The 56382-nt window shown below is 40.2% G+C and overlaps 3 protein-coding genes across 5 annotated transcripts; 2 read left to right on the top strand and 1 right to left on the bottom strand.

Moving 5' to 3' along the window:
- Positions 1 to 2627: 2627 nt before the first annotated feature.
- LOC125372195 (zinc finger protein 501-like) lies at positions 2628 to 6124 on the bottom strand. Of its 2 annotated transcripts, none has more exons than XM_048381387.1 (2): positions 5857 to 6124; positions 2628 to 4366 (listed from the first exon to the last, which is right to left on the bottom strand). In XM_048381387.1, the coding sequence occupies exon 2, from the start codon at positions 4267 to 4269 to the stop codon at positions 3037 to 3039; it is 1233 nt and encodes a 410-aa protein (XP_048237344.1). In that variant the 5' UTR covers positions 4270 to 4366; positions 5857 to 6124; the 3' UTR covers positions 2628 to 3036. The 2 variants fall into 2 exon arrangements, with proteins under 2 accessions (XP_048237344.1, XP_048237345.1); XM_048381388.1 differs by having other exon boundaries at positions 5948 to 6124.
- Positions 6125 to 20674: 14550 nt separating this feature from the next.
- On the top strand, positions 20675 to 29665 carry LOC125372177. The gene is made up of 12 exons (XM_048381345.1): positions 20675 to 20738; positions 21056 to 21305; positions 21344 to 21521; positions 22955 to 23193; positions 23644 to 23698; positions 23886 to 24158; positions 24271 to 24607; positions 25003 to 25962; positions 27878 to 28334; positions 28679 to 28845; positions 29239 to 29312; positions 29601 to 29665. Exons 1-8 carry the CDS (start codon positions 20675 to 20677, stop codon positions 25227 to 25229), a joined length of 1623 nt encoding a protein of 540 aa, XP_048237302.1. The 3' UTR covers positions 25230 to 25962; positions 27878 to 28334; positions 28679 to 28845; positions 29239 to 29312; positions 29601 to 29665.
- Positions 29666 to 29667: 2 nt separating this feature from the next.
- Positions 29668 to 31716, top strand: LOC124144126 (protein TonB-like). Of its 2 annotated transcripts, XM_048381395.1 has the most exons (5): positions 29668 to 29876; positions 30039 to 30210; positions 30431 to 30493; positions 30701 to 30779; positions 30899 to 31716. In XM_048381395.1, the coding sequence occupies exons 1-5, from the start codon at positions 29679 to 29681 to the stop codon at positions 30903 to 30905; spliced, it is 519 nt and encodes a 172-aa protein (XP_048237352.1). In that variant the 5' UTR covers positions 29668 to 29678; the 3' UTR covers positions 30906 to 31716. The 2 variants fall into 2 exon arrangements, with proteins under 2 accessions (XP_048237352.1, XP_048237351.1); XM_048381394.1 differs by lacking the exon at positions 29668 to 29876 and having other exon boundaries at positions 29894 to 30210.
- Positions 31717 to 56382: the final 24666 nt, after the last annotated feature.

Here is a 56382-nt window from a genome sequence, read left to right as displayed (position 1 = left end):
TAATCAATCTGGAAAGATTTTTTAGTCAAAATGACTAAAATATTTTCACATTTTAAAAATTGCCTGAGAGAATCACATTTTACAAATTGACGGTAATATATACACGCTTACAAAGGAAAAGACCTGTGAAAACAACGTCTATCGCGCATTGAAGAATTTCCCAACCAAGACGTAGAGAAACAAGAACGAATCGGTTCAAATGAAGGAAAACAAAATGCAAATATCATAATTACAACCTACCAAATTTATGTGTATAAATTTTAGGCAGCTTCCTTGTTCGAGGAATGTATCCGTGAATATCCACACAAAGGAACAATATCCCACTCGTCTGCAGATGTACAAAGAAACTTATTCGATGTCACGTGTCTCAGTAACAATCAAATATTTTAAAAGATATATATCGTTTCGGTATATTATAACCCGTGTTCGTTTCTCAACTGATCACTTGGATTGTTTCAGGTGTTTTACATAGGTGTCAAGTCTTAATGGTCGGCTGAGAAAGCCCACGTGACAACTATTTTCAAAACGTTCACGGTTCCTTAAAAAACCATTGAGTGATGGATAACAATGATCAATCAATCAACGTATTATAAGTTAACCCTTTGAACAAAGTATGATGTTTTTACATCGGCACTTCACGCCATGGCATGAGTGTATTCCCTTTGTTTTAGTAAACCTAGACATGTAAACACTCACTCTTGACATATCCACTGTGAAAGATAACAGTGATTATACAATCAACGTATTTTCTGTTAATCCTTTGATGACTAGGAATGTTCCGTTGATTTACAAAAAAATAAATCAACTGATCATTCATCTCTTGCTGGGCTGCCACGTGCATATTACATAACACACATTTCACCTCACTTCAAACCTGGATTTAGATTGAATAATTACCCCAGACACAATAAATGCCAAATGGGAACCTTTGTCAGGTAATCTAAGTGGTGCTACCACTAATTGTACCTGTAATAAATTCATTAACTGAGCATCAAGTGAATGACGACAAATACACAAGTGAAGGGTTATACGAGAAAACGTGGATGTCAACAAGGGAGTAGTAATCGTATTATCGACGCAAGCCGAAATCCGAAAATGCTTTCACTGCATGGATACTTTTTTTAGTATAAAACTGTAACCATCTGGGGTATTTCCAAATGACGACATCCGATGAGCTCCGCTGTTCTTTTTGTCTGCTTGTTTAGGCTGAAGAAATTAATTAACATGCGCTCTTTGTCGAAATCTGTATAGATCACAGTTAACCAATCCGTGTTTATGCAAAAATGCGTAAAACAAATATTACCTCCAGCCTCCAAGTTTATTTAGCTGTCCTTGCAGACGGTAGCCCAGTCTCTGGTCACGCTCAGTTGCGTTGCGTATCATCCGGGTACTCACGGGGAAAAAAACAATAACAAAGGCAACAACCAGTCCGGGGAATTGCGTTAGATCAGTGCCCCTTTAAACATCAAAATGTTTGGAATTCGTTATCATAATAATACAGATGGAAATGGTTTTCAGTCACTTTGTAAAATAACTGAATATGTAGACGTTTAATAAATTTGTTACACATTTGACAGTAAAAAAAAATACACACTATAAAAAAAGCAATGCTCAGGTGAAATATGTACTTTGTGTTGCAAGTCAAAATAGTGTAAACGAAAATCGCAAAATTACCAAGCAAGTGACTTATCAAAACTTTGTCACCATTACCGATGCTACCCACAAAGATACCTACATTTCCTTATTATCTCGAAAACTGTATTTCATTTTGTTGATCAATGTGACCATACGCCCTTATTACTACCCATAATGCGTTTACGAATGGCGCAGCAGAGGTCGCGAACTAGTCTAGATTTCTGCTATACATCCGGGTACTCACTGGGAAAAAACAATAACAAAGGCAACAACCAGTCCCGGGGAATTGCGTTAGATCAGTGCCCCTTTAAGGTTATCAGTTTGTTTCCAAAATATGACCAGATACGTTTGAAAGTAACTTCAATCAATCAGCAAAGTGAAAATTTTACATGGCTGATATCTCAAAATGATGTGATTGTAGTTTGGTTTTTAATGTTTTATCGCAATATGGCTGCAATATTGCCAATGGGATGTAAAATTTTAACTCACTCACTTAAATGTTTTAATGGTATCCACTTATTACCCACATTCAGCACAGGAACTTGTTATTGGTCGGTTTGTGTAACATACGACCCTGTGACAGTGTGAAATGAGTCTCTTATACTGTACCCGACCGTATATTACTGTAACTGACTAATAACGAGTTCCTGTGCACTGGCCACATGCTACCTTCTTGTGCTTTCATGGGTGTAGGTGAAAAGATGACGTACATGATAAATGGGAAAATCTGCATCCCTCATCCCGGCACCCTTCTGGAAAAGCTGGATCAGACAAACCTGTGTGAATGTTTGCGCAACAATCCATACCAGCAGCAACATGTCAGCCAAGTCAATAGGACAACCTGATCCACCACAAGGTAACTCCAATGACACCAATAGGTCACTACTGCTGTCATATAGTAGGTGAATGGGGACAATATCCACTCAGGAATCCCAACAAGGAGTATAGAACGCAAACACAATGATAGAAAACAAAAACACATTTGACATGCTTGAGAAAGGATTTATTTATGTGCATGAACAACAGAACCATCACCAGAAATGACTGTCACTGATTTCCTAAACTCGTTTCTGTGTGAACCCTTTCACCCAAGAGTTCCTTAACAAGTTAATTTGTGATTATACCTGTGTGTCCTTATGCTATTTCCAAAACAAATGTCATGCCAATGGATGCAATGTACAGAAATGAACACTGATGTATGTTCTTGTGAATTACCAATGAACTTTCAAGGTATTTTAATTGCTGAGAAGCACAGGCTGTCTGCATCCTTTTTGGTCACATCCTAAGCTTCTTACTAGAACCAGAGACCATAAAATAACATCTTATGGTCTCTGCTAGAACATGACTTTGTCAGTAATTAAGTTCTTCAGTTGCATCACCAAATACATACAGAAAACAATGCTAAACAGGCTTGACACCACGGTGACATTTCATATGTGTCTGAAGATGACCCTTCTGTGAAAAGGCTCTCTCACACTCACTGCACTGATAAGGCCTTGCCCCACTGTGACAGGTCATGTGCCTCTTCAGGTGACCTGATGTTATAAATGACTTCTCACACTTGGTACATGAATAAGGCCTCACTCCACTGTGACCTCTCATGTGTGTCCGCAGTTGACTGGACGTTGCAAACGCCTTCCCACACTCTAAACACTGATGAGGCCGCGCTCCAGTGTGACACATCATGTGTGCATTCATGTTACTTGATGTTGAAAATGCCTTCCCACACTCACTGCATTGGTAAGGCTTGGCTCCACTGTGAGACCTCAGGTGTGCCTGAAGGTGATTTGACTGTGTGAATGTTTTTCCACATTCAGTGCACTGATAGGGCTTGATTCCGGTGTGGCTCCTCATGTGTGTCTGCAGGTCACTTGAACGTTTAAATGCTTTCTCACACACGGAACACTGGTGCGGCTTGAGTATCTTGTGAGAACATCTCATGTGAGTCATTAGGTAACTGGACGTGGTAAATGTACTCATGCACTCACTGCACTGATAAGGCTGGTCCCCCGTGTGACATTTCATATGGGTCTGCAGGTGACTTGACGTTGTAAAAGCTTTGTCACACTCGCCACATGGGTAGGGCTTCTCACCATTGTGATATCTCATGTGGGTCTGCAGATAGTTTGATGTAGTGTATGCCTTCCCACACTCACTGCACTTAAAAGGTTTAATTCCACTGTGAGCCATCATGTGTCTCTTCAGGTCACTTGAATTTGTGAACGATTTTCCACACTCGCCACAATTAAAAGGCCTGTTTCCACTATGAAGCCTTATATGCCTCTGCAAGCTGTTAGATGTTGCATATGTTTTCCCACACTCACCACACGTAAATGGCTTTCCACCACTGTGAAGTTCCATGTGTGTCTGCAGGTCACCAGATTCAGTAAATGCTTTCCCACACTCGCCACACTGATAGGGCTTGGCACCACTCTGACGCCTCATGTGTGCCTGCAGGTCGGCAAGGTCTGTAAATGTTATCCCACATTCGATACATGGAAACAGTTTGACTACACTGTAACACACATTGCTATCACTGGTACTTGCTGCTATCTCACCTCGAGCATCTCCAGTGTTCAGATCTTCTTTAATATGGTCATGGTTATTCTCATGCATTTCGTTCTGTACTTCCATACTTGGATACTTGATTCAATAACCAACCATAAAGATTAAATATCTGTCATCTCTTCATGTTTCCATCAGAAAAACACAGATCAAGGCCAAGGAAGCACTGCAATCAAAATACAAATGAAATTTGAAAAAGTTAAGTTGTTTTACACCAGCATTCTGCCACTTTATCCACTAGACCAAAGCCAGAGTGGGTGAGTGAGTGAGTTGGATTTAAAGCCACTTTTAACAGTATTCCAGTTATATCATGTCATGTCAGCTTAATGTGGGAGGAAACCCTGAAGTGATGCAGGTCTCAGATGTTTACCACTTTGGTGAAGCTGAATGGCAAAATGTTGTGTGAGTGAGTGAGTGAGTGAGTGAGTGCTTTATGTCACATCGGCAAGATTTCAGCCATAGATTTGAAATCTGACTCTTTGCTCAAAAGATGTTTGATAAGGGTTACAACATTCACAATCTCATTGAAATCAGATCTTAGATCTCGCTACCGCTAAACATTATGGTCTGACGTGACTTGTAATGGGATGTCCTCAGATCTTTGTTTACCGTCAATGAGAACTAAGATCTGATTTGAATGAGATTGCAACATTCAGGTCCTTAGTAAAGCTTTTCAAAAGGTTTATGGTAGACAGGATGAGGACATTTCAAAATTAAACACATCTGTGACAAAACCAATGTCTGATGCATTTCCTTTTTTGACTTGTACCATATGTTCCCATGTTTTTTTCAGGTGAACAATTGACTGGTCTTTGCATGTGTTTGTAACACCTGTGTCACCACTATGTGACAGTGATTTATAAATACATGCTTATAATATGCCGATTGATCCAACCCTGATCTTACAGTACTGGTACAAAAACTAGTTTGCATGATCAATGATAAGGCATGTTACATTTTACATTACAACATTCTAGCCATTTTGAGGTGATGAAATAGTGACAAGACCAAGTGTAAACAGGTTTTATTATCACTGACAGTGATACTGTATGAACATCATGTTAATTAGAAGGCTGTGTGCATATTGTTGTTGTGGTAGATTTGAGTTTTTTAACTTAACAAGTGCCCAGTAAAGCTGATAAAATTAAGTACAGGTACATGATTGGAGGTATCAAAATGTCAGGACAATAAATATTCAAAAGTGTTTTTCTTTTCTTTTTCACAAACACGTTAGAAAAAAAGAAATACATCTACGCTGGTTGTGAGAGTGACATACTCGAATGACACATTACTTCTTCAAATGCTGACTATATCATGTTGATGTAGATTATATTATGCAGTAGTTGCACAAACAGGCCGTTTCCGCGATCCACATATGGGGCAGTTTTGATGCGGTGCCGTTTTAATTACTTGTTCACCGAAATCTAACTTCAGAATGCAGAGGAACAAACGTTCACCACAAAAATTTGAGATCGGGCCCACAAACACCAGTAAAGCTTCACAAGATTTTAGATCTAGATCTAGTCGACAATGAAAATGTTGATATTCCGAGAATATCGTAAACGGACATAAAACATCACAGCGATCGGACAAAACCCAGGAATTTCCGAACTACCCACAAATCCATTACAAACGTTACAATTACATCACTCTTACCCCGTGTGTGTTACCACATGGTGTTGTGAACAGAAATTCTTCGCCGTTTATATTGATAACTAAGCCTAGTTCAGACATTGTGAAAACTAACCAAAAATAATAATCCGACCTTCCTCAACCGGAAGCAATACTAATCGATAAAAGGAAAAAAAGCTGAGAAGTCTCGGGGAGCGCGATGAAATTTGACCATAAGGTTTAAACACTCACTGTATTTAGCACTTTTGAATATGCTTATGTCAACTACACGTGTCGTACCCTCCAAATACTCAGATATATAAACACATTATTGTTATCCTATACGGTTGTAGGCTGAAACGGCACCTCTGTAAAACGGGACCGTTTCCCATCTGGTGAAAACGGCAACATATATTTATGAAAACAAAAGAACGATTTATATAGTATTGTATACTTTGGCAAGAATGAAGTATACACTTTATTCAGACATATTCGCTGTTAACAAATAATACATGTAGCACTTCTTTATTGTATCATTCTCTCATTTTCACGGCATACCGTATTCGACGTAATAAGCGCCCCGCTCTAATAACCCCCACGGCGATATTTGCTAAAATATTGGCTTGTGAACAATCCCAATTAGCATCCCTTCCGATTGATCAATGTACACAAATCTTATTTATTCGCGTATAATACGCACTCGTGTGTTATATGCAACCTTAATTATGGGCAATTAAATTCTGAAAAAATATATCTGTCGTACATGAACATTTCAGGCTGTCAGCATAAACCACGAAACTTATCTTTCAACTCTGTTTTTTTTCACCAACATAATATTCTAATAAGAGCCCCCTATATTTAATTTTGAGAGCGACCTGGGCGCTTATTACGTCGAATACGGTAATTGCCACAGCACAGCAGTCCACTTAATTACAAAACACTGGACCCGTGAAGATCCGGGGTAGAATAGGTCTTCAGCAACCAATGGTTGCCGTAAAAGGTGTCTATGCTTGTCGTAAGAGGTGACTAACGGGATCGGGTGGTCAGGCTCGCTGACTTGGTTGATGCATGTGATCATATCCCAAATGCGTTGATCGATGCTCATGGTATCAATCACTGGTTTGTCTGGTCCAGGCTCGATTATTTAAACAAACAGCCAATCAAATTGCTATTCACTTGTGCCAGGCCACTGGAGTTCTAGTTTCTGACGAGACAATCAGAAATTGTCTATATGCCCGGGGACCTAATGCTGTATTACTGTGAACAAACTGACACATTCTGGCCAGACGCCAATGATGTGGGCATGTCCAATTATTGATCAAATTATTTCAAACATTCATTATTTTACCACACATCGCGTCATCATTCTTGGTTGTTTTTATGACAATACTTGTCGTAAGAGGCGACTAACGGGATCGGGTGGTCAGGCTCGCTGTCTTGGTTGATACATGTCATCGAGCCCAATTGCGTGGATCGATGCTCATATTTACAGACCGCCGTCATATACAATGCGGTCTGCAATCTTCTGTTGTTTCTCCGAATACCGAAATCTTATTTTATTTTATTGTCGATTCAATGGCTTCAGACTTCACATTTGCCAGCCTTTTGTACTAAGTGTCTATAAGCATGGGTAAAATCCCAACTGCGTGGATCGATGGTCATGATATCAATCACTGGATTGTCTGGTCCAGACTCGATTATTTACAGACCGCCGTCATATAGATGGAATATTGCGGAGTGCGGCGTTAAACAACCAACCAACCAACCAATCATAGGCTAAAATCTCATCCATATCTTTGCTGTCTATGTGAGTGACATTACTTCCACTGCATTGCTTTGTGGAACAAGTGACTTTTGGTTATAATATCCCTGCAGCTGGGGTTTAAGAAAGGGTGGAAATGTGTCAGAAGGATGCAAACCCCAAAGCCTTCTTTAGTTTACCTTCCAGTATCAATGAAGCCCGATACTCATGCCTGATCTTCACTGTGTCTAGAACAGAGCCTTCTAGCACAGCGATGAGAAGAAAATATTATTTTGAGTGTCATTTAGAAGCATTAGTATCAGTGAAGAGAAGTGTCGACATTGATTTCAACTTTTTTTATTCTTTCCGTGCAACATTTCTGGTTTGGTACAGATACAGAAATAATGTGAAAATTCATGGTATTGTTTGTTTGTTTAACGCCGCACTCAGCAATATTCCATCTATGTGACGGCGGTCTGTAAATAATCGAGTATGGACCAGACAATCCAGTGATTTCCATCATGCGTATCGATTCATGCAACAGGGATCGATGACATGAATCAACCAAGTCAGCGAGCCTGAACACCCAATCCTGTTGGTGGCCTCTTACGACAAGCATAGTCACCTTTTATGGCAAGGATGGGTTGCTGAAGACCTCTTCTACCCCGGATCTTCACGGGTCTTATGTTATTGAAGGTGACAGAGAAAAAGCTGGAAGGATACAGAAACGGTTGTGCGGGATTTCCTATGGAAAACTTTGGTCTGTCCAAACTTGCAGGCGCCCATCGCCTAAAATCGACTCATCCTTTCTACAAGGACAAAGTTACTGTGTTCGAAGCTGCGTGAGTGAGTGAGTGAGTGAGTGAGTGAGTTGGGTTTAACGCCGTTTTTAACAGTATTCCAGTTATATCACGGCGTGTCAGCTTAATGTGGGAGGAAAGCCCGAAGTGATGCAGGTCTCAAACGTTTACCACTTCGGTGAAACCCACGATCACGGGTATGGTGCTGACAAACCTAGAAACATAATCGGGGCGAACCGGGATTCAAACCCACAATCAAAGGTTTCTCGCGAGCCCAAGGGACGCAACTCTGCACAGCGAATCGTGGCGCCTTAGACGACTGGGCCACCCGTGCCCCCCTCGAAGCTGCGAAAGAGAAACTGAACAACAGAGAAAGGCCACGTGTTGCGGGAAGGCGACAAACTCCGTGCCTACCGCCTTGTTCGAAACACTTTACCATGTAATGTAAGTAACATTGGACGCCGTGATTGGAGCATTAATATATGTAGTTGGAATATGCAAGGAATCCATTCTGTCATGAATGAGCATTCGTTGATTTTATATCTTCTCAATGTGATAGGATTGTATGAAACCATGCATAGCGATAATGCACTGATCTACAGCCTGATACCAGACTTGACGTGTTTTGCTTCTTTGGCAAGACAGCTACAGACAAGGGGGCGTTATTCCGGGGGAATTGCCGTATTCATTCTTCTCAAACTGGTTTAAGAGAAAACATGAGGATTGGTCTAATTGTATGTTGTTTCAAGTCTCGACGTTAGCTTGCAACACGACTCCGTTCATCGTGGGTTTTGTTGACGTTCCACCCGAGAAATCCCCTCTGTACGGCTTTCATGATAACAACGGTATACATGAACTTGCCTTGCAGTTATTATTTCTGAATATGTGTCTGAAATAGAACTTATATTATTTGGTGACTTCAACGCACGGAGTAGGTGTAATGAAGACTTTATTGTCGATCAGGAGTCTGGGAGTGACCAATTTCAGACTCGTGACATCTATAAAAGAGACATTTCGTGAAGCACGTGCAGCACAGAACAAACAAGTTCGGAATCGATCTGCTAGTGTTATGTAAGGTCTGGTGTATGCATATTGTGTTAATGGCCGTACACCAGGTGATGTAACATGGTCCTTCACTGAGGATTGTGAAAAAATGCGAGAAATACCCACCAGTGCATAAAATGGACTCGTCTGACATTGCCGAGGTCGGCTTCTATTTCAGGAGTCATCATGATTAAAGTACGGGTAAATATTGGTATAATATTGTATAATCATCCAGATTAGTGTGGTCAAAAGCTTGTTAATCAACTCAAGCCAGAAAGGCAAGCACTGGTATCCACAGACTATTGAGGAGTTATCAAAATTTACCTTTCCATGCTTTACCAATATTAGTGTGTGGAGCAGGCATCTGGGATTCACTTTTAGGGAGGCCTTAGAAAAGTTGCCAAGTGATTTCTTTAAGAGCCCGGTGTCTAGGTGTTTCTTAACGCAGGTCAAGTAGTGTCGTTATTGGGGACATTGGGAGGAGTCATTATTGTGTCCATTCATGGATTATTGGTGTAGACTTAATGGTGTACTAATGGAAAAGCATAGATACCCAAAGTCATGTTGTGAGATGCTGAAACGCTTTGATAATGGGAGAATAAACTGGGTCTGTCATATACGTAAATTACGGTTCGAGGCGGGTTTTCATATGTCTGGATTTCTCAAGATTGTGGTAATGTTATAATCTTTCTTACTATGATACAGCAGAGATGTGAGGATATAGTGAGTGAGTGAGTGAGTGAGTGAGTGAGTGAGTATGGCTTCACGCCGCTTTAAGCAATATTCCAGCAACATCACGGCGGGGGACGCCAGAAATGTGTAGGGATATAGAGTTAAAGAATTGGCATGATAAGATTTCAAGATCTTCCTTTTTTAAATTTGTATAGTGGGTATAAGTCTGGGCTAGGAAGTTGAAAAATATGTAACTGAATTATTTAATCGTAACGATGTATTGCGATTATTTTGCATGTTTCGTTCCCCATCCCATAAGTTGAAAAAACAACATAAACGATTAAAGATTGATCCGAAAAGTTGTTATGCACACATTGTCATGGAAATTGTATTGAAGACGAGTTTCATTCCCTCCTTATATGTCCGCATTATAAGTCAATCAGAGAAAACTTTATACCACTTTATTATAATACCTAGCCTATTAGAGATAACAAAATCTTGTCTCGTTCAAAGCTTTTCCTTATATCTATAAAATAAAGTGACAAAACCCTTTCCATATCCAATAGAAATCTCTGAGCAGAGTCGATTGTGCGATTCCGACTGTCATGGGCATGTGTTTATGTATAGGTTAGGCCACGAGGACCCAGTGTCTAATCGTTGAAATGGTTAATTATGGCACCTAAAATGCTTAAAGAAACATTGCTCAACTGTGAAAACACTGTGTGAGTCGGCCCAGCGTGAAGCACGTGAAATGTGTTCCCCGAGGATTTCGCACGTGCAGCTCTCTCTTTGTCGATTTGGGTTATGAAATGCATGTCCCGGGGCAAGTATACCATTCATTTTGGACCAACTTGAGCACATTTATCAATCACCTAAATATTACTTGCCCATGTTGATGGGCCTATTATGAGCAAATATAGCCCTGATCGAGATAATAGTAATTTCTTTTCTATCCGTTCGTTTCGTTGAACGAAAAGCTAAAAAATCACAAGTACCGTACAAATACAAGAATGCATAGAGTAACATATTGTATAAAAAGTGCATAAAACACATTTCGCAGTTCATAAACGGATAAGCAATTGGTACTGATGTAAGTAAATATTTAAATTTTAGTTGTTAATTTTTATACCATTTCTCCCATGTCGCTGTGGCAGAAGACTAGGTGCGTTAGCCTTCAGTGCGGACTTCATCAAGATAAATGATAGGAAAAAAAGAAAGAAGTTCCGTCATTGCCAAGTGGTGTGTAACTAACAATTCAGTTAGTTAGACCAAGGTCAAAGACAAAGGAGCCATGGTTTAAGAATCCCTATCAGATAGTAATGATGCAAGGTGTTCGCGAAAAGGTGAGGGTATCCTGAATTTATTTTAATCATAATTATAATTACAGTAAACTACGGTTATAACGAACACGCTTATAACGAACTGACGGATATAACGAACTGACTTTTTAGTCCCGACTATTTGCTGTTGGTATGCTGTGTATATGCTTATAACGAACTACGGTTATAACGAACTAAAAATAGTAGTCCCTTTGAGTTCGTTATAACCCTAGTTTACTGTATTGGGAAGCATTAATACATGAAATGTGTCCATAAACTTGTGTATTTGGTATATCATAGCGCACTGTAAATGTTTTGCATATGCAGTACTTTGGGCCATGAGGCCTGCAATACAAATAACCTGGTCACTCGTACTGTTATCAAACAAGCATAAACAACTAGGCGGGACATGGTTTTGTAGCTGTGGTCAAACTTTAAGCTGACTCAAATTCAAGTGAGTTATGTTGTTGCCTGTTGCCTTATGTCATCCATCATCCATTGCAAACACCATCTCCAAAGAAACAAAGAGCCAATAAAGTTGAAACTTGCTTGTTCCCACCTAGGATGACACCATAATTGTCACTTTGCAATCTGCAGATCATAGCACAGCAATGGATACAACCCATTTCCATGGAATAGGAAACCAAGTACTGACAGCTTTTTCAAAGCTACCATTACTAACTCTTCGTTTCCTGAACAAAGCACACTTGATTTTGACAAAGACCAAGAAAGTGATCAAAGTATATTAAGTTTTTATTCTATCTTTAAATTATGCAATACAATATATGCAAAGTGAGATATGATATAACATCGAAAAGAAACATCATCTAAATATAATGTACAATGTATGAAAAAGATAGATCTGATAGAGAAACACATCACAACTTGTAAAGTGGAAGCAAGATAGACCAGTCATTGCCTATTGATAAAACATCATTCACTTATTCATATTACCATCAAAAGGCATGTGTCCACCACGATTAGACCATTCACCCTTTGATTCTTCTTTTAAGGGCAGACAATTTGATATTTGATGGGGATTAGCGACAAACCAGATATTTTGGTATTATAAACTATGAGGCTAATTTTATAAAAAGAAAAATACCTTGCAACAATGTAATTCTTGCGGCAGGCAATTTCTTTGTTTTTTTCAAGTCTGAAGCATAATTATCTTTTTCAAGAATTTTCGGGGACAATCTTTATTTTTTAATAAAATTCCAAGGACCCCCAAGAATATCAAAAGGTCTGTCCCTAAATGATGGCATCCAGTAAGAAATTAATATCATGCCATCGGAGTAAGAGGGCACAAAATCAATCAAGTTACCAATTGTGACCACCTAATCCTACTTAGTCGCCTCTTAGGTCAAGCATACGCTGCTGGGGACCTGCTTTCCCCGAGTTCCCTGAGTTCCCCAAGCCCCTTGAAGATCTGGGTTAGAGTTGGTTTTCAGCAACCCATGCTTGTCATGAGAGGTGACTAACAGGATCAAGTGGTCTGGTGATGCATAACATCAATTCCCATTGAGCCTAATGATGTCAAAGACCATGGTCATATGGTTGGAATACTGTGCTGTTAAACAAAACAGAAAAAGAACCAGAGTTCCAATAGGGTTCCTCTAAAATATATGCATCTATTGTCCACAAAAAGATCATTCAACATTTACTTCTTCTACATGTAGAAGGGATGGAAATAAAACAAGAACTACTGGTCTGAATATTGATAGTGTAATCACAGCAATACCCTCCCATAATGTTTAAACTTCAACAACGAGACCCATGAAGATTTCCGGGGTAGAATAGGTCTTCAGCAACCCATACTTGCCATAAAAGGCGACTATGCTTGTCATAAAATGCGACTAACGGGATCGGGTGGTCAGGCTCGCTGACTTGGTTGATGCATGTCATCGATCCCAATTGCGTGGATCGATGCTCATGATGTCAATCACTGGATTGTCTGGCCCTGACTCGATTATTTTACAGACTGCTGTCATATAGCTGGAATATTGCTGAGTGCAGTGTTAAAACAACAAACAAACAAATAAACTTCTACTAGCCCTTAGGATACCTCTAACATTGACTGGTCTGGGCATGGTTGGTGGTGCTAACTTCCATCCCTGCTGTAGTGGTATAAGTATAACAATGAATGAATTTGTGTACAAAATGTACAGGCTAGAATACAGCAAAAAGCTCAATCTCCCTGAATCAGATCTTTGTACTTGCTACTGCTAAACAAAGATTTGAGGATATCCCATTGTGTATCTTGTCAGAACAACCTTACATCTGACCAATCGAGTGTGGCTTACCAGATAGGGAAAGTGACAGTTGGAATGTGTTTTGTAATCAGGTTAACATAGGGTATTCCAAACAGCAGTTACAGGCTGTTCAACTGATTCCGTCAAAATCTCTCTCTTACATGGGATGCACATTTGAAACAGAATAGACTTTCCATAGCCAATGGGAAGTACTGCTATAGAATCTTGGCCATCTATTAGACATTCCAAAATTTTCTTTCGTTTAGTTTTCAAATTTTGCAGTCTGTAATCGAAGGTGCCAGTTTGAAAACTGGAGAAAACTGCTTTCTGATTTGCTAGTTTAGACTTCTTGTCAGTAATTTCATTGGTCAGTCAAAGCTTCATGAAAGGTCGTGATGTGTAGCTCAGATCAATAAGGCAGTAGCGGGCACTAAGATCTGATTCTAATGAGACTGCAAAAGGCTCATTAAAACTATTGTGGAATATTTATTGACATCTCAAAGTAAAGGATAAAAAAAAGAATATATTAAAACTATAAAACAACGGACATCCTCAATACATGCTCAAAATAATGTTAACCAAGTTAGCAGTTGTGCCAAATATAAATAACATAACAAAATGATATATTTAACTCCACATAATAAATGCACATGACATAATAAAAAATGCCGAAATGTCTGAGAATTGGCAGAAGTAACATTTTAATTTGGCTGCCATTGTATCAGTGTTCATATAGGATCAAAATTCTGAGACACATTTGCTGGGATTATCCATGCAAAGTTAAAGATAGAAGAATGATGGACAAGAGTGAGTGAGTATGGTTTTATGACGCTTTTAGTAATATTCCAGCAATATCACGGCAGGGGCAACTAACAGGATCTGGTGGTCAGGCTCACTGACTTGGTTGATGCGTGTCATCGTATCCCAATTGCGTGGTTTGATGCTCATGATGTCCATTACTGGGTTGTCTGGTCCAGACTCGATTATTTACAGACCGCTGTCATATAGCTGGAATATTGCTGAGTGCGGCGTTAAACAACAAACAAACCAAACCAAACCAAACCAGAAGGATTCATATCTTATGCTAAAGACAAGATCCAAATTATGGCCATCTCTTTGAAATGATTTGTCACTTCACACAGGGAATTATCAACCTGAGGCGCAACAATGCAAGTTTGATAGAATCAGTAAAGTTCATGACACAAAGTCTATTCCATGGAAGGTGCCACTGCAAGTATCACGAGATTGAGATCACAAACTCTATATCAGAAAGTCATCAGAAAGAATGAACTGCGTGAATTCTAAGGTGGCCATGACGCCATGTTCTATTCTGGTAGCCCATCAATGGGACAAGGTTATGATTTCATATTGGAGGAGGAAAACAAAAATGTCAAAAGCTGCACCAGAAAAGGCAGATGATAACATGTGGGAAAACATTTGTCAAAGTTAAAGCAAACTCAATTCACGAAGAACATTATCCATGTGCTTAACTGACACCGAAGACTCTGAGATATCCTCAAGATATCCAAACTTGAAAAGTCCATTAAATCATGGAGAACAATAATCAGACAACACCTTGACAACAGAGCAATGCACACTAACCTTCAGATGCAAGACCTGGATCACAATTAAGCAAATTCCACAGAATCAAAAGGGGAGGGGAAATGGGGTTTAACGTTGCGTGCAAGATTATTGCACTTATAAGCAACGTGCATGTACGTGTGTGTGTTTGTGTGGCTGCTTGTACAAGTCCGGACTGATGCCAATTTATAGTGTTAGCTCACTGAGATACCATGTCGCAGTTTAACATGAATACCCCACTCAGACACAGTATACTGACTCCGAGCGGACCAGTCCTTGTTTTAGCCCCTTAATGCCGAGCGCCATACAGGGAAACAACAAGTACCATCTTTTAACGTCTTTTGGTATGACCCCGGACCTTCCGCTCTCCGGGCGGACGCTCTACCACTAGGCCACGGAGGCGGTCCCACAGAACCAAAAAGAAACATTCATACCATGCACTTCAGCTGTTGCTGGGGCAGGAATTACAAAAGGTCATCCAGTTTATGTGAATCAGTTTGAAAGAGAACTTTACAATGATGTTTACAACCAGTCCATAACTACAATTAACAAACTCATATCTCAAGCAATTGATCAATTGCATGATGAAGCCATGGTGAATGTGTACACAGAGAAACTCAATAGATTAATCAATAATACCCCAATGACTTGACTGAGGAAGCTGCACCCATGAACTATCGGAAGTCCCTGATAGTAATCACACTATACATGTTAAGTGTTCTTCATATTGCTGTCTACATTACCGTGTAACTAATGAAGTGATTGATGTGAATCAGTGGCAGGATATTCTATATTGAGTTCCTGTCTTGGAGGCTAATCTTAGAAGTGTCTGATCTTGGACTTCATGCTACCATAAGTTTGTAAATTAGAATATATTTTAGTACCAATTATTTGTTCAACTTTTGGAAATATTATTAACGATGTGTAAGAGAAACAGGGGATCAAGAAGTAATCTTGTCCCTATGAAGACTAACATAGTTGTAGCTTCGTTTGCTTATACTATTCATGAAAAACATTGCTGATACTCAATTAGCAATCATGAATGAAGTGATTTTGATTTGTAAGTTTTTTCATTCACAGGTAGTGAATCACCCATGTCGGACATAATTTAAGTTACAGCAGAAGACAAAGAAGTAAATGTGAGGTGTAATTTGTTACAGTTGGTGAGGTGTAATTTGTTGATTAAAGTCCAGTTAACAGATTCAAATTGTGATTATAATTACATATTATCAATTCCTTCTGTTTGAATTTCAGAAAGACATTTGAATGGGTGCATGTGTTAAAATTACATTGGACACGATCTAATAGCATCAGTATCCTCCATGTACTATGGAAACAACACCTCAGAAGATGCCTCAGAAGGTATGTTTTTCCGAACCTGGAATCCGAACAGTCAAATTATGTTTGCATGATGGTTCAAAGAGGACACGAAAACGAATGTGATATCACCCAGTTTGTTACAGTAAATCATGTGTCACCAAATTCATGCGAGTTTCAACATGAAGCGTAAATGTAATTACGTCCCCTGGCAGTTAGAAAACTGGTCACGACTCTCATGACAAAAAAAAAATCAAATTCGTAAAAATCTCAAACATCTTCAAACCCAGTTACTACATATTGCCATATTCTCTGAATATAGACATTAATTGACAATATTGTTGCCGACGCCTATGAAATTTTAATATATTTTGGAAGAAATTGAACTTTGAAGAATGACAAACTTGGGTGGAATAAACACATTATGCAGACACTGTTTTGACTCATACTAACTGTAACATGTCTGTTGTTGAATTATGTAGCCCAACTGGATTCAAAAGGATAAAATAAATAGCTAATGAAACTCCTAAAACAAGTGTGCTTACAGAATATAAATATAAATAAATATACAGGTATAAAGGTGAGAGTATCTGTATCTCTGAGATGTTGTACGTTTCTTAAATGTAAGCTTCTCCTTCTACCCATTATCTTAAAACCCACATTCCAACAAAGATCTATATTCAATACTATGCAGATGTACTATTCTATTTTCCTGAAATTAATTACCCTTACCATTACTCTACCTTTCTATTAATATTGTATTGACGAATTTGATATGTAAATCAATACACAATTTTGACATACGTATAATAAGTGTATTTACTGTCCTTCTATTCATATTTCTTTGTTGTATATACAAAATATATATTAGACACCAAGACGACAAATCACAACTGGAACTTCAAAATTCAAATTACACTTCCAATTATGTTACATTCTTTATACAGTTGACTTGTTTCACTGATAGCATAACGAGAAAACCCTACATTTCATGCCTACACTTGGACATTATTCCACTGAAGACGATCTTTTCATAAAACCATTCTGGCAGTTTGGTCAGTGAATTCCTGGTTCAATTTATTCTGAACCTGATTTGAATAAGTACAACTGACACATGTCTTGAAAAGTTAGACATTATACATCGACCATAACCTGCCTTCAGTCGGAGAAATGACTTGAATCTGTTCCTTATGGAAGTAGAATCGACATATTCACATGATTCCTTCATTATTTCAGAACATGAAGTAACTTTCGCTTAGTTTTTACCTGGACGCAACAATGCACAAAACTAATTACAAATTAGTATGGACAAAAGCAGTTGCAATTATCTTTTAAAACGATTAATTGACATTAATTGAAACATATTGATTATATAGACATACTTCACATCTCAGAGGAGGAAACATGGACGATTCGGTAGCTATAAGGAAGCAGATGTTGTCGTCAGGGAAGCACCTGGACGGATTTCCAGAGTCCAAATGTCGGCCGGCTTCCCCAACTTCCCGAACTCCCGAACTTTTCACATGGCAACAGATGCCACTATTGCCGATGACGGAACGGTACGGTTTTCAAGGAAGACGCAAGTAAGGAAATTATGTTTGTGACAATGTTAAAGGAAGATTATCAATTGTCATTAAACTTCTATCACACACAATATACAAAGCTACACATAAATTGGTATAGCGACAAAGCCTTTCCATATTCATGGCAAATATCTGCCAAAATCAGTCCATTGTAAGATTCCGACTATCCTGAACATGTAATGTATTTATGAATCACTATCAAATAATGACACGTGTTCGGGGATTCTGTCACAGCATTACTTTCTCAACTTGTGGACTCCAAGCTGTCAACCTTATCTCGGGATAGGCCGCTGGCTGTTCCGTCCCCGGCCTCTACCGGTACGGCGGTGGCTTCCGTGGTCACCGGTCCTTCCCCCGAACTGTTGCTCCCGCTTTTGGTTAAGGACCGCGTGGCTATGGTATATGACCTCTTTGATGACATGCCTAAGCCCCTGCCAGTACCGCGGGGCTCTGTGGGTTCCGCCGAGGTATTCGAGGAGTCTTCGGACAAGGCTTTCCCCGCATCAACCTTGTTGCGTGGGATCAAGCCTTCCTTGGAGAAAGCCTTCGCGGCGGCCTCCAGTCGGGGTCTCCCGTTGCCTCCCCCGTCATAGAGAAAGGGTTCACTCCCGGTTCATGACCTTGCCTTTCCCGAGGCAGGTCCTACCGCGGAGGCCCATGTTGAGCGGTTGGGTGTCTGTGCCCCACCAGCTGCTACGTTAACGCAGGCTACCTTGCAGCAGCTGGACACTCTCGCTCAGCGCTCCATGCTTGCCATAGCAATTAGCACCTTCCCTTTAGCAAGATTAGACAAATGAGCTTTGTAATTGTACCTTGGAAGACAATGCTAACATGTCCAATGATAAATCTTTCCATACGGACTCAACTGTCCATGGCATGTCATTTACGTACCGACTGCAAGAGTTGACCTAGTTTCTGTGTCTGTGTCTGTGTCTGTGTCTGTGTCAACCTCTACCTAGCATCGTCAAATACATGGTGAGATACGGCATTTAGGAAACACAGGTGTGTCGGGTCAATTGTCATGTAATGTGCTAAGATCTCGTAGCAGTATTTGTTTCTTTACAAAAATGCACGCAACTGATTCTATATCTCATAACAATTCATATCTTAAACGTTTCTTAGTTTCATAGAATATTGCTGAAACATGACGACAGTCTGTATAAAGGGCGATGTGCACCAGATAATGCACTTATTGGCATCATAATTATCACTGGTGGTTATCGATTGAAGTGAAATATTGTAATACACAACCTGGCATGTCGCCATTTTTGTACCCGTACATGTCATCAGGAAGTCTTTTCTCGTGTTGAATACAGATGTCATTTCAAATATACATAACAGAAAACAAAACGTCATATGACCGCTGATGCCATCAACTCGCATCACAAATTCCAGTAAAAAATAGATTTGTTCCCACTTTTCTTTTGAATTCACAATTTCCTGATTTAATCCAAAACATACTGATTTAGAAAAGATATTGGGTGAGAGTAGAAATTCTTACATCTAGAGGACACATCATGATGATACTATTGAATTCAAAGACATTGAAGCTGGACTAAATACCCCAGGATATCAAACATACATTATTGCATCTTATGTTTGCCCTCAGTCCTTATACAACAAGACGGGGTTTTACAGGATGAAAGTTTATATACAATAGGATGGTGCAATACTTGGCATCCTCTAAAATCCTATCTGTCGTACATTGGTGTCCGATGTTTTCACTCGTGTGTATGTATATATATATATATTACATATAATATAATTATACATTCATAATTGCAGATTTTATCAAACCGAAAATTTAATTATGATGTTAAGGTGGTTACCAACTTTCTCGAACCACCCATCATTACTATATCGGAATGCAAGTCCGAGCCAGTTGGCTCTCGGGTCACCACAAGAGCAAGAGTCATCCAGGTCTGTCCGATTACAAAATAATTAACATATTTCTTGCTCATGTATCCTAACGTACAATTGCTATTCCTAGAAGCAAACATACCCCCATCGTCAACAAATCAATTACCCCCACAAAAGTAAAGAAAATAACACTACGGCTTTGATCATGTTTCTGAAAGATTGCATATGAATCTAAGATTTTATTCCTTTGAAGTTAATTCCTGCAAGGGAGTCAACCACAACGCTGAAAACGGTCATCCTTGGCCAGGCTGATGATGATGATCATCATCATCATCAAATACAGTTGAAACTGTGGAGGAGTGCAAGGCAGCTTGCAACTCCCCCGGGGTTTTTCATACTACTAAACCACGTGGTCATTGCCCAGTTTAGGGGTATTAAAGACCTAAATTCAACAGATATGACAACAATCCATCTCATGAAAACACTACAAAAGAGTCTCTTACATAAAACAACTTTCACATATTCTGAACCGGTGTCACTTTAATAAATGAGGTATCTGGATAAATTTGGAAAAAAGGTAGAGATAAAACTCATCTTTTCCAAAGTATTACAAATACTTTACTTGTTCATTCATATTTACAAAACCAAAAACATTTATCGAATTATGACACCATCTGATTACAGACACAACGCAATGGTATTAATGGACGGGAAGACCTACCTGGGCAGTGCCGAACTCATCGGCAAGGCATTTCCCAGTAAACAGATACCAGATGGGATCTTCCATCTGGAAGTTAGGGGGGGGCAGAATAATTTCAAAGTAAGTATAATATTTGCATTTCGAATGATTTTTATGAAATATTGCAAGTAACAAGAAAGATGAAACAAATATCTAAATTTTGTGCAATAGCCTAAATAATAATCCCAACTGTTACAATCATATTTCAACATTTCTGAATGCGTATCATTCTACATGTAAAAATCCTAATCCTACATCAAGCTTATCAAATTGAAATGTCATTCACAACTAGTAACAGGATGTTATAGTGAGGCAATATTAATTTCAGTGTTGAAGGTCTGCCGGGGGCTGCAGGCGAGGGCAAGGGCGAGGGCGAGGGTCTGCCGGGGGCTGCAGGCGAGGGCGAGGGCGAGGGCGAGGGCGAGGGTCTGCCGGGGGCTGCAGGCGAGGGCGAGGGCGAGGGTCTGCCGGGGGCTGCAGGCGAGGGCGAGGGCGAGGGCGAGGGTCTGTCGGGGGCTGAGGGCGAGGACGAGGTTCTGCCGGGGGGTGAGGGTCTGCCGAGGGATGACGGTGAGGGTGCCAGGAGGTGACAAGGGGACAACTCTGAGGCAATATCAATTTCAGTGTTGAAGGTCTGCCAGGGGCTGCAGGCGAGGGCGAGGGCGAGGGCGAGGGCGAAGGTCTGCCGGGGGCTGTGGGCGAGGGTCTGCCGGGGGGTGAGAGTCTGCCAAGGGATGTGGGCGAGTGTCTGCCGAGGGATGACAGTGAGGGTGCCCGGAGGCGACGAGGGGACAACTCTGAGGCAATATCAATTTCAGTGTTGAAGGTCTGCCAGGGGCTGCAGGCGGGGCGAGTGTCTGCCGGGGGGCGAGGGAGAGGGTCTGCCAGGGGATGAGGGTCAGCCGAGGGATGATGGTGAGGGTGGCAGAAGGCAACGAGGCTCGGCCCGAAGGCAACGAGGGGACGACTCTGTAAAGAGGCGACGATCCGGAAATAAAATAAAATTACTGTATTCTCAGCTGTTTCAATTTGTTTATATGGCTGAGGTGTGCGATTGAAATTACCTTACAGCATGAACTTCCTGCAAGAGATAAACCTGACGTTATACGTCTTTACCACTTGTCTTCAACCCACGAGCAAATGTCACTTGAGGTAACAAGTCGAATATGGATTCAAATATTTCTCATGCGTCTAAGGAACCGACCGCTTGATATTGAGACGGGGGAAGTGGGGACTGGGGGCTATGATTTTCTTCGTCGGATAACAGATCTGTTTGGTTAGTTGCCTTTCCCTTTCTTTTTGAGAGCTATTTGTCGGGATTTCAGAACTTCCCGTACTTTGCCAAACTCTGGGGAGTGGGAAAGTGTACACCCATATTCTTTTTGCTTCAAATATCTGTCAATGCTTGATATGTATGACCGAAGGGTTAAAGGTTCGGGGTCAGAGCCGTCTTACTTTGTTATGCCAACGAGAAACTTGCATATGTAAGGTGAAAGTTCACATGGGGAGATGGTCTCAATAGGCCCATGTTCATTTTGAGAGGAAAGAAATTCACCCACAAGGTTCATGGTGAACAAAGTCTTTTTTGCGGTGTTTTTGTTTTTGTTTTCGTTTGTCAATGATTTCATCGCTATCCTCAATCTCAACTAAACGAAACCTTGTATTCGTCTGCTCGGATATCGGCATTATCGGACATGGGACTGGACATGGAATCTTACTTAAACGATGTCGTTCTAGTCGTCCTTCGTAATCTGTCCCATCGATAAGAACAAAGAAGGACTTCTCAATTGAACTTCGATCTATTATTCCAGTAATGACTCCACATCCGCGATTGTCAATTCTGACTCGATCGCCGATTGCCAAGGGCGACGCCATGTTTGTTTGTAAACACTGAAAATAGTCCCTACTTGACCTTTGATATTTGCATCTCTATCCGCATATGGCCCCAACGGATATCGTTTTTAACCGTTGGCTTTATCCTGCCGAGAAACCCACCCATTATGTGATAAATATAATGATCTGTCACTGACACTAACACATTAAACCTCTTCATTTTGCACCTCTTGGTCGGCTTATTTTGCTTTTATTGCCAAAAATATCCGTATTGCGTATCTTTTTTTTTTACAGAGTATATATGTGCCACTTAATACTCGGTCTGAAGTTGTGTTACTTATAGTATATACGTATACTTATAGTAAAAGTAACATTATATGGCAGGTTGGCGAAAACTTGTAGGTCTTATACTTTATTATTTTACATTATATTCTTTCTTTCACAGATAAATACAGGAAGCCAGAACGCAGATGCACATTCTGCAAAATTGGTCAAATGCAATTATCAAGACACATATCCCAACAGCATCAGGACATTCCTGAAGTTTCAGAGGCTATGAAATTTCCCCAAAACTCAAAAGAAAGAAATACAATATTTGAGAATTTCAGAAAGCGTGGGATTTATGAATTTAACAAAAAGCAGTAAGGAGAAGATAAACCAGAATTTGAGGCTGAGAGAAAAGGACAGAAAGATCTTGTCTACTGCTCCTTGTGTAAGGGATTCTATAGTCGGCGTCTCTACCATAGACACAAGGACTTATGCATGAAGGACAGCACATTTGCCCCAGTTCCATGCCAGTTGAAATGCTGCATTTGAAGGAGAGTACAACAAAGGAGCAAGATGTATTTTCTAAAGAAGTATTTCTTCATTTTCATCCTGACAATGGAAACTAGAAAATAGGTAATGAATGATATGCGACTTTTGTCGAAATTACTCATCGCATTCCGAGGCAAGTCACATCATGGCATGACAGGGGAAGACATGTTTCATCATGGAAACATTAACATTTTGGAGCAAGCAGTTGAGGAGGTGACCACCACTGAAGGGAGGCTCAAGTATGGCTTAGGAGATAGAATAATGAATTTTTTAAGCCAATCAGCCAATCTTCTCATGCTGGGTTCATTTGGAGACGAAGAAGATGCCAAAGCAAGTGAAATAGAAAAAAATATTCATTTGCTAGATTTAAATCAAAACATTTTATTTGGAGATGCAGCTTATTCAATCAATAGAAGTAGACAGGGAAGACTTAGAATGCCAGCAAGCAAGAGAAGAGGAAGTCACCACCTTGAGGGTTCATACTCTGAATACAATTGAGAGATTGATGTCAGAGTAGGAATTCATTGGGCGCAATGAATATGTTACTCTCCGAGATGCTGTGTGCTGCAGGATTACTCTGTTTAATGCACGACGGGGTGGTGAGCCATCACGACTAAAAGTTACAAATTTGGATGATGCAGTTGCCAAGAGATGGATCGATGACTCTAGGATGGAACAGTTAGAGACCAGGGAGAAAAAGCTCTTCAGTGAAATAATGGTTGCATGCCAAGCTGGGAAAGGGAACCATTTAGTTCCAGTCCTGGGACCACTTGCACAAAACGATCTTAGCGCTAAGACTATTGTAAGCCTATGCTAAAGTATGGGAGTTACGATCATCTTAGCGCTAAGATCGCTTTGTGCAAGTGAGCCCTGATCCCAAGAGACTGTAAGAATGGACAAGGCACCGACACAAAGACAAGAGGAAGGAAGTTGGGATTCTTGATGAAAATTGTTATGTTTTTCCAAACACACAGCAGTCAGCATATCATGTGCTAGGTTGGCATGCTATTAGGAGTATGTGTGGTGCAGCTGGTGTGAAGCATCCAGAGTTGTTGATAGCATCAAAACAAAGACACAGAATAAGTACCATATATGCTTCACTTGAAGTTCCTACCACTGAGAGAGAATATTTCTACAAACATATGGGTCACAGCAAGGGTGTCAATGAAGGTGTCTACCAGTATCCTCTACCAATTCAAGAAGTTATTAAAGTTGGGAAACACCTTCACATTGATCAAGGTGAATATGAATAGCTTACATGAGTCATTGACTTCATAGACGTTTTGTAGCCAGCGGACTAGTGTTTATCATTTCTTAGTAGCAGGATAACATTTAACTAGTCTAAGGTGTAAATAATAAGGATGATTAATTTACCTGGTTTTGAATAAGATCACTGAACTTACAAGTGATGAAAGACAATGCACATTGTATATGATGATTTTGAAGAAGCCATTTTGATTCTAACAAAAGCTACTAGGTTTGACTTCGTGAAAGACCTTTCATTTTAGGCAGTACTAATAATGTATATCATTAACTATGGTGAGCATCAGTACTTTCTTTTTCTGTGTGTTGAAGTTTCACTCAAGTGATGTAAAAGGTGTTCAAGATGTCAATTATATATTTTTTTAAATCAGGTGATGCCCCTCTGGCGACTGAGTCTATGATTCAAAGCCAACCTGACATGGGTGCAATAGCCGATCAACAGGAAGAAGATGCCCATGATGTAAATACAACCCAACCCAACACAACACAAGCTTTGTCAAAAATAAAAATTAAGGCCATTTATATTGCACTGTATGTCCACACCACACAGGCATGCCCCGAGTGCACTCAAATAGCAGGAATGCAGTTTGCTCTGTAGGTGCTTATCAACCATATCTGCAGAGATAATGTGAATAGCACTGAAAGAACTCAAGGAAGTAGATGTTAACACCAGTCACACCCCTCTTCTGCACAACTCCTCCATTTCTACCCAGAAGAGAAAGAAGCAGGGTGCAACTGCTGCAAGGGTCGGCTGGAGGCAATAATTAGGAAAATGCATTTCATCACTGCTAATTGGTAATTTTTATTTACAGTTGTTTTTTTATCTCAACCATGTGAACAATAGTGAAGGAACTGAACAAAATGTCACCTCCTTTACTGCAAAATGATATGATATCTAAGTAATTAATTGTACATTTCTTTCACAGACTGACGTGTTGCTTGACAGTGAAGACGAGGAACCATTGGTGCAGAGGACGCGGAGAAGACAAATTGTACAAGCAAGGTAGCCCACTCCGCATCAGACTGTCCGTGCACCAGATGGTCCACCTATGGTGACATTATCAAGCCGTTACCTTATTATTCAAGGTACCTTATTACAATCATGTACAGTTTATACCTAACAAGCTTATTGTATGTTAACTAAGGTAAATTAGTTTCTGGTGTGAAAGATATTTAAACTAATTTTTGGATTTGTTGTATCTTGTCTCCAATTAACTATATTATCTTCCAGGATTTTGCAGCAACTTTGAACATGACAGAGCTCCAGACAATAGTGACTGAGCTGCTGATCCGAGACCAGGGACCTTTTGAGGATTATCTCCATGGATACAGTGAGTGAGTGAGTGAGTGAGTATGGTTTTATGCCGCTTTTAGCAATATTCAAGCAATATCAAGGCGGGGGACACCAGAAATGGGCTTCACACATTGTACCCATGTCGGGAATCAAACCCAGTTCTTCGGCGTGACGAGCGAACACTTTAACCACTAGGCTACCTGACCGCCCCCCCCACCCCCCCATGGCTACAGACCATGTGATGATCCACCAAGCCAACCAGAGCTAGAGGATCGTCCAAGATGGTGTAGATGCGGCAACTGCCGACCCATGCCATCAGCACAAGAAGGCTCCGTTCCACAATCCCACTTTTACACCACGCCGTCGCTGTCCCTGTGACCTCACGTGACCAAAGGTCAACTCTTCACACATCACTGCCTGTCGCGACACAGCTAGGACGCTTCCAGCGGAGCTCTCGGTTTTGGATTTATTTAGACCTTCCAATTCGTCTACCATTGTAAATTCATCTGCAATGGGTTTTAGCCTGCACCCATATGTATAACATATTTCATATGTTGTTTTCAATACTACTAGCTTTGGCGGTTCATTGAGTTGCGTATATTCAATCATTTATACACTTTCAACTCGTTCCAAAATTTTGCTGATAAGTTATTATTTACGGCAGTAAATTCCAGTCCCTTTTTCTTCTAGTATATTATTGCGTAACTTATGTTTGCGAGTTGTACTAATTGTCGTGGAAAAAAATCTATTAAAGATCCTCATCCACGTTGTTTGGCGTGAACGCAAATTTGTGCACCAAATTCTAAATGTGTTTTTTGTGTAAACCTCTCTCCAATGAGTTTCGCGAGGTATACAGTTAGGGTGGCCTCTTGCCCACATTCAATTCCCATACCTCCATGTAGAAATTCAATTTGTCCTTTTTGCATTTTTTTCCCTTTTTGTTGCCATTAAAGTAATAAGTTACATGAAGTAAGACAAAATAGTAACATTCATTCATTATGTTTGTATTAATGTACTTTTGAAAAATAATTAACAGTAATCTTGACTTTGGGGAGGTAAAATGTTTAAAAAATCATGCAAAACATTAGGGTATTTTCAACTGGTAACTGCAAATTCATATTTTGAATTTTGTTATAAAACTTATATCATTAGATTTCAACTGCACGTTTTTCCTTTACAAAACCCAAGGTGATGTACTAGATTATAACTACACCTACCTTTTTTTAGGTTTTTTTACACCTTAGCGCGTAACACGCCTACTTGGTGTATTTAAAAAAAATTGTACTACAGACAATGGCTATTAGTATCGCGCTACAAGTCGCATTACAGATTACGCCTTTGCTTCTGTTTTCACAATTGTTAAAAGCACGTATCTTTTCGATCTTTAATCGCACTGATACACTTTTCCCGCCCAACCCAACTCAATATTTACGGTCTTTTTTACAGACCTTCAAACTTTGTACGGGATGCGGGCTAAATATTCCGCCCCAAGACCAACATGCTTTTTGCCTAAAGTGCTTGGTGGAGAATGGACATGATGATCAAGCATGCCCCACATGCAGGGCTTTTACGCCCAAGACGATGAAGCGGCGGCATGCCGATCTCTTACACTAAAAAAGCCTCCTCGAGGCGGGGGTGGGTATCCAAAAAGGCCATTCTCCCCCCCCCCCCCCGGACATCCTGTTTATTGTCCAACGGTGGGCAATTATCAATCAAGACGAGTAATGATCACTGGTAACAACATCAGCTGTGAATCGCTTACGCGGATACTTGTCTCACTAAACTCCTCAGAGATGGTCAGTGTGTGTATACACGGAACATTTATGTTTATATATATATATATATATACGTCCAACCCATCTAAACCCAAAATCTCAGCTCGTACAACTCATCGACCATATCCGCGACTTTTCCCTGAACTCATCACAATATTCGTGCTCTATTTATTTCAGTTTTTCAACACCGACAAGAACCAACACCAACGAACATGCAGTTTTCCCAGTTCACCATGTAAGTAAAATGATCATTGATACTATACTAAAGAATATGAAAATAGATTAAATAACATGATAATCGATAAAAGTTTTACATGATTTGTAAGCTATTTTATGTAACTATACGTTTACCATGACATTGAGAAAGAATCTAAAGAAAAAGTTTTGTGGTTTGGCCGCTCTCCTAAAGAGTCACTATTTCTTCAAGGAACCCCCTTCATGCCAAATTGAAACCCGGATATTCGCTCAAGGTGCAAAAAATCCGCCGCAGAGTCTAAGAGACATATGACTTCCAGCAATATAAGACAACTGACCAAACTACACACCACGTCCGACTTCGATCCTGTCGACTTTCTCCTCGTTATAACAGTGCAGAACCCATCTGCATATAAGAAGAATAAATATTGTGGATCAGGTAATTTGCACCGTTTTATATTTATTTAATACACAGGTGCATGTTATATCAAATAATAGTATATGAACGTAAACGTAGACAATGATGTCACTATCGGTACGGACTCTGTACTCGTGCTTATAATACATGCGTCAGTCCACAATGAGTATCATTTGATTTAAACCGCAAATGTAAATGATGTTACATTGAAGATTTGATGTAAGTAGTGACAACATAAATCTTGACAAAATAAAGGTTATTATGGAATTTTTACATTTGTGTGATATATCCATCATCTATCTCTAATGTATACGGTAACCCATCGATTGTGAATGTAAGGTTTTATTGATCACATGACTCTTCAGGCGATCTTTTGGAAAAGTTCGAAGGGGGTCTGCCCATATTTGACAAGAAGGCAAGATTGTACCACTTGAAGCCTTCAAGTGACATACAAGTAAACATGACAACAGTGACAGAAGCGCCTGATGACCGTATGCCGAGCAACGCAATTGGTGATCTGCTGAACTTGCACGTATGTATCTTCACATACGTATGTATTGTGTGACCCCCACCCCCAAAAAAATTATAAAAAGGAACCCTGCTGTGATTTTTTTCAACATTCCCGTGAGTACGGAACATAGGACATACTATGTAAACATGCATAGCAGTACATGAAATACAGCTGTACTGGTAAATCATGACATGTATTATACATCATACTGTTCCATCAGGATGGTCAGTTACGATAATCTAACAACAGAACAAATGAATTTAAAATACACGCGAAATATGCATATGTCGGAAAACGCATGTTAAATTCCTAAGTAACGTGCACGTGCTGTTTAGTAGTAATATATTGTTTGCATCTCGCAGACACAATGTACGTACGTGGTAAAACAAATACATGTAATTACCTCATCTGCAGGAAGTTAGCGATATGGCGAGGGATGACATTGCGGCCATACGTGTTGAAAGGACTGCAACAACCACCATCCACAGGTTATTATATTTTACATTCACTTTTGTAACATGTGATCGAGAAAATCAACCAAAAATTCTCCTCGAGAATATTTCTCAGTGTTCCCCCCACTCAGCTGTTAATTAGGAAGTATTCAATCAGCTAAACGTTTTATGACAGCATTTACATTCCTCCTCATGGGAAGATCAATTGTCAGACGTCTTAACCCTTTCGACGTCCATTAGAACCATTTTACTCTCCTGAATTTTTGACAGCTCTTAAATGCATGAAATTGATATACAATAAATGTGTTTTGTATCTCCCTTAAGCCTGCCAGATGAAGTGGAAGACGTTTGGAGCGGCACGCCTGGACGTGGACGTGCCCGTGCCCGTGGCCGGGCCGTAAGATGTGTATCGGATTCCACCGATACGTCAGATACCGCGTCAGAAGTCGAGTAGTTGATATATTGGTTTTTCATTGCATCATTACACCATTTTGTATATATATATATGCACATATATATGTACTTATGTTCTCTTCCTATTTTGCAGTTCAGATGACCTGCCTCCAACCCCTGCACTGTCCCCTAGGAATGATGAATTGGGTACGTAAATACTTTTACCCATGTTTCAGCGACTCATGGTCGCCATAAGGGATCGGGTGGTCGACAGACCATCTTCTTATAGCTGGACTATTGCTGAGGTAACTTTGATGAGGCAGAAACTGCAGACACACAATCGAATAATCGTTTTTATCTTTAATACAGAACGAGTCCCAACAAGTCCTGAGCATCATTTTAGTCCGCTTCCAAGTCCGCTCCCAAGACCTGTGCCAAGCCCTGTGCCAAGCCCCGTGCAAAATCCCACCCACAGTCCCTTTCCAAGTACTGTCCCAAGGCCTAGAATCACTCGATCAAAAAAGGATGTTCCGTCACACGGGTATGGTCAAAGATCAAAGTATTTATCATGTTTATTCAGTATCTTTTCAGATCTACTATATATACATTTTTATAAGTTTTGGCCGAACCTCTAAACAAAATTTGACGAACTTATGGGTAACAACAATTCCTTGTTTACTGTTTACGTCGTTTCAGGATAGATCCTTATACCGTTGTCCAGCAAGGCTTGTATATACTGATAACATATATTTACATTTCAGTGCGAGGTCAGAAGAGACACAAAAAAAGAAAAGCGGAACTGAATCGCGCGCAAAGTCAAGCAAGTATGTATCATTTATAGCATAATCCTGAGTATATAAAGTTGTACTTTAGAAGATTGTTAAAAACTTGACTGCCAACGTACAACAACGTATTCCAAGGTAAAAAAACCCTTTATATACAGAAACGGTAAACTAGCAAGCTGCAACAGCCCCGTGTAAGCCAAGACAAATGACATTTTGCAACCATGCTAAGATTTTTGTATTTTTCAGAGAAACGTTGTGTGCCGGGTCATACGTGCGGTTGGCGGTGCCAACGGAAAAAGGACGGACAATCCCGTTTGTTGCAGAGGTAAGGTTCAAATTTCATTTATTTACATTGTATGCGAAAAATGAAAATGTTAATGTTATGCATATCTAACGTAATTCAGAAACATTTGTTATTATTTGTTTTATATAATTTAATTAAAGGTGCTGACAGCGGGAACGGGGACAACTCTAGACGTGTCTTACCTCCAACAACATGCATCTGGATACAGGTATCCAGATGTGGCAGACATAAAGAAGATATTTATAAGCGACATTTATCACCACACTGGAGACACCAAGGATTCTTCAGCTGGGCAGTCGATGCTTTTTGGAGTTTTAGAGTTTTTGTACATATAAATTGAGTAAATAAATAACGCAAAAAGCGACGAACGGAATTGGTTGATGCAAGTTATCGTGTCCCGTATTGCGCCGTCATATAGCTGGAATATTGCTGAGTGTGGCGTTTGTTGGAGGGAGCGCTATTTACATTAGCTAGTGCTTGTAAAACCCAATCTTAGTTGAATAAAATATGTTTAAACTATTGGTACGTGTTGCGGGGATTCTAATTCATACAAAAACACGTTCTTAATCACACCATCTTGGGTGAAACAATTATCCACATGTCAGTGATTTTCTAAATTATATATTATGCAAATTCCTCAATCGGCATACACACTTGTTATACACAGGAAACTCTGTATATTTTATTATCCACTGTGATTGTCACGCAATACAGCACGTGACTTCTCCATAACTTACCCGTCCACGTTAAAATATATTGCCTCTTGTCTTGATTCCATTGACAAACGGGGATAATGGCATATTCCATTTGACCACGCGTAGGCAAAATATCCCTGTTACCGAATTATTCTGAATTTCAGAAGGTATTGGTATGTTAATTACAGCTAAATATATGAGAGAACCCGCATTTCTTTCTGTGGTATGATAATTGACACCAGGAATTAGCAAATATATTGTGTATCGAGTGAGTGAGTGAGTGAGTGAGTGAGGTTTTACGCCGCTTTTAGCAATATTCCAGCAATATCACGGCGGGGGACACCAGAAATGGGCTTCACACATTGTACCCATGTCGGGAATCGAACCCGGGTCTTCGGCGTGACGAGCGAACGCTTTAACCACTAGGCTACCCGACCGCCCCTATTGTGTATCGAGATCAAAGGCACGGCGTGTTGTGGGGAACCTACACGCTATACCCGTGGTACGTATCATTTCCGGTTCCGTCTTTTTAAACTTCACCCCTCTCAAGTTGCTGTAACATCCGACTTGTGTCGAAATATGCTCGACCATTCATACTTCACATCAAGGTTGTTTGCAACACTACTAGATGTGATTGGCAGGCTTAAACATGTTACTGACAGTTGCTGTAGAAAAAAATCCCATGTCCTTATGTGTATATACGCAACGGCTCAATAGTACAAAACGTGTCTATTCCCGTTCCGGACAACGTTATATAGTAATTCATTCCATACCTGTGTAACATCGTTTTCGTAACATTTAAAAAAACAAAAAAATAAATACACAGTTTTTTTATATATCAATTTTTCCCACGACAGTGCACCAGCCCCGTGAAAGTGATGTCACTGGATTGTCTGGTTCAGACTCGAGTATTTACAGTCCGCAGTCCCCCAGCTGTTCGGTGGTATACAACAAATAAGTCACCTCGTCATAAAGAAGGCCGAGAGTCAATTATTGTCATTAAAACGCAGTGCAATATTTCCAATAATTAATGGTAGAAACGATAAAACATACATGTAAACATGCGCGCACAGTGTGTAGAGAACATTTTGTTCACGTGAATTTGAAAAACCAAGTTAACCAGCTGTTATGACAGATCCGGGGTAGAATACGTCTGTCCTAAACACAACTGGGACATCGTCCAAATCCTCTCCAACAACTTCCATGATTTCACTAAAAGGAAACACATTCGCCGCCACAAGCATCAACACTGATCAAGGCTATTTCATCCAATCCACCTACTATGAATTATCACTAATCCTGTTTAATTGGCTTCATTGGCTTCCACTTCTCTATCCATCGTGTTGTGACAGTATTATCCCTTTATGTCAACACCGACCTGTGTTATCCCACTCATTGAAGCAATTGTTTCTACTGTTAATCCTCCACGTACTATACATGTCCCCCAATCAGTCTTGCTTGACTATGGTATAAGGATCTATACCGAAACATCGCTTTTTAAAGAAGTTGCTATCCATAAAATTGTGTCTACATTGTAGAATAGTTGTTCAGCAACCTATGCTTGTCGATGCCAATTGCGCGGAGGAGCGGTCGGGTAGCCTAATGGTTAAAGCGTTCGCTCGTCACGCCGAAGACCTGGGTTCAATTCCCGACATGGGTACAATGTGTGAAGCCCATTTTTTGGTGTCCCCTGCCGTGACATTGCTGAATTAGTGCTTAAAACGGTGTAAAACCACACTCAACTCACTTACTCCCAATTACGTGGATCGATGTTCATGATGTAAATCACTGGATTGTCTGCTCCAGACTCGATTATTTACAGACCGCCATCATATAGCTGGATTATTGCTGAGTGCGGGGTAAAACAAACCAAACGAAACCTTTGATGTATCAAGCCCATCACAACATGCTAAACGTTAAGTTTACATGGTCCCATTTTTACACACATTTATTATATTGTATTCATGGATGTATTATGCCCCCAGAACATTTCATTGCATTTTTTTATAGCAATTTCGTGCAGCTAGGACAACATTCACAGCAAGAAATGTAAAATGGCAAAAGTCAAATATGTGTTTTCGGACGCTGAAGAAACATTCATAGTTTTCTCGCTAATGACATGAACAACCTCAAGGCAAAAAGATAACAAGACATCTTCTGAGTATTTACAATTTCGGTGTGACGCCACACCACACGTGTGCAAGTGCTGGTATTCTTGATAGAAATCGTATGATGTCCTAAAACTTATAAAATATGTCATGAAAAATAATCAAGGCATATATGATGCTGAAATTTCTAAATGAAAACAGGACAATCCGCTACGGTTCGCCGGAAAGACGAGTATTTATATGTGTATTTATATGTGTTTGATTATATTTTTACGCAGGAGATGATTTTTGTCGGAGGACTTTTGTTAAAAAAAACTGATTTTCGCGTTTCCTCGGAGACATATTGGATTAATAATCAGTCATTCACGTTGTTGTGCCAGTCAACAAGTTTTAGGGGCGTCATGTATTCATATATTGACATTCGTCAACACTCGCCCATTCCGTAACCTGACAATTCGACTGTCCGGAAATCACACTGTCCGGAGTTGTCACGAATATGTTTGGATGACAAACTCCTTCTGGACTTGCAGAAAAAAGGTGAAAATGTCTACTGCGCATGTGCATAAAATACAATCGAGTGCTGCTTGTCTTGTTTAACAAGCACTGTTTATTGGCGGGAAAGCGTTGGCTAATTAGATTAACTCATGGGCCAAGCATAGCTTCGCTTCAAGCCGGCCACGAGAGAAATTCGAAAAGGTGCGTCCCCATTTCTCATGTTATCGCGATAGCAGCAGTACCATATGCAAGTTCGGACGAAAAAGATTCAAATCATGGTACCAATGTAAAGATTTACCTGACATTAAGAAATGCATTATGATGAAGATAAATATGAGACGGACATCCCAAATCCGTAGACTCGTTTCATTCATTCATATTCGGGGATTTAACGTGCGCTTTCCGCATGTAATAAATAACATTTAGCGTATCTCGCACACGGGGAAGCACTTTAACTAAATAGGGGGAAAAAAAAGGCGTAAGGAATAATTAAGAAGTGCGACCCAAAAAAATGTAAATTAAGAAAACCTAAAATGATATCTAGGGGGGAGGGTTTTGGCTGGGTGGGAGTGGGTGATGCTGTGGAAGCAAATATATACAAAACAAAAACATGAATCCTGCTGGTGTCGACTGACCAACCAATGGAATTTATGCCCGGGTTAAAATATTTGCATAAAGCAAATTCCGACCTGACGGAAACGGACACGTACGTAAACCCTCTGTCTTGTCATTAAATAAGATTATGTTTAATTCCTTATTTTGATACTTGATGTTATTATCCTTGCAATTGCTATAGTGTAAATTTTAGCTTTTGCAACATTGTAGGCACAACACGCGCAATTGAACTTGCTACAAACACACGCCTCTATTTGTGACTGGTGATGTATCTCATAATTATCACAGTTCGTGCTCACTAACAATGGAGCTGTCGGACTAATGAAAACATCTACAGAATGAACATATATATTTGGTGGGACTACATATTTCATAAAGCAAAGAAACAAAACAACAGGCCTACGGATTTCTTCCGTATACTTTTATTACTAACATCCTTAAATAAACGATCAAAATGTTATATGCCTGAACTGTTCCATGACGTGGATGAACTATTCAGCTGCTAATTTTTTATAAGAAATGCCCACACACGTAATGTGAACTCTCAACATCTACTGAATGTCATTTTGAATCATAGACCATTCAGTGTGTGCTATGATGAATAGATAAACCACTAAACTTCAAACAAACTCCTGAAAATGCAACACGTGCAAATCACACATTCAAGTACACACACGTGTTCTCATGTTTCCGCATTCACCCGCTAAACGCACGGACCGCGGCCACCTCAACGAGTCTCCTGGTGGTAATGAAGGCCGGGATTCACCCAAGCGCTAATGGTGAAGTGACACCAATACACAGGATATTCAAAGTCCTTTTACACGCGCTTCAGTGACTTTAGTGACTTTGCCCATGCACGCGAAAAACCGGGCCCTGTAGTAAGAATTGAAAATCCACATCCCAAAGAGACCACCCTGACTGGTATAGGCAGGTTACTCACAAACGTATTTTGCAGCAATCACGTAGTGAGAAAAGGAAAATGTCTTTATCGCGAATGAGCGAGGGACAGGATTCGATCATTACGACGCAACCTTTATCTTTGAGGGATAATAGGTCGGCCTTTACTGCCGCCGGAATCCTCTCTCCCGGAGAATGTTGGGCGTATTATAATTGGACCTAATTTGCAGTCTTTTGAAAATTCTACATCTGTTACGTCTACAGACAGTGCGCCAGCACCTCAAGATGCGTTGTTGGGGGTAGCGCCAACCCAAGCCAGACTCAAGTCTACACCATTGAGCATTGCGCCTCATATGCCTGCGCCGAGCTCAGCCAAGGCCTACTACCCAAGCGCATCAACAATGACATCACCCCCAGGGCTATCAGCGTACGATATTACGCAAGCAGCGCACGATCAGCTAAGCGCTGTACCAACATATCCAGCGCAGCAGATGCAAGCGCAGGCGCCTATGCCAATTCCAAACACTAATTGGATGCAAAATATTCTACAATCAATGTGGCAGCAGTCTATGACACAATTGTATCCTGCGCCCACGCCTAAGCTTACGCCTATGTATCAGACACCTGCATCAACTACATCTACGGCACATATTTTACCACCTAATCCAGTGACTAGCTGAGGAGACATCAAACTTGGACACAGAGATGGAGGAAGAGGGACAGATAGACAAGGAAAAGAAGGTATTATGAATTTTATATCCATATTTATCTTTTTTGACAGTAACTTTACAGAAAATTTAATATGCTGTAAATAATTCTCAGTTTCTGGTTTTATGTCTATGTGATTCTCATTTTTAGTTTCATCTGTAGCATAGTATTTTACATGATTGGAAAGACATATTTTGTCCATTCAGCAGTTTGTGCCAAAGCGTCTTGCTGAAAATTGGTTTCAATTTGATAATTGTTTGTTTAGGTCACCTACTAAAGGGCCAATGAGTATGAAGATGAAAGACATCCCCATATTCATAGCAAGAAGAACAAAGTTATGGTAAAGAATGGCACGGTTAGGAGGCTGCTGACACCACCTGTTCCGACTGAGGTTAATATTGAACCCCTGGTTCAACGAGGATCTCCAAGGAAATCAGCGCATCAAAGGGAGCATGATACTTCAAACTCAAGCCCCAAAATGTCCACTACAGACAGAAGATTGTCATCTCCTGGGCTATCAACATCTAGAACCAGACTGGTGACACCTTCAACCTCTGGGGGAATAGCTTCACATAGCCCATTGTCCTGGAGAGAATGCCAGACTTCAATAGTACACCAACCGGACCCCAAACTACTTTTCCATCTAGAACCATAGGTTCAATGACATCTGTTAGTACCAGCAGAGGTAAGAAATTTATCAATTTTATTCACTGCTATATTCAGTTAAAGTATATGACAAGAATGAGTGAGTGAGTTAGAAGGGTTTAATGCAACTTATAACAATATTCCGATTAGGTGCCTCTCCCTGGCAGGTGTGGGTTCGAATCCCGGACGGGACTCACCCCCCAAAAGTACAAGAATCTGCACTTTACCAAGAAAGTGTTATCCCAAATATAACATTTGTTACATTTGACCACTTTCTAAATGGCATTGTGTATTCATAGCTTTCGGTCATGGGAGCCGTGCCAATTTACACTTGTCAGAGGGGTACTCAAAGTACGTGATCTAGACTACCAGTTGTCGGACTTTCATTTTGGGGAAGCCTCGGTGGCTGAGTGGGTTAGATCGCTGACTTTGTGTGCTGGCGATTAGGTGCCTCTCCCTGGCAGGTGTGGGTTCGAATCCCGGACGGGACTCACCCCCCAAAAAGTACAAGAATCTGTACTTTACCAAGAAAGTGTTATCCCAAATATAACATTTGTTACATTTGACCATTTTCTAAATGGCATTGTGTATTCATGTCATAGCATGTCAGCTTAGTGTGGGAGGAAAGCCTGAAGTGATGCTGGTCTCAGACGTTTACCACTTCGGTGAAATGTTCCAGTATTATGGAAATATTATTAAATAATATATCATAAATTCCTTTGAAATATACATTTATTTGCTATTTTTTTGTTTATAACAGAGGCTGTCCAAATATTAAGAGTCATCGAAACAAACACCACAAACACTATTGGAAAACAATAGACTGCTAAACCAGTTGTTGTTAATGATGTCAGCCAAAATACTGGAAAAAACAAATCAGTTGGAAAGGGACATCTGGAAAGAGGGCCTTCAAATATATGCCACAAAAGGACGTTATCATTAGTAAGTATAGCTTCAATCCTAATTCTTAATATATTTCTCGATATTGTGGTTGATCCACAGATCAAATTGTGGTTTTGCTATGCCCCTGACAGAGACGGAGGCAGAAAAGAAAGAATCTTAAAGGCTCTTCTCTGAAAAAAAAACATGGTTTTGATTACAGAGACATTTACTTGGGATCTGTACTGTCTGTGGCAGAGCATTGGAAACTATGATCTTGGAAAACAGGTTGAAGATGAAGTAAAGGTGAGGTGAATATTCCAAGCAGTACACTATGAAGAGCCTGGTGTAGACGTCTGAATCACCTCGTTATTCATACAGTACAATACGTGTTATAACTCAACTCTGTTCGACAGACAATGCATAATTTAATCCTAAATTTAAGTCAACAAAAAAAGCTCATGGTGTATTTTGGAATCTGTTAAAAACTAAAATATGGCTATTCCTTCTAATTTATTTAATCAGAGATATCAGGCAAGTATGACTGTTCACAAAATGTAAAGAAACGTGAAACATTTACAGCGAAAAAAATAGTTTCGAAAGAGGTGAGGTGAGGTGAAATGGGTTTTAACGTTGTGTCCAAGATTATTGCACTTATATAGCGACGTGCATGTACGTGTGTGTGTGTGTGTGTTTGTGTGGCTGCGTGTACTAGTCTGGACTGATGCCGATTTAAAGTGCTAGCTCACTGAGATACCATGCTGCAGTTTAACATGAATACCCCACTCAGACACAGTATACTGACTCCGAGCCGACCAGTCCTTGTTTTAGCCCCTTAATGCCGAGTGCCAGACAGGGTAAGAACAAGTACCATCTTTTAACATCTTTTGGTATGACGCGGTCAGGGATCAAACCCCGGACCTTCCTCTCTCTGGGCGGACACTCTTCCACTTGACCACAGAGGCGGTCTAGATGAAGTAAAGACACTGAGACACTAGATCCAGTTGATGCAAATGAGAACATGACAGTAGGAGATGGAAGGAAGGGAGGTTATTTTGAAGAACTGGATTTGTTTTAGAACAAATTGATGATGAAGAATGTCTCATGAACTTGTCAGTGTCAGTCATTTCTTCTGGAAAATTCGGACATTTCGGACATATCAACAGTGGAAGAAGAGTCAGACTGGCTGCCCGGGCTGGATACATTTATGAACATTATTATTAAATGAAAGTCTAGATGCAATGACATCTACCAGATGAACCAATGTACACAATAAATAAAAAAGATAAAAAAGATACTATTTGGACACATCCCACGTCCATTCCAATTGACCCTATGATTAGATCTTTGGATGAGGACTTCTCCAGGCTAACACTTACACCGTCATTCAAGCCTCCCAGGTTTAGGAAAGATGAATTTCCTATTCATGGCTTTGAGGCAGCAAACCAGGCACATAGTTTGGATGAGGATATACAGAGAATGGCAGGCTCTTCAAGGCCAACGACTCTTAAGGTTCAGGATACCCGAGTTGCGTTTATTGAAACAGAAACGACAGGCAGTGATGTGAAGATTGACCTTTGGTCACGTGAGGTCACAGGGACAGCGACGGCGTGGTGTAAAAGTGGGATTGCGGAACGGAGCCTTCACCCAAGGACCATCGCCGGTACGCTGTCCCGTTTTTTTTGTAGCAAAGTAAGCAGTGAATGCATTAAGGAGTAATGCAGGATAAGTATACAAATGTAAAAAATATTTAGATTTTACTAAAAGAAATTGTTAACAGGTTCAGCTCAGGAGATGACAAGCTCCCATCCGGATATCAACTGCTCACCCAAGGAACCTACCTTGCAGTGCCTTTCACTTGGTATGCCAATGTGATGGGAAAGTATGGCAACGTTGGGGACAGCTGCAAACTTAAACGATTCATGGACAGGGTTTTTTTTAAACCTTCCGACGGTGGGCATGGAACTGCAGCCATGTTTAAGAGGAAGCAAGCTGTTGTCTTGCAGGCTCATAATACCTTAATAGCAAAAGGCACCATTTCAGTATGTAGTTTAAACCTATGAAAATTAACATGGAGAAATATTCAACAGTTTTTGAGTTCTGCATCACTCACATAGTGAGCCTATGTCTAGCATGCTTTCATGAAAATAAACAAATTGGAAAAATTCCAAAATAGCAAAAGGCACAACTTCACTACTTAAGTGATATAAATGCAAAGTTTGATGAACTATTTAACGGTTTTCGAGTTCTGCTGTGGAAACAATTCAGACAGATGGACGGACGGACGGACGGACGGACATGCCCATAGCTAAATCCCTCCGCATTATATGCCGGGGGGATAAAAAGTCATGTTTGTAATAGTTTGAATGCGTCTTCGTGACAGCCTATAATTTGAAGACAAAGTTTATGTCATAGATTAACAATAACATTTGATCCCATTTCAGCCCCTTGAAGGACAGCTTCCATGACGACCCCAGGAAGAGGATGACTTCCACTTTCATATGATGGCTACCATATGATGATATCTTCTGTTGATGAAGACCACCTCGGATGATGATGTCCACCTCTGGCTATTTGTTATTGCTGTTATTACTCCAAATAAAGAGAGTACTATATATCTCTGTTATCTCATTTCTGACATTACAGGTTTGGCAAGGATGTTTCAGAGACACAATACTAAATCTGAGATGCTGTTGAAAGACTAGACTATGATGTAAGCACCTATTTTGCATTACTGAAAATGATGGAAAGGTAAAATGTCTCTGAAACCTCTTTGTTATGGGGACTTCCTAAGAACTTTGCCGGGATGGTTCAATCATATGTAATTACCCATGACAGGTTTGCGAAGACGCTTCGGAGACTTCCTTGTAAGTGTTGTGGGGACGTTTAGTTCTGAGGAAGTATCGGAGACTACTTCAGTAGGTACTGTAAGGAAGTCTTGGATACTTCTCAGCAAGCTGCAAGTAGGAGTAGTTTGCCGAGATGGTGTGGAGACATTTGCCGGGAATATCTAGAGACGTCCTTAAGACCCTGCGGAGAAGGTAAAAATGTGCCTTGCGGGGAAGATTAAGGCGGTCTCGGATGCATCTTTTCAGACTTTTTTTTTTTTTATATAAGGGTAATTCTCAAAAAGGTGGTTGGGAAGGGAGAATTACCTATCAAGATATCGAAAATTTGTAACTACGAACGGATGAGTCATTCAGGAATCAATCACAGGAAGAGCACCATCGTGCTATATCTCCATGGATATGGTGAACCAAATCCCAATTGACTACATGCACCAAGCTTGTCTCGGGGTAATGAAATGACTCCTCTTGATTTGGATAAGAGGTTAAAAAGAAGTGAGAATGTCTGCTTTGCAACCGCACAAAGTCAGTAGGAAATTGCTTGAGACAAAATGCTTTATTCCAGATTTATTTGCACAAAAACCAAGAGGATTACATGAAGTTGACCACTGGAAGGCTAAAGAGTATACCTTATTGCCTCTATACTGGCAGGATTATTTTGCAAGGAATATTACGTTCAGCGATCCTCGCAAGCACTTCACTGTCAAAGAGTGAGTATGGTTTTACACCGCTTTTTCCAATATTCCAGTAATATCACAGCGGGGGACACCAGAAATGGGCTTCAAACATTGTACCCATGTTGGGAATTGAACTCGGGTCATTGGCGTGACTAGCGAATGCTTTAACAACTAGGCTACCCGACCGCCCCTTCAATGTCAAAGAACCATCTCAATTATGCAGCAGAACTTCTTGTCTACTTTGTGAGAAATGGATGTGAGCTTTATGAACCAGAATTTTTCGTTTCCAATGAACATTCTATGCTTCATATTTCTGCAGATGTGGAGGCATATGGAAATTTAGATAGTTTCAGTGCGTTCCCGTTTTAAAGCTTTATGCAAAATCTTAAAAGGATGTTTCCTTCAGGTTGAAACCCCTGGCACAAATCAGAAAGACATGAGGAGAATTTGAAAACCATCAAACAGTGGAAATAACATACACCAAGAAGATTTCATTCAAGAAACCAAACAATCTGGCTGTGAAATCGTGTCAATTGGGAATGAAAAGGATGAAGAGAACAACCAAATGCTTCTGTGCAGGGTTTAAGAGAAAGCTGAACCCATGTGATTCCCGGCTCAATGGCATTTCTAGAGTGTACAGCAAGTTGACCCCAAGAGGTCAATTGGAATCCTGGGGCTCCCAGAGGAAATGAAAGTGGAGTTGGTTGAGGATGAGCTGTCCCAATCAATGGGAAGGCACATGCTCTCCAGGTGCTGGATTCTGTCTGCTGGATCAGCTCCACCTTGTGGAATTCGGTGGCCCTCAAATCCCTTTGAAGTTGGGGAAAAGTATACTCATCGGAGAGGAGGAGTATGACGTCATGAACGTACAGTCAGTTTGCCAAGGATCCGACCTAGAGGATGTTGTGGCCAAGGTTGTAGACAAGGCGGTAGGGATGAAGACTTAGTGTGGGAGGAAAGCCTGAAGTGATGCTGGTCTCAGACGTTTACCACTTCGGTGAAATGTTGCAGTATTATGGAAATATTATGAAATAATATATCATAAATTCCTTTGAAATATACATTTATTTGCTATTGTTTTGTTTATAACAGAGGCTGTCCAAATATTAAGAGTCATCGAAACAAAGAAGAGTCAGACTGGCTGCCCGGGCTGGATACATTTATGAACATTATTATTAAATGAAAGTCTAGATGCAATGACATCTACCAGATGAACCACTGTACACAAAACTGTTGTTGATGATGTTCCAGCCACCACCCCTCCAGGTAAGACATCCCCAACCTGCCATAGGAAAAGACGATGGCACTGGAAACCTGATCGAAATATTGAACGACATGCTGATAAAATCAGGCATGTCACAGGGGTGGAAATTAAAAAAAGTTTAAAGACAATTTTCACTTGCCCTGATTTCATTTTCACTTGCCCTGATTTCATTTTCACTTGCCCGAATAATTTCAAAATAAAACTTCAAATCATCAATATGTGTTTATCTCTTTCAACACCGTAGGCCGGTTTTCTGGCCAAGAAGCATCGAGTCCCCAGACACCATAGGCCAGTTTTCCGGCCAAGCCGTAGTCACGTCAAAATAGTATATATTCTTATGGACCTACCTGTAATATCATTCATTTGTTAAATCTATCACATTTCACAATGTCTGAAATACGTACATGTATTCCATTTCAATTTATCATTTTTTATCGATAAATTACAAAATTATTCACTATTTCCAGCGATGTTATTGAAAATAAAATTCTCGGACACACATTTCGAAAACGGGTCCACATCGAACATGTCAAAGAGCAAAATACGATGTTTTAAACAAATCTTTAAATATATTATACAAAGTAATAAATAAAATCAACAAAAATATATCTAAAAGTAATCAAACTTACATCCAAGTTATTATTTCCATCTTTTCGTGCGATTGCGTGTAATGTAAGTCAAATGACATCTCGGCTTTCGTCGCCTTGAATTCTCGCCTCGGACACAATGTTTAATGCAAAAATATATGCATGAAAAATCTTTGTCACTGCTCATAACCTAGCACAATACATTCACGAAGTTCCATATTTTTAATATATATCGTGATTTCCTGCTTAAAACGTTCAGAATAACACGATTTAACAAAAATCTTTCGCCAACTTCTGAAATTTATCAAACACGAGCTTGGTATCACACCTGTAATTTGATTGGCTGCCTGAGGTCACGTGCTCAAAATTGACCAATCACGAAACTTGTAGCAGATTTCGTCAAGAAAGGGTCATAAGAAACCAATTTTAATCCAATGAAATCGCTTGTTATAACTACGGAAAAAAACCAGGCGATGTTACGAAAGCGCGATTACGAAATTTCTCTCAACTCATTTATTGTACCATTTTACCAGTAGTTAGACATGTAGACAGTGATAGTAATTTCCAATATTACTTGCCTCCGGACAAGTTAAAGTAAGTGATTTTGTTGCCCGACCTCGTATTTCTACTTGCCCTGGGAGTCAGGAAATGGCAAATTTCCACCCATGATGTCAGTGGGTAAATGCCAAATATTGTTCGCCTCTGGCAACAAGATTGGAAAATATCTGTTCAACCTAAAGGAGGAGAACCCTAGTTTCAGAAGATATTTACCAGAATTTCCACTGCTACATTTACGAAAGTCAAAAATAGGCTTTTCTATCTTCTGGGTTATATGCAAGATTCCAGTGATGATTGGACAAGGCTTGTCAGTTGAGAATATTGGAACTGCAACACAGGATGTCACTGGCACTATTATCTTCCGAATAGTGTCGACATTGGTTACCACTATACATTGAAGATAGAGATGGATTTGTCGGTTAATCTGCGGTTAATGCTGGTCAAGCAGGCTAACGCCAGGGCACTTAGCATAGGTCAATGGACATCAGCTTTTCTCATTTATATGAGTATTTACGTGGTAAAACATTCTTGTCAGTCTACCATACAGGGCATGTTGGCATACATGGAAACAATCCGTAACACCAAAGTACGCTCCAGGGATTTTGGCTGGTCAAACTACGACCAGCAATTCTGATACTGGTTGGCACAAGACCCAAGTCGGGATTGGGGCAAGATCGACGGTAAACTGTGGTTGAAGCACATGACACAACTCTACCCAGTGTCCAAGAGTATAAGGATGAATGCTATACAGTGCTTGAATGTAGTTGAAAGGGGGAAAAAAGGAAAGCACTCACAGTTGTACAAAATATGTTGAGAGAAGTGGACAGAGCTGATATGATTGAAGAACGGTTACCATGTACTGCACAAAGTTTGGGGCTACAAACAGGGAAATGTTTGATTCAAAAAAATGAAAAATAGAGTCTTGAAGAGATCCAACGGGGCTAAAGAATACCCTCTGTGCGGAGTCCAAAATGAAGAAAATGAAAGGGTCACAGATATTGATGACAAAGTTTGTAAACGTGAGGACACAAGAATGTGACACCACTGTGATATCAAACTACTCACACTGCTTATAAAGGCCTCCATATATATATATATATGAATGAAAATTCTTTGTCACAATACAAATATAGATTGCGATTTTATGCTTAAAACGTTCAGTACAACACGATTTAACCAAAACCTTTCATCATACACAAGGACCCCTACCATTGTTGTAATTTGATCAATCACAAACCTTGTAGCAGATTTTGGCAAGAAAGCGTCATAAAAAAAACAATTTTTATCCAAAGAAATCGCATGTAGATGAAAATAAGCTTTCTATGGGTGTGTGAATTATTTAACGAACGTGTTATTCATACGAAGCTTCGAAAACAGTGGTATTTCTTCATATTACTGAGTAACCAGCCGCTGTTATCGGGAAATGGGTGATGACCAGGGATCCGGAAACCGGTCTGTGCGCCGGACTTGTCCGACTGTGACTGCAAAATGTCCGATTTGAAATAGGGCCAAGCGGACATTTAAAAAAATTTGCCAACAGACATTTTCGAAAAAAGTATTAGCCGGGCATTACAACCTGAGACCGTATATCATAACAAAGGATAAGAGGTGCGCAGTATTACCAGTATACCGGTATACCATGTTTTTTTTTAGCCGTGGTACGTACCGGTAAACTTCCTTACTATACCGGTACTTCGGCAAATTCCGGAGGCCGTGTAGGCTACGGAAATTTCAGATGATGAATATTACGTTTCTTCATAGTTTAAGTTATATTTTTTATGTACGTGTGTTACAAACAACTAATATATAGTATCATGGTATTTTATTTTATCCACATCTGGCTCGAATTGTGGCCGTACTATCCTCCTCAAATTGCTGGGATAGTTCCTCCTAAAGTTCAATAATCCACATCCAACTTGTATGCTACTTGTATTCTCATTTATCGCACCATTTTGTACCGTTCTGTGTAGTCACTCACTGTGCTCTGAGGCTCAGAACTATAGCAAGCGTTTGATCCCAATGCTTGGGTATGACCGATGCTCGATCATGTACACACTTAGTCGTGTGCCAACGATTTGGCCGTTCAGTTTTGCTGTGTCATGTTAGTATTTGCAAGTGGCCAAATCGTTTCCAATGCTTGGCATGATTGATGCTCAATCATGGGCACCCTTAGTCATACCTGAGAATTCCCCATACGCCAAACTTATAATTTTGTATTTTATCATAATAAATGTTTGAAACTACTTTGTGTTTGGTTGTCGTTATAAAGTAAAGGACGTCAGATTTAATAAATTTCCATAGAAAGTTATGTTTTATTTGAATTTCCCATGCAAATCCCGTCTCGAGAGTGAACTGCATGTCTGCTTGGTAACAAAATGGCGGACTTCGTGGCTGTGAAAAACGCGAAGGCCTAAGCTTCGGTATGGAAGTATTTTGGCCTGAAAAAAAGCAAAATAGACGGTATTGTTGAAGAGAATTTAGCTGTATGCAACACATGTGGACTTCAAATTTATACGCTCATATGAGGCGACATCACCCTAACACTTTAGCAGATGACATTCATCGGCCTGTCATGACGAGTCGTCCCATGACTGATAAGTCGCAAGTTATGACGAGCACTGACAGTAAGCATGTGGTAAATCCTTTGGTATCAGCCCAGCAAAAACTTGAGACAAAGTGGTTACGTGGCTGTTCACAGTATTTTGTTTTTGTGTCTGCAGCCTTAAAAAAGGTATGTATTCTTTTATTCATGCATGAACATTCAACAATAGTTATGAGGTGGGCGTGGCCCAATGCAAATGTCCGATTGGCCAAAAAATATTTCCGGATCCCTGGTGATGATAGATACTATTAAAATGCCTCTTAAAAAATAATTTTCCGATAATGTAAACAATGAAAATAAAATAGAAACTCGTAAGTGGATTTTACTAAATGTTATATTTGCCGAAAATCCATGAAAGTGACTGACGAGTATTTCTGTTGATAATTATGACTCATCACTCATATGTCAAATATTTTTGTTATAAATAAGTGTAAAAACAAATTGAATTTCTTTTATGGAAAAGGATGATCAACACGATTTAACATGGGCGCAGCCATTTTGTTTTCTACTGTGCATGTCAAACATGAGGTTTCCACTGCATTATGGGTAGTTTTAAAGCAGACGCAATATTTAAGCATGACAATCATTTTGACAGTATATCTGTATAGTCTGATGATTATATTTTTGATAATGGAACAGCAAAAAACTGTCAAATTCTTTGCCAAGTCACAATCAAATGAGGAGTTAACGGTAGGGCTGTGTATTGCCCCAAATTTCGTATTGCGATATATTGCGATATATTGCGATACATTCCTCTGTATTGCAATACGTACTGCAATATATTGAGGAAGAAAACTAATTGAGTTCTGTCCACTGTTTAAGATTCTTTTACCTCCACATTGAATCACAGTACAATCATACAAAGTTTAGCTTTATTCAAAATAAAAAAAAGGGGAAAACCAGAACATTCAGACAAAACTCACAATTGTATTTGTGTCTGACTGGCTGTGCTATTTGACTCAAGAATAGCTGTTTAAGGCACCATAATGGTAAAGTCCAACATACAGTAAATAATAATGGCATCATTACTCTAGACTCAGTGATATCATGGGTGCGTTTAGCTCATAGGTTCAGGAAGAAATGTTGGAGGTATTTATGTATAATATGGGTCCAGTGTTTGTGGTAATGGTTTATCAAAGAGCTGTTCCTGCAGTTTCATCACAATCTCTCTGACATTGACGTTGACGTTTTGATTTATATATTGAATTAGTTCATGAAAATCCATGCTTGTTGGGTGCATATTATTCTTCACACGTTTATAACTCGTGGTTAACATTATAGTAATATGCAGTTATATTTTGGTTGCAGCAACGAAGACTTAACACTGTAGAAACTAACGTGGCCCAGAAAATGCTAGAAAATTCGATTCTCGCAGGACATGTCAGCAGATATCTTTCCTCAATGTCGGGAAAGAATGTAACAGCAAAAGACATCCAGAACCTGAAGAACACCGGGGAACCAGAGCAAGTGAGATTAGCAAACGTTCTGAACCAAGTTTTGGAAACCGATGAAGGAACTGTTATTACCATGACTCTGGATAAAGATGACACAATCGATTTTATCTACATCCAGTCCTCAGCAATGAAATCAAACTTTGCACGATTTCCGGAAGTTTTAGTGATGGACACGACGTACAAAGTTAACAATAAGAACATGCACCTGGCAACTTTGACAAATGTTTGATGTGCATTGACGGCAATGGAAACGGTGTCGTTGCAGCCCATGCCTTGATGTCATCAGAGAGTAAGGAATTGATGGTCAAGTTCCTAACTACATTCGTACAGCACAATTCTGTTGCATCGACAAAGACCGAGGTTGTTTTGGTCGACAAGGATTTCAGCGAAATAGGTGCCATTGCGGAAACCATGCCATCTGTCTCCATACATTTGTGTATGTGGCGTCGATTGTGCCAGGAGAAATTAGAAGATGAACATCAAAATAATGTAAGGAAAATTCTTCAGGAACTGGCATATGCTCACTCCCAAAAGTCTCATGACGAAGCCAAGAAGATGCTGGAAATACAAACAACAGAAATTCCCAAATTTTATAAGTATTTCCTTGACAATTGGGATGACTGTAAGGAAAAATGGGTATACTTCATGCGGCAAGACGTCACCACCTTTGGAAATCGGACAACCAACTACATCGAGTCCTTCCATCAGAAAATTAAACGGCGACTTACGAAAACCACCTGCTTAGATGGTTGCATCAAAGTCCTTTTCGACCATAGCCAGTCTAAATTTGAAGAAATTGTCAGATCTGAGAGTTAAAATAGAAATGTGATTAGGAACAACCTTAAAGAAGAATCTCCCATCGCGCAACAGCTTTACTCACTTTGCAGCAAACACCATAATACGTCAGATGCAGGCAGCTAAGAAATCATCTTTTTCGGACATACCTAATTCAACTGACAACAATCACTACAACGTTAAAGACAACAAACAGGAATTCAGAGTTACTCTCAGCAAGGACGTTTATAAGTGTTCCTACCACTTCTTTCAGACAATGTGCATGATTTGCACACATGCCATTCATGTACATTTTGAAGCACAACCTAGCGATAAATGAGCAATGGATTTCTGATAGATGGCAACTCCATAGGGAAACAGGCGAGAACTTGTCAGCTTCTTCTTCATGAAAGATAAAATGGACTGTACCTTTCAAGGCAAACAAGAAGTTTCAAGTTGCTATGGGAGTCTTGAAAGAGATTGCTGGAGCTTGCTCCTGTTCGTTGAGTGAAGACTTTCAACACAAGCTGGCACAGTTGGAGCAATTGAAGGATGCATGGAATAGAGGTTCAAATCTTACAATAACAATCCTGCCTACAACATCAAATTCAGGTAACAATGAAGAAGTTACAGTAGACGTACAAGAACTTGAAACTGAACACACCGACATATCTGCAACTGCCAACTTTACAGCTACCATGGACAAATCACTGCCATTCAACGAATTCAACACTGACAACAAATATTTTTCTTGCCCGACAGACAGCGATGACTTCATCACCAAAGATGTTCCTTGCGAAATCAGTGAAGCTGCAATTTCCACAGCTGATGTCATTTCCAGGCCAACACCAAACAACCCGAAAGCCGAATCTGAGCCGCATTACAGACCTTTATCAAGCAGGGTCGTAATACGAGACCATTCAGGTGTTGAAAAGAATGTAAAGGGAAAAGATCTGAAACTGAAATTAAAGGCCACAGTGAACAAACAGCCACCTGAAAGAAGAAATGCTCTAGGACTCAAACGAAAAGCTGAGAGTGTCAGTCAAAAGAAGGCTAAGAAGAGCAAGTCTGATACTGAAGACCACATGTTTGCTGCATCACCTCTCTCTGCTTATGTGCAAAGGGCAAACGAAGGACAATTGCTTCATTTGCTGCAGACGACAGACGCAGTTAAATACATCACCTCCGCAGAGATACACACAGATCCTGGTGTAATTGCGACTGACCCAGTCAGGTCTTTAGAACAAGATCTTGAAGTGGCTGGTTACTCAGGGCACATTGAGGATGCCGTGGTAGAAATAACAAGCAGACTGAAGACTCAGCTTGCCAGGTTTGGAGATCAGATGTGGTTCATGTGATGGCGGTTTTGATAATCTTTGCCTACTCAAGTGGGCTCAGCATCAAAGATGCTCTTCCAACAATCCTGCCGCTACCAATTGATGAAACACTGAAAACCTTTGAAATGACGTGGCCAAGACTTAACAGAGGAATCAAACATGCTGACAGGAAATACAGGCTGGGAAACAACACAGTACCATTTGACAACCTACAGATCCTTCCAAACGGTGCATGGCTGAATGATAGGGTGAGTATTTACACCATTTACTACATATTTTTCTTCTTGTCACCGACCAACATTGATTTAACCTTACCGTTGGTATGTAATTCGTTTGCTTATGTCCAGAGTATCAATGGAAATACATGAAATATTTTGCAAAATAGTGTTTTGGTTGTAAAAGAAATCAATAATATAATTGACATTTTGTTGGCCTCAGATGTATCAATAAGACTTCATTGAACTCTGAAAAACTAGTTCATTGTACTTGTAAGGATTGTGGTTACTTTAGGTTTTGTTTACGATAACTTTTTGGACTTTAATTTCAGATCATTCATGCGTTCTTGGGCTTTATGGCGCAAAAGGTGAACGATGATAGACCGTCAACTAGTTGTGTTTGTACCATCCTTTCTGGCTGTCAAATGGGACAAGAATGACTACACCTGGATGTTTGACAAGGTAAACATTAATAAACATCACAAATTAACTGAGCTTAGTGTATTTGATTTGTTATGCTTTCATGTTGTTACAAACGTCCTGGAAAATGTGCAGGATAATAACTCCTTCCTTTCGGGATCTATCGTCTCTCTCGCATCAGCTGTTGAGCTGGAAGGCGGCGTTCCTTGTGGCGGTGACGTCCGGTAGACGGGTAGGTGACATTCACACAATGTCTGCCGATCCAGAGCTGACGGTCTTTCACCGGGACAGAGTCAGTATTCGCCTGCCGGACTCTTACCGTCCTAAGGTCGCACACGCTTTCCACGTAACAGCTCCTATAGAGCTACCTGCTCTTTCACAGCCTTCCTCGTCGGGGACCTCTGCAAAACATGCTCATGTCGTGGATGTCCGCAAGATTCTCAAGGACTATATCAGCAAGACTAAGGATATCCGTAAGGATAACCAATTATTCTGCTGCTACGGCGGTGGAAAGGCTGGCTCCCCTGCGAGCAAACAGTCTATCTCGAGGTGGATAGTGTCCGCTATCTGTATGGCCTATACACACACAGGGAGGGACCCCCCTGAGGGGCTGAAGGCTCATTCGGTTAGAGCAGTGGCTATGTCCAAAGCGTACGCTGCGGCTCTGCCCATTGAGGAGATCTGCTCAGCGGCTATTTGGAGCCGGCCGAGCACGTTCATCAAACATTACCAACTCGATAAACACTCTAAGGAGCGTGCTTGGTTCGGTGCTCTAGCCGATTGAGCCTTCGTGATCGTAAAGTTCTCTGTCATATTGATTAGTTTGGCTCAACGACGCCTTTTCTATACGAAACTGGTGATCTATGACGTCATCTCTAAATGATCTGCACTCGATTCCAAAGGCACTCGTTCGATACTACGGGAAGGGTGTATAATTATCACTTTTGGTTACGACCACGCCCTGTCTTCAGCTCCCGCCTCTCGACGGTCGAGCTACACAATAAGGAGTGAGTGAGTGAGTATGGTTTAACGCCGCTTTTAGCAATATTCCAGCAACATCACGGCGGCACACAATAAGGAAGGTTGGTTTAAAAAAAATAACGGAACTCCCTTATTAAAATGATGTGTTTATTTACACTTGTTGCACACGGATGCCTCTACCTAAGTAATCTTTGGGAGTCTGTCTTTATGCAATAAGTGCCCCAAGGAGGATTTCATCAGAGAATTCATAACCTCTGCAGGTTTGTAAAAATTTAAAGGAAGAGTTCATAATTGTGATATAATATGAAAAGTATCATATAATTATTCTAATTTTGAAATAAAACTCAGAATTGTTAATTTGTTTTTCAGTATCTAAATAGAGCTTTCAGTGTTTTTTACTAATTTATTCAGTACCTGTTAAACATTTTTAAATGCTTTACTTTAATCATTCAAATACTTTTTCTTATCAGATAATGAAAGTGAAACAGGAGCCAGATGATGGAGTTGCTACTAGGAAGCCCGAGCTGCCTGAACTGCCAGGACCAGACTTGAACCTGGACAAAGCACCAGCAGTGACACCTGTCACAGTCAAGCAAGAATCATGTGCCATGGAGGAGCTCTTAGGGGATGTATTTGTCACTCATGTTCAGCCAGCCAAGTCCACACTTCAACTGCTTGAGGAAGAAGTCCGTGTTTACAAAGGAGAGGAATGTATCCCCCTGTTATGTGATCCTCTGGAATGGTGGTGTGAGAACCAGTTTAGGTTTCCCTTGTTATCCAGGTTGGCTAAAAGCCTGTTATGTATTCCTGGAACATCAGTTCCCAGTAAAAGAATCTTTTCAACTGCAGGGGACATTGTCACTGCTCAGAGAGCCACATTGTCAAGTGATCATGTAAACATGTTGATTTTTCTAAAAAAGAATCTTAAGCAGTAGTCATAAGTCAGTATTATGTTAACATGTGTGAGTACTGTAAAACTTGAGCATGTTATAATGTTTCTAATGTTCTATTTGTTATAAGAAGGAACAGTTAAAGTTGACTGTAGTTTCATGAACAAACATGTATAACAGTATCAGGGACTTTTATTTTGAAGGCTGACAGATTGGTTGTGATAAAAGTGCCAAAGTTTTATTTTCTTTCCATTTATTAAAAGATTTAAAGTTGAACTGTTTGTTAAATTTTATCTCTCTTCCGAAAAAAATGTCGAAAAACTATCGTGATACGTATCGTATCGTGAGATAGATATCATGATACGTATTGTATCGTGAGGTAAGTGTATCGTGACACCCCTATTACACAGTCTAGTACATAATTCAATACTAAATGTCTGTATGTATAATTGAATCTTGCTATCTCTGAATACTGTTGTAGGACTCGCTTAGTACTGTTATTGCCTGTGATGGCACTGTGATATTTTTAGACATGTGCATTACATACTTTCTGTTTATCATGCCTAAGTATTTCACGATCTTCAAAACAGTCAAAACCGTCACTATGGAATCCCCTCCTACATCAACATCATTCAAAGAAACTTTGCCGATATCAACCCAAGAAACTTTGATGGTTTCTAGGAAGTCCAATCATGAAGCTAAACGAAAATTTAGCTGTCAATGGCTGTCACAGAACGAGTGGCTCAGCGCCAGTATGGCTTGTTATTATGAATGTGCTGTGGGACAGCTTTCTATTGTTAACGTGCTATGGGGCATGGAGTTGCCTCCCTTTGTCTTGTTTCGTTTCGGCTTCGTCGGCCATGTCTGTCTGTTATGAATAAAAGTCAAGTCGTTTTAACGATCGTCTCGTGTCCTGGTTGGTTTGCTTGATACAGTCAATGCCTAACACAGGCATGGTGGTGGGGAAGATTTGTACCAACGCATTGTAGCATTTGTGGAGGATAACCTACTTCACACAGGGGCAGACATAACGCATCATGACGAGGAGATAAATGAGGATGAGGAAATGTCTCCCTCTCTAGAGATCTTTGTGGTATTAATATAGCTTCAACTCATTTATAAAGACCTCCCTAAGCTTGTTAAGCAGAGGTATAGCACAGAATTACGTTCCCGCACGTTGGCCTCAATAAAACCAGAAATGTCCCAGACTATGGCCTCTCTCCTAGACGAGGTCCACACATCAATAACGAAAAAAACACTCTGCATTGCACCTATTGTACATCAAACCCAGGACACGCCGGGCGAACCAATTTTGTGAATGAGACTTCACATTACAAATGGTTAAGTTCAGTGCAACACTCCCAAAGAACAAAACACTTGTACTGTTGCGATATTTGTTTCAAAACAAAGTCAGAGCCATTCAGGGAAAGTGTTGCAACACAAGAAGTCAGTCCTTCTGAACAAATAAAGAAGGACTTGATGATTAAGTGAACACAGCCTACGATATGGCAAGAGAAGAAATTCCTTTTACCAAATTAAAAACTTTACTAGCATTTCAGAAAAAGAATGGTCTTGATGATATATCTTCCACATATGTGAATGACAAAAGGTGTGCAGAATTTGTGGGCACTATTGCCACTGAAACACCAGGCAGTATTAAACATACTACATGGCACAATTTGCCATGATTTGCTACAATGTCTTTATTTTTCAATCATGACAGAAGCAATAATTTGACAGAATTACTGTAATACAGCTGTAATTATATTGATGAAAATTGTGGCTGTCTACATTTTGTCTCTGGCTCCTTAGAATTTCAAATGGCTCCCTGAAAAAAATATGAGGGAGCCAAGTGGCTCCTTTGAAAAAAAAATGAACAGGGAGGCCTGTGGTGCATCTTCAGGAGTGCCTGGCCCACCTGAAATCTTAACTGCAGCACCACGTCTACCACATGATTGGTTGATGGCCATCAATCAGTGTCTAGAGAGTCCGCCAAGAAGTCAGCGTGAAGGGAAACGTAATTATTTGTTTGTTTGTTGTTTTATGCCACACTCGGCAATATTCCAGCTATATGACGGAGGTCTGTAAATAATCAAGTCTGGACCAGACAATCAAGTGATTGACATCATGAGCACAATCCACACAAATGAGATACGATGACATGCATCAACCAAGTCGGCGAGCCAGACCTTCCGATCCCGAAGACCTATTCTACCCCGGAATCTTCACGGGTCTACAGCACAAGAGCCAGGGAAGCACTGAATGTGGAAGAAAACACAAACCACACAATAAAACTGCCAGTCCATTCCAAAGATGGATGCCCACTTTACAAGAAGATCTACAAAGAGACATTTGTAGGTCTGGAACATCTTCCCGAGGCAAGAGAGTTAACTGACTTTAAAAGTCCAGTTTCCACCCTTGCCGAACTAGGCTGGAATTCCCGGACTCGATCGTAGCGCCACCAGTGGCTATTTCGAGTTAAGTCCTTTCTATGCCTCTCCTATTGACCAATCAGATTCAACCTCTCGTATCACTTGCATTTGCTCCAAACAAAACGGTGGCGCCCAGTCAAGAAGGTCTGATCGATAATAAAGATCTATATTGTGATAAAACGAGTCTTACATCGCGAAGTGCATCAAATCACGTGAGCACCTTGATTAAAAACATGAAAAGATTTAGAAAATATCTGTTGACAACGAGTTAGCGGTGCACATGCTTTGCAAATCCTGCCGTCGACCGAAATCTGCATGACACTTTACGAACCGGATTTTGATTTCGGTGCGCGATTTTGATTGGACTATGCATAGACTCGTTAGTCCAGCCAAAATGTAACTCCATAATACCAGCCTTGTTTGGCAAGGGTGGAAACTGGACTTTTATAGTCAGTTAACTCACTTGCCTCGGGAAGATGGGTCCGGAATTGAATATCAAACAACTGTTTGAGCTATATAAGGAGAAGCATGCTGTAGACAAAACAGAAGCAGCAGTGTCATCCATCTACCGGGACTGCACGTATTTAAGCACCCCCCAGTTATTTAGCCCATGTGCCTAAAAACTGAAAAAAAGGTTTTAAGCCCATGTGCTTAAATTAAATTTTTAACTTGAGTGATCTCCCTTTTCGGATATTCCTCAACATGTGTTGTGGCAGGCTTATATATGGCTAATTTGCACCAATTTTGCACCTTAAGCACTGTTAGAGGTTTCCACATATACAAGACACATTGGACCCCTAACGTAGGTGACATTCTTGCAACAAAGTGCGACAGTTTAACAGATATGACTGACACGCCTGTCGGTACTGTATAATAACGTCATTGTGGGTCACGTTCCCGTTCAACAGAGTAAATTGTGCAACTACTTTCTTCTTCATGGAGGTGTCATTCAAGTAGAAATTCTGTCACATAAACCAACACGTTCTAATCTACTGCAAGGTAAACAACCTCTATGGTTTGTTTGTTGTACTCTGCACTCTGCACACTGCACTCAGCAATATTCCAGCTATGTGACGGATACCTCTATGGTGACAGTAATATACCTCCACACGTGAGTCAACAACAAAGTGATCAGGAAGAATACGTACCAAGGTATGTACAATCAATGGGAAGTGATGAACATGTGCATAATGTTGAACACTCATCACACAACTGAAGACCAAGGACAAAATAAGCAGGTAAATAATAAAGTTTGGACCAGACAAATCCAGTGATTGACATCATGAGCATCGATCTATGCAACTGGGACATGAATGCATCAAGCAACTGACTACCCAACCCATTCGTCGCCTCTAATGATAAGCATGGTTAGCTGAAGACCAATCCTAACCTGGATCTTCAAAGGGAGGTTATATTGTGGCATGTAATACTGAAAGGTGCAACGATAAACTAATAAAGGAATTATAGGTAATCAAGCTGTCCATCTAATATCAGGCTTCATTACACACCTGTTCATTTGTGATTCAGGTATGGCTGAAAGAGATA

This window comes from Haliotis rufescens, unplaced genomic scaffold, assembly GCF_023055435.1.
Source record: "Haliotis rufescens isolate VD_foot unplaced genomic scaffold, xgHalRufe1.0.p SCAF_38, whole genome shotgun sequence".
NCBI classification, from domain to species: domain Eukaryota; kingdom Metazoa; phylum Mollusca; class Gastropoda; order Lepetellida; family Haliotidae; genus Haliotis; species Haliotis rufescens.
This window is presented reverse-complemented; position numbering and strand designations above follow the sequence as displayed.

Excerpts from the sequence above, each read along its gene's own strand:
- LOC124144126 (XM_048381394.1), top strand. The coding sequence starts at position 29,897 with ATGTTTCAGCGACTCATGGTCGCCATAAGGGATCGGGTGGTCGACAGA. Across the intron at positions 30,211-30,430 it reads AAGGATGTTCCGTCACACGG|TGCGAGGTCAGAAGAGACAC; the intron begins GTATGGTCAAAG and ends TTTACATTTCAG. Across the intron at positions 30,494-30,700 it reads TCGCGCGCAAAGTCAAGCAA|AGAAACGTTGTGTGCCGGGT; the intron begins GTATGTATCATT and ends TGTATTTTTCAG.
- LOC125372177 (XM_048381345.1), top strand. The coding sequence starts at position 20,675 with ATGGTATTAATGGACGGGAAGACCTACCTGGGCAGTGCCGAACTCATC. Across the intron at positions 23,194-23,643 it reads TATGAATTTAACAAAAAGCA|CCAATCAGCCAATCTTCTCA; the intron begins GTAAGGAGAAGA and ends GAATTTTTTAAG. Across the intron at positions 23,699-23,885 it reads GAGACGAAGAAGATGCCAAA|GAATTCATTGGGCGCAATGA; the intron begins GCAAGTGAAATA and ends ATGTCAGAGTAG.
- LOC125372195 (XM_048381387.1), bottom strand. The coding sequence starts at position 4,269 with ATGGAAGTACAGAACGAAATGCATGAGAATAACCATGACCATATTAAA.